The sequence below is a fragment of the Scyliorhinus torazame genome, chromosome 17 (assembly GCF_047496885.1).
Source record: "Scyliorhinus torazame isolate Kashiwa2021f chromosome 17, sScyTor2.1, whole genome shotgun sequence".
In the NCBI taxonomy this organism is placed as follows: domain Eukaryota; kingdom Metazoa; phylum Chordata; class Chondrichthyes; order Carcharhiniformes; family Scyliorhinidae; genus Scyliorhinus; species Scyliorhinus torazame.
The window spans coordinates 64,712,904-64,777,688 of record NC_092723.1 but is presented as its reverse complement, the minus strand read 5'-3'; the positions used below and the strand labels follow the sequence as shown (position 1 = coordinate 64,777,688).

At 51.5% G+C, this 64,785-nt stretch overlaps 1 protein-coding gene across 1 annotated transcript; it reads left to right on the top strand.

Annotated features, from left to right (window-relative positions):
* The first annotated feature begins 17,950 nt into the window (after positions 1–17,950).
* Positions 17,951–41,909, top strand: LOC140393919 (olfactomedin-like protein 3). The gene is made up of 3 exons (XM_072480560.1): positions 17,951–18,155; positions 33,110–33,395; positions 39,135–41,909. Exons 1-3 carry the CDS (start codon positions 18,045–18,047, stop codon positions 39,917–39,919), a joined length of 1,182 nt encoding a protein of 393 aa, XP_072336661.1. The 5' UTR covers positions 17,951–18,044; the 3' UTR covers positions 39,920–41,909.
* Positions 41,910–64,785: the final 22,876 nt, after the last annotated feature.

Sequence of the window (64,785 nt, the reverse complement as noted above, 5' to 3'; positions counted from 1 at the left end):
TTCTCTCTATATCAGTCCTCAGTTCCGATCCAGTTTCTCGTCTTTAATAAAGGTCCCATGCTTCTTCCGCCGTTCGAAGTAGTGATGTCTCTCCTGGTACGTGACCATAGTCGCGCCGGCTGCAGCATCCCGAACTTCACCTTCTTCTTGTGTAGCACCTCCTTGGCTCGATTAAAACTCGCCCTCCTTCTCGCCACCTCCGCACTCCAATCCTGGTACACCCGTACCACCGCGTTTCTCCCATCTACTACTCCATACCTTTTGGCCCATCTCAGAACCACTTCTCTATCATTAAAGCGGTTGAAATCGCACGATTGTCGCCCTATGTGGTTCTCGCGCCTTTGGTCTCCTCGCAGGGACCCGATGCGCCCCCTCCACTTCTAAGGGGCCCGAAGGGGCCTCAGCTCCCATCAGCGAGCTTAGCATCGTGCTCACGTAAGCCCCGCAGTCCGCTCCTTCCACTCCCTCGGGAGACCCAGGATCCGAAGGTTCTTCCTTCGAGCTCTGTTTTCTAGGGCCTCAATCCTTTCAATGCACTTATTGTGGAGCGCCTCGTGCGTCTGTGTTTTGACCGCCAGGCCAGGATCTCGTCTTCATTATCCGTCACCTTCTGCTCCACCACGCGGAGCTCTGTCTCCTGGGTCCTTTGTGCCTCCTTAAGCCCCTCAATTGCCTGTAGCATCGGGGTCAGCACCTCCTTCTTAAGTAGCTCCACACACCGTCTTAAGAATTTGTCTTGATCGGGGCCCCCCTTGTCGCCTGGCTTTCTCCGCCGCCATCGTGCTTCTTTTTTCCTCCTGTCCCTATCGTCGAGGATTCCTCGCGATGTAGCCGCCACCGCCGATATTTTTCTCTTTCGTTGGGGGGGACTCCCTGTTAACTCACCCCACACCGGGTTTCGTCCTGGAAAAATTTCCCGTTGGGGCTCTTAAAGAGCCCGAAGGTCCGTTTGAGCTGGAGCCGCCGAAACGTACGCATCGCCGCAACCGGAAATCCCAAATCCTTCATTATCGACAACAAGTCAAGCAACTTGGAAAACAACTTGAATACTTCGACAAGAACACTGAGAAGATCAACGAGAATATGAAAACCGCTTACAAAGAAAGGGGGATTTGACATTATGATAAATGTACAGAACTGTAAAGGTTAATGTTATGACCAAATCAACCACGAGAGGGAGCTAGATGCAAAACTATGTGGAACATCGCTCTTCATGGGGAGAAGGGCGGACGCTCTCGCCTTTGCTTCCCTGATCGCCCGCCATAGAATCCTGCTTCGTTGGCGATCAGCAGCACCACCTAAAGCTGCAGACTGGCTGTCCGACCTATCGGAATTTCTCCAGATGGAGAAAATCAAATTCACCATCCATGGGTCGGAGAGGGCTTCCACAAAACCTGGGGAGCCATTCACCGACTGTTCCGAGAACTGTTTGTGCCAACACATAAATAAATAAATAGCCAGTAGCCAGGGGAGAAATAGCCAGGACAAGATAGAAAGAGGAAAGCGAGGGAGGACCGGCTAGTGGGGGGGGGGGGGGGGGGGGGGGGGAGTGAGGTGAGGTAGCAAAACCAACAAGAAAAAATGGTGATTAGCAGTGAAAAAGGGGGAAAGGGAGGGGGGGAGTCAAGGAGAGGGGAGCTGGAGGGGGGGTGGGGGGGTGGGGGGGGGGGATAGGGAGGATTGTATGCTGAGCCAGACAGCAACAAACTGTAAATAGAGAAACCTAGGGAACCTTTGGGACTGTACAATAAATGAAAATGAACAGCAATGTATATAATTTTGAAAATGCAATAAAAAGATTTAGAAAAAATAACTATGTAAAGCATTGATGCTAAGCCTTCAGGGAGAGTGTTGAGGAGAAGGCTAGAGGCTGACTGTAGGAGAGATAGTGTGAGTGAGAGCAGATCATAGTTATTGTGTTAGTGTAGAGATTAGTAGTAGATGAGGGTAGATTGTATGTTTATTATCAACAGTTTATTACATAGGAGTAAGTGTTGAATCCAATTAAGTAGTGTCAATAAATCTGTAGCTTTGTTTAATATAAAAGCTAGTTGTGGTCTTTGTGAACATTACGCCAACCATCCTCAGATCAGGGGCGTCATTCTCCGACCCCCCGCCGGGTCGGAGAATGGCCGTTGGCCGCCGTGAATCCCGCCCCCGCCCCCGCCGGAAAGTCTCCGAAGGGAGAAAAGTCGGCGGGGCGTTAATGGCGCCGCTGCCGCGGAGAATGTCACGGGTCTGCGCAAGGCAGCCGATTTCGGCCTGCCGATATTCTCCCTTCCGGATGGGCCGAAGTCCGTCGACGTGATGACCGTTCACGTCGACGTGAATTAAACCTCCTTTTCATCGGCGTGACCGATGCTCCAGCTCACGCCGACCAGCGAGGAGGTGAGTGACGGCCTGGGGGGTTGGCTCTGGGCAGGAAATGGCGTGGCCGCAGACTGATTGCGTGAGGGAGAGGTGTGTCTCGGCTTGTGTGTGTGTGTGTGCGGCGGGGGGGGGGGGGGGAGTGGTTAGAGTAGGCTGGGCTCCGGGGGAGTGCCGTGAGGGGTCTGTGCTGGGGTGGAGGTTGGGGTTGGAGGGGGTCCGTGCCGGGGTGGAGGGTTTGGGGGGGGGGTCCGTGCTGGGGTGGAGGTTGGGGAGGGGGTCCGTGCTGGGGTGGAGGTTGGGGGTTGGAGGGGTCCGTGCTGGGTGGAGGTTAGGGGTTGGAGGGGGTCCGTGCCGGGGTGGAGGTTGGGGGGGGGGGGTCCGTGCTGGGTGGAGGTTGGGGGTTGGAGGGGGTCCGTGCAGGGGTGGAGGTTGGGGGTTGGAGGGGGTCCGTGCTGGGGTGGAGGTTGGGGGTTGGAGGGGGTCCGTGGCTGGGGTGGAGGTTGGGGGTTGGAGGGGGTCCGTGCTGGGGTGGAGGTTGGGGGTTGGAGGGGGTCCGTGCTGGGGTGGAGGTTGGGGGTTGGAGGGGGTCCGTGGCCGGGGTGGAGGTTGGGGGTTGGAGGGGGTCCGTGCTGGGGTGGAGGTTGGGGGTTGGAGGGGGTCCGTGCTGGGGGTGGAGGTTGGGGAGGGGGTCCGTGCTGGGGGTGGAGGTTGGGGTTGGAGGGGGTCCGTGCTGGGTGGAGGTTAGGGGTTGGAGGGGTCCGTGCCGGGGTGGAGGTTGGGGGGGGGGTCCGTGCTGGGGTGGAGGTTGGGGGTTGGAGGGGGTCCGTGCTGGGGTGGAGGTTGGGGGTTGGAGGGGGTCCGTGCTGGGGTGGAGGTTGGGGGTTGGAGGGGGTCCGTGCTGGGGTGGAGGTTGGGGTTGGAGGGGGTCCGTGCTGGGGGTGGAGGTTGGGGGGTGGAGGGGGTCCGTGCTGGGGTGGAGGCTTGGGGGTTGGAGGGGGTCTGTGCCGGGGTGGAGGTTGGGGGTTGGAGGTGGGTCCGTGCTGGGGTGGAGGTTGGGGGTTGGAGGGGGTCCGTGCTGGGTGGTGGTTGGGGGTTGGAGGGGGTCCGTGCTGGGGTGGAGGTTGGGGGTTGGAGGGGGTCCGTGCTGGGGTGGAGGTTGGGGGTGGAGGGGGGTCCGTGCTGGGGTGGAGGTTGGGGGTTGGTGGGGGTCCGTGCTGGGGTGGAGGTTGGGGTTGGAGGGGGTCCGTGCCGGGGTGGAGGTTGGGGGTTGGAGGGGGGTCCGTGCTGGGGTGGAGGTTGGGGGTTGGAGGGGGTCCGTGCTGGGGTGGAGGTTGGGGGTTGGAGGGGGTCCGTGCTGGGGTGGAGGTTGGGGGGTTGGAGGGGGTCAGTGCCGGGGTGGAGGGTGGGGGGGGGGGTCCGTGCTGGGGTGGAGGTTGGGGAGGGGGTCCATGCTGGGGTGGAGGTTGGGGAGGGGGTCCATGATGGGGTGGAGGTTGGGGTTGGAGGGGGTCCGTGCTGGGGTGGAGGTTGGGGTTGGAGGGGGTCCATGCCGGGGTGGAGGTTGGGGGGGGGGTCCCGTGGCTGCGGTGGAAGTTGGGGTTGGAGGGGGTCCGTGCCGGGGTGGAGGTTGGGGGTTGGAGGGGGTCCGTGCCGGGGTGGAGGTTGGGGGGGGGGGGTACGTGCTGGGATGGAGGTTGTGGGGTTAGAGGGGGTCCGTGCTGGGGTGGAGGGTGGGGGTTGGAGGGGGTCCGTGCCGGGTGGAGGTTGGGGGGTTGGAGGGGGTCCGTGCCGGGGTGGAGGTTGGGGTTGGAGGGGGTCCGTGCTGGGGTGGAGGTTGGGGAGGGGGTCCGTGCCGAGGAGGGTGATGGGAGGGCAAATGAGTTTGGTCCACCTGGCAGGTGCCAGCCTCCAACAGTTGGACCCATGCGGACCATGCCACCTGGCTGGGGGGAGGAGGGGATATGGGCAATGATGACATGTCGTCGTTCCCCTCCCCCCCACCAGGCCGTCATGTTTTCAGATCATCCAGCGATGTTGGCCGCCGTGGTGGCAGCCGCTCATGTCTATGTTGCCTGGATGAGGAGGAGGAGGAGGAGGGGAGGAGGAGAGTGCAGAGAGGCGGCGCAGGCTGCCGCAGAGGGGCAGGCGGCAGCCGCCCAGGCTGGAGGGACACCTGACCGACAGGACGAGGAGGGGGAGGAGGACGTCGCGGCCCCACGGCAACGGAGGCACCCGGAGGACGCCCCGTGTGTACCGGCCCAGGCAGTCATACCAGGACCTCACGGACCGGGAATGCAGGAGGAGACTCCGGATGAGCCGGGAACCGTGGCACACATCTGCCACTGCTGGCTCACCTGTCACCGCGTGGCACTGGCGGGGACATCCTCCTCCCGTGTCCGTCAAGGTTACGGTGGCCCTGAACTTTTATGCAACGGGGTCATTCCAGGCACCGAGTGGGGACCTGTCCGGCATATCGCAGACATCGGTGCACCAGTGCATCCGGGCAGTGACAGATGCCCTTTATGCCATGGCGCACCGCTACATCCGCTTCCCCGTGGACCGGGCCAGCCAAGATGCCCGGGCCATGGGCTTCTCTGCCGTGGCCGGGTTCCCCATGGTCCAGGGCACGATCGATGGGATGCACGTCGCCGTGCGGCCACCTGCAGATAACAGGGCCGTGTTCACTAATAGGAAGGGGACCTATTCGATGAACGTACAGGTGGTCTGCGACCACCGCATGATGATCCTGCACGTCTGCGCCCGTCACCCAGGCAGTGTACACGACTCATTCGTGTTGTCGCGGTCATCCATCCCCGGCATGTACGAGGGACGCCATCCCCAGCTGAGGGGCTGGTTGCTGGGCGACAGGGGCTACCCATTGCGATCGTGGCTGATGATGCCTATACGGAGGCCACGCAATGAGGCGGAGAACCGCTACAATGATGCCCATGTAGCGACAAGGGGAGTGATCGAGAGGTGCTTTGGCGTGCTGAAGATGCGTTTCAGGTGCCTGGACCTCTCTGGGGGCGCACTCCAGTATCGGTCAGATAGGGTCAGCCGCATCATTGTGGTGTGCTGCGTCCTGCACAACATAGCCCAGCAGAGGGGCGGTGTGCCGCAGGCAGAGGAGGGCGGAGTGGAGGAGCAGCAGGAAGAGGCACAGTCCTCCCCAGATGAGGGGGATGGGGGCAATGGTCAGGGCAGACGGGGTAGACACAGGCGGGTGGCTGTCCACCGTTACCGGCTGGCCCAGCGGGCACGGGACAGACTGATAGCCGCCCGCTTCACTGACTAGATGGGCGTGGGAATCGGGTAGTATGGCCACAGACCGCACACCATGGCAACAGCCGACCACCCACACCCCCCCACCCATCCACCCACCCAGCACCCTCACCCCCCTCCCCAACCCCACACACCCCACCCGCATGCACACCACCACCCCCCCCCCCCCCCCCCCGCCATTGCCGATCCACCGGCGGGCCGGTCTCACCCAGTTGCGGGTGGACGCGTGTCTATCGCAGGCCATGGAGGATGATGACAACCCGCCCTCCGATGAGCTCCTGGCTCTACATCGTTGGACTATGTCTGACCCATGGCCACAGTACCACCATCCACCCGGACCATCCCTGCATGCGGCTGTGACACTGCAGCGCACGGTCCCGTCCTCTGCCCGGGGGATGTTGATGGTGGCCCAGGGGGAAGGGGGCAGACTCACCTGGGGCTGAGGTAAGACCACCCCTCACACACACACTTGCGCTCAACGTACATGACACGCCCGCACACTTTGGACAGAGCACAAAGGCAGCTTCGGTAGGTGTAACATTGACTTTAATAACCAAAGGAGTTCATGCACGTGCCCTAGCCCCTAAAACTCATCTGTGCCCTGCACCCGTGCCAACTTACTCAGTGTCTAATTGTTTGGCCTTACGGGCCCTTTGACTACGTCTACGTGGTTCCCCAGACGGTACAGCAGAACTGGAGGTGGACTCCTGTGATTCCTGCCCTCTGACACTGGATCCCTTTGGCGGCCGTTTCCTGGGGCGACCTGGCCTAGATGGGCCAGGCTGCGGCCCGGGCGACTGGGATGGCGAGCTGCCAGCCTGTCCTGCCCGTTGCCCACCCGATGCACCTGGGACGGAAGGGGGGGAGTCCGAGGTGTCGCGGTGTACCGGGACCTCCCCTACAGAGGGAGCCGGGACGGACCACACCACCTCCTCCTCCCTCGGGGTGCCCGATGGCCCCCAGGCCTCTACATGGGTGGGGGATGCGAACGGACTGGCCATCCGACGCCCCCCCCGACATCTGGCGCTGCCAGTCCTGGAGGCCCGTGCTGGTATCGACAGGGGTCTGCAGGTTTGCAGCCATGGAGCCCAGGGTGTTGTCAAACCCTGTCTGTGACAGTGCGACGCCGGCTCGCACATGACCACTGGCGCCGATGCCCTCAGCGATGGCCTGCTGAGACTGGGCCATGGCCTGCAGAGACTGGGCCATGGCCTGCAGAGACTGGGCTATGGCCTGCTGAGACTGGGCCATGGCCTGCTGAGACTGGGCTATGGCGTTGAGCGCCTCTGCCATCTGGCGCTGGCACTGGCTCATGCCCTCCTGTGAGAGGGCAGCCATTTCCTGGGCCACAGGCGCCGCCTGCACGAAAGGCCCCAGGCCTCGCAAACCGTTCCCCATGTCTGACACCGTCGCACCCATTGCCTCCACCGCGGACGCCACCCGTGCGGTGTCAGCCTGGGTGGCACGCATGACCGGGACCACTCCCAGCTCCTGGACGCGGGTGGACTCCTCCACCTGCGACCGCAGCCGCCGCAAGCCACCCGTCACCCTCTTCGCTCGTCTCCGGGTCGGTGGTTGCATCGGATCTATGTGTGGGTGTGGTAACTGCAGGAACCCGGGATCCATCTGGGCGGCAGATGTTTGCTTGGCCTGGGCTGCCCTCCGACCGCCCGGTACCTCTGCTGCTCCTACCTCCACCTGCTGTACCGGGACGGCTGTGTTGTGCGCACCAGTGAGTGTACCAGACGCCTCATCACTAAAGTGCCCAACCGTGGTGAGTGTTTCTGCGATGGTGGAGGGTGTTGGTGACAGCAGTGGCGTTGTGTCGTGCTCTTCGTCCCACTCTGACTCCATGGCACTTTGGGGTGGGGGTTCGTCTCCACCCATCCACTCTGAGGTCACTGTCCCGGTATTTCGTCTTCCCGGGTAGGGGTGTCCTGGGTAGTGCTGTCCCGGGTAGTGCTGTCCCGGGTAGGGTGTCCTGGGTAGTGCTGTCCCGGGTAGTGTTGTCCCGGGTAGGGGGTGTCCTGGGTAGTGCTTGTCCCGGGTAGTGCTGTCCCGGGTAGGGGTGTCCTGGGTAGTGCTGTCCCGGGGGTAGGGGTGTCCTGGATAGTGGTTGTCCTGGGTTAGTGGTGTCCTGGGTAGTGGTGTCCTGGCTCGGATGTGACGGGGGCCTGTGGCTGCCCCCTCATCGCTGGGTGGTCGCTCCCGCACGTGACGGGGGTGTCGTCTCCCTGTTGCTCCAGGTCTCTCCGTCTCCCGTGGTGTGCGAGGGGCATCCTGCGGGCGTCGCATGCTGGAGGGTCCGGGTCTCTCCGTCTCCCGTGGTCTCCGAGGGGCATCCTGCGGGCGTCGCATGCTGGAGGGTCCGGGGTCTCTCCGTCTCCCGTGGTGTGCGAGGGGCATCCTGCGGGCGTCCGCATGCTGGAGGGTCCGGGGTCTCTCCGTCTCCCGTGGTGTGCGAGGGGCATCCTGCGGGCGTCGCATGCTGGAGGGTCCGGGTCTCTCCGTCTCCCGTGGTCTCCGAGGGGCATCCTGCGGGCGTCGCATGCTGGAGGGTCCGGGTCTCTCCGTCTCCCGTGGTCTCCGAGGGGCATCCTGCGGGCGTCGCATGCTGGAGGGTGCGGGTCTCTCCGTCTCCTGTGGTCTCCGAGGGGCATCCTCCAGGCGTGTGCATCTGCGGGGATGGGTGCCTGGACGTTTGGTCCTGCGATACACAATGAAGCATGTATGGTTAGACATCAGGCAGTGATCAGGTGATACGGGAAAGGGGATATAGGGGAGGGGGGATATGGGGACGGGCTGTCGGTGGCTCACTTGCTGGTGGGCCCCCGACCTCTGCATCAGCAACCTCCCGGTCCTCAGGTCCGCCAGCCAGTTCCAGGGCCCTTTCCTCGTGTACGGTCAGTGGCCTCTCATCAGCGGGCCCTCCTCCAGTCCTCACATGCTCCCTATTGTTGTGTGCGCGCTTCTCCTGTGGGGGGGTGGGGTGGCAGGGGTAAAAGGCAACAGTGTTAGGCAGTATATGAATGCACGCCATCGGTTGCGCGTGCATTGCAGAGGTTAAGGTTCGGGCTGGATTCACTTGGGGATATGGGGGATATGGGGGAGGGGGGTATATGGGGGAGGGAGTGATATGGGGGAGGGGGGATATGGGGGAGGGGGGATATGGGGGATATGGGGGAGGGGGGGATATGGGGGATATGGTGGATATGGGGGAGGGGGGATATGGGGGAGGGGGGATATGGGGGAGGGGGGATATGGGGGATATGGGGGAGGGGGGATATGGGGGATATGGGGAGGGGGGATATGGGGGATATGGGGGAGGGGGATATGGGGGATATGGGGGAGGAGGGGATATGGGGGAGGTGGGATATGGGGAGGGGGGATATGGGGGATATGGGGGAGGGGGGATATGGGGGATATGGGGGAGGGGGGATATGGGGGATATGGGGAGGGGGGATATGGGGATATGGGGGAGGGGGGATATGGGGGAGGGGGGATATGGGGGATATGGGGGATATGGGGGAGGGGGGATATGGGGGATATGGGGGAGGGGGGATATGGGGGAGGGGGGATATGGGGGAGGGGGGATATGGGGGATATGGGGGAGGGGGGATATGGGGGAGGGAGGATATGGGGGAGGGGGGATATGGGGGATATGGGGGAGGGGGGATATGGGGGATATGGGGGAGGGGGGATATGGGGGATATGGGGGAGGGGGGATATGGGGGAGGGGGGATATGGGGGAGGGGGGATATGGGGGATATGGGGGAGGGGGGATATGGGGGAGGGAGGATATGGGGGAGGGGGGATATGGGGGATATGGGGGAGGGGGGATATGGGGGATATGGGGGAGGGGGGATATGGGGATATGGGGGAGGGGGGATATGGGGGAGGGGGGATATGGGAGAGGGGGGATATGGGGGAGCGGGGGATATGGGGAGGGGGGATATGGGGATATGGGGGAGGGGGGATATGGGGGAGGGGGGGATATGGGGGATATGGGGGAGGGGGGATATGGGGGAGGGGGATATGGTGGAGGGGGATATGGGGGATATGGGGGAGGGGGGGATATGGGGGAGGGGGATATGGGGGAGGGGGGATATGGGGGATATGGGGAGGGGGATATGGGGAGGGGGGATATGCGGGAGGGGGGATATGGGGGAGGGGGGATATGGGGAGGGGGAGATATGGGGGATATGGGGGAGGGGGGATATGGGGGAGGGGGGATATGGGGGATATGGGGGAGGGGGGATATGGGGAGGGGGGATATGGGGGAGGAGGGATATGGGGGATATGGGGGAGGGGGGATATGGGGAGGGGGGATATGGGGAGGCTCACCCTGCCTGCTCTGACGAGGTCGTTCACCTTCTTGTGGCACTGGGTGCCTGTCCGTGGTGTCAGGGCCACAGCGGTGACGGCCTCTGCCACCTCCCTCCACAGACGCCGGCTGTGGCGTGGGGCAACTCTGCGGCCGTGCCCGGGATACAGGGCGTCCCTCCTCTGCTCCACCGCGTCCAGGAGCGCCTCCACATCGCGTGACTCGAACCTCGGGGCTGAGCGACGGCCAGCCATCCAGTCGGGTGTTGCGGTCGGGTGTTCCGGTCGGTTGGGGGGGAGCTGCGCGGCCTTATTAGCCATCACGCCGTGCAGTGCGTGTGACGCTGCACGGCGTGAACCACTGCGCAAGCGCGGATCCCGTTACGTCGCTGCTAGCCCATTTCGGGCCGGAGACTATCGTCCCATTTTTATGACGTGACGCAAGTGGGATTTGCGCCGTTTTTTGCGCCGATCGGCGGACTTTCCGCCGATAACGGAGAATTTCGCCCCAGAACTCACTCATTGTACACACAAATATATGAATTAGGAACAGGAGTAGGCCACTCGGAATGCTCCGCCATTCAACAGGCTCAGGTTTGATCTGATTGTGACTCTATTCCATGTTATGCCTCCCCCTGTAACCTTTGACCTGCTTGTTAGTCAAGAATCTGTCCAGAAATATTAATTGAACGGGTTGAACAGTTCCATCCTGAAGTAGGGCCAGGATTCTCTGATTCTTGGCGGCACACCGTTCGCTGCCAGTGGGATTCTCTCTTCCCGCCCCTTAGCAATGGGATTTCCCATTGAGGCCATCCCACCTTGCCGGGAAATCCGTGGGCAGGATGTGCTGCCAGGGTGAAAAGGGAATCCCAACGGCCGGAGAATCCTGGCTGTAGCGCAGAGATTACATAACTCGAACGAGTGATGCGGAAACTTGGACTAATTGTCCAGAGACCGTTCAAACCCCACCACAGGGAGGCAGTGGTGTAGTAGCATTGTCGCTAAACTATTAATCCAGAGACCCAGAGTGATGCTCTGGAGATCAGGCATTGGGAGAATGTGCAAACTCCACACAGGCAGTGAACTGGGGCCGGGATTGAACCCAAGTCATCAGCACCATGAGGCAGCAGTGCTAACCACTGTGCCACCATGTCGCCTCTTCCAAGCCACCTAACCTGTGTTGTGTTATGCTGCTTCGGATAACACAGGCTGCTATTTGATGCAGTCTTAACTAAAGGATGCTCCAGACTCTGAAATGAGTTCAACATGTTTAGTGAACTATTAACACAGTTCTCAAATGAGTTCGACTCTCTGCTAATCTAACTGTAGTAACTCAGTCTAACTGTACCAGCTTGCTCTAAGCCACGTGCTGGGGTGTGATGCTGCTAATCAACCCTGTCTAACTCTCTAGATGTCTGTCTGTGGAAAGAGGCAGGGTGTGAGTGCCTCATCCCTTTTATAGTGTTTATGTCATGCCCCCTTAAGGTGATGCCACCCCTGGGTGTCCTGACTGCCCATTGGTTGTGTCCTATTCTGAGTGTTCATTGGGTGCATGTTTGCATATCATGATAACTTGCACATCTTTGGAATGTGAGAGGAAACCAGAGCACCGAGAGGAAACCCACGCAGACACAGGGGAAAAGTACAAACTCCACACGGGCAGTGACCTGGGGCTGGAATTGAACCTGAGTCCCTGACGCTGTGAGGTGACAGTGCTAACCACTATGCTACCATGCTGCCCCTAAGTTGGTTTAATAATTGTCTTTAGGGAAGGAGATCGACCACCCTTACATGATCTGGCCTACAGACCAACAGCGATGTGGTTGACTTTTAACTGCCCAGTGAAATTACCTAATTGTGGTCAGGAAGGTTATTGCCAGCACCGCCTCAAGGGCAATTAAGGATGTGAAATAAACGTTGATCTCAGTGACAAATTCCGCATCCTGTGAATGAAAAAAGTTCTATTTCCTGTAGGTTTCTTGTCGCAGATCCTGTACCAGGTGTGTCTGGTGCATCCAAAATGTTAAACCGGTGTCTGACGGAGAAAGTGTAAGTAAAGACTAAAGCAAGTGGAAATGTAATCAAACACCACTGGACCCATTTCAGTGTAGCTGTGCCAAACTCCACACAGGCTCCCTCGGGCCTTCTCCAGGACTTGGCAGTCCTTTAGGCAAATATCCTGTCAGTGATTTAGTCATGCACGTTGCCAAGTTCCTGCCTCTGACATGGACAAATTGTTTACCTGACTGTTCTGTCCATGGCTAATTTAGATTACAAAACTGATCGCAAGAGTATTCCCAGCGCCTTCTGTTTACAAATCAGATTTCCTGAAACTGCAGCATGACTGGCTTTGCATTAGATCACAAAGATGTAGGGGCGGGATTCTCCGTCCGTTCAAGCCGGCGGGATTCTCCGTCCGTTCACGCCAGCGGGATTCTCCCGTCATGCTGCGGTGAGCAGGAGATTTGGCTGAGCGCCAGATTCTCCGCCCTCGCTAGCAGCGGTAGCGGACGGACTCGCAACGGAGAATCCTGGCCATACTTACAAACAAAAACAGTGACCAGGGGTGGGATTCTCCGACCCCCCCGCCGGGTCGGAGAATCGCCGGGGGCTGGCGTGAATCCCGCCCCCGCCGGTTGCCGAATTCTCCGGCACCGGATATTCGGCGGGTGTGGGAATCGCACCGCGCCAGTTGGCGGGCCCCCCCCCGGTGATTCTCTGTCCCGCGATGGGCCGAAGTCCCGCTGCTGGAATGCCTGTCCCACCGGCAAGAATCAAACCACCTATCTTAAGGGAGGGACAAGGCGGCGCGGGTGGGCTCCGGGTTCCTGGGGGGGGAGCGGGGCGATCTGGTGGGTGCCCCCACGGTGGCCTGGCCCGCAATCGGGGCCCACCAATCCGCGGGCGGGTCTGTGCCGTGGGGGCACTCTTTTCCTTCCGCCTTCGCCATGGTCTCTGCTATGGCGGAGGCGGAAGTGACCCCCTCCACTTCGCATGCGCGGGGATGCCGTGAGCGGCCGCTGACGCATCCGCTCATCCACCGCACGGCAAAGTCATTTCCGCGCCAGCTGGCGGGGCACCAAAGGCCTTTCCCGCCAGCTGGTGGGGCGGAAATCAGTCCGGCGCGGGCTTAGCCCCTCAAGGTGAGGGCTGAGCCCCCCAAGATGCGGAGAATTCCGCACCTTTGGGGCGGCGCGATGCCGGACTGATTCGCGCTGTTTTTGGCGCCGATCGGCGGACATCGCGCCGATTGCAGAGAATCCCGCCCCAGAAGTTGTGTAAAGTAATAAAAACAGAAAATGCTAGATAAAATCAGCCGGTCTGGCAGCATCTGTGGAGGGAGAAACAGGGTTAACGGGCACGATTCTCCCAATCAGCGACTAAATGCTCCTGCCAGCGGGAAAACCAGAGTGATTCCGGCTGCCGCTCGGAGTGATCCTGACATGACATGAAGGTGCACCTGTTATTTCTAGGAAGCATTTGAGAATAAAGAGGAAGGCTTTTTTTTAGAACTGTGGTTAGAAAACCACCTGCTCTCCTGAGTTAATGGATCCCATGGAATCCATACAGGAGGCAGAAGACCATTTGGCCCATTGAGTCTGCATTCACTCTCCAAAAGAGGAAGCTACCTATGCCCACTCCCCTGCCCTATCCCCATAACCCCCCGAACCTACACATCTTCAGATACTAAAGGACAATTTAGCATGGCCAATCTACCTAATCTGCACACTTTCGGACTACTTGTAGAGCTATACAAAAAAATAAGCTTAATACCCCTTTGAAACTGACTCAACCTGTCAATCAAAAAGCTTTTAGAAGGCAATGGTGCATGAAAAGGAATGTAAACAGTGCAGTTCAAAGTTTTTAGCCTTCTAGACATACAAACAGTCTTCAATACTTTAAAAGGCAATGAAATTGATAGTGAGAAAAATATTTCAAAGGTTTCCACCAGATTAAAGGGGTTACCTTTACCTTTATCTCACTGAATTTGGGGTACTAACAGATGTTTTGAAGGGTTGAGGGGTCCAGATGGGAGCACTTTCACTTTATCAAGAGGGAACTTTAATTTTGAGATACTAACTGCCTGTATAAAAGTGTTTAAAGGCTGCAAATGGGAAGAGCAAGCAAGCGACCCCCATCCCAGGAAAGACGCCTGACCTGAGCCCCTCAAGCCGAGCACAAGCCCCCTGACACCCACCTCCCATGAAGCGCCCTGCAGGCCATTGTGGGAAGGGTACTCGCCCCCTTGTCACCCCTCAGAACAGAAGCCACTAGGAACCCTTTCTTATATACTCACGCCCATCGGGGGGCAGAGGGGGGAGCAGAAGCAACACAGGTAGCTCTTGAATCAGGCTTCCAACCTGATAATAGCATTCAAATGAATGCTGATGAGCGCTTTGCATGTTCCTGCTGGCCCGGGTCAGGAAACCCATTAGTGCCGATGGGGCGGGCCGGTTGACTGATTTTGACCCAACATGGCGTTCAGGGACCATTGCAAATCCTGCAGCTAGCAGGCAGCCCAGAGAATCCTGGCAAATGTTTTGGTTAACTATGTTTCTCCCTCCAGAGCAGCTGTCGGTTTATCCAGCATTTTCTGTCTTCAGTTCAGATTTCCAGAATCTGCAGTGTTTTGATTTGTATTGTGTGAAGTAAGTTGGCCTTGCGCTATCTGTTGAGATCAACTCATACGAGTGTCAGATGTACAGTGGGATAGCTCGGTGACCATGTCACTGATCATAATATCCATCTAATTACAGCTCAGAATTCCATAGGAAACAGAAATTGGGTCATTTTTAATTAAAAAGGAACTATCAGCTTCAGTGAAAGCAATGGCTTTGCCATGCAGAATATTTCAAAGCTGTAATCTGGCATCTAGCTCATTCGACTGGGCTGTTCCCTCTGTCCTTACATCTAATGATGTTGTTTCCATCATCAATGATGTGACTTAACCACATGAATTCAAAATGCCTGCAGCTTAATCAGATGTTTGTTTTCAAACAACCATAGACTGCACCCCTCTAGCCTAGAACAAGCCCCCTGACACCCACCTCCCATGAAGCGCCCTGCAGGCCATTGTGGGAAGGGTACTCGCCCCCTTGTCACCCCTCAGAACAGAAGCCACTAAGAACCCTTTCTTATATACTCACGCCCATCGGGGGGGCAGAGGGGGGAGCAGAAGCAACACAGGTAACTCTTGAATCAGGCTTCCAACCCGATAATAGCATTCAAATGAATGCTGATGAGCGCTGACTTGCACTGGGATGGAAAGCTCCAAGCAGTCGGTGCTTGTCATTTTATGCACTATCAATTAAGATGAGACGAGAGTAGAGAGTAATCGAGGCTTTATTACGCAGAGATGTGTATCCTCCTGCAGCTGCTGCCAAAATGGCTGCAGCTCGGAGAGCCCACACATTTATACTCCACCTACTGGGCGGAGCGAGCAGGCAGGGATCTACCCCCGTACCTGTAGTACAGGGGCCTGACCGTAATACCCCTTGTGTGCGGTATATACAATACAACAGTGGTGACTACCACATCGGTGCAGGCCACGAAGGTACAAATCGAACAAGAGCTTTATTAGAAAAGTGTTCCAATGGGCTTTTAGGATAGACTGCTCATCTGCCCGCGCAAACGGCCGGTGACGTCATCAACACATCACGTAACAGGACTCTTAAAGTGACCTTGTTCCAACTTGGAACAAACATGAATACACAACAGTGCTGTGTTCAATGCTCACCACAAAACAAAGCAGGATTCCTGCAATGTTTCTCCATCAGAGAAATGCTCTAGTTAATATTTTATAAAAGGGACAGGTGAATTGTATGCGTAAGGCACCTCGTCATTGTGAATGGAATACAAATAACATGCCAAGACCTCAAACCTCATTTATTATCTCTGGCACCTCCCACGAGGGAGGTTGGCTCCCCGCCCTGTTCAAACTGGTGGGCAGGGACTCACCCCCCCCCCCCCCCCCCCCGCCCCCCCCGCCCCTGCTCGAGGATGAATAAATCGGGAAGTCACCTGTCAATATTTCTCCTGTCACTGGCATGGGCCCCCTCCCTCGGTAAAACCCAAGGCCCACGCTGCCAGCAACTTGATGGACGGGTCAGCAGCCTGTTCCTCCACAGCTTCCCATCAAGAATATGGACAGAAGCTCCCCTCATGATAACTGGCATCAATTGTCGATGGGGGTTTAGTCAGTTGCACTCTTGCTTCATACTCGGAGGTTGTGGGTTCCAGTCCCCCTCCAGAGGTTTGGGCACAATGTCACAACTGACACGCCCGACTGGCGCTGGGGGAATGCCGCATTGTTTAAAATGACAACTTTCAGATGGGATGCCCTGGCTTCCCTCTGACTAAAAATACTAAATCAGGTGATAATCATGTTGCTGTTTGTGCGATCTTGCTCGAAGCAAATTGGGTGCTGCCATCCAACTTTGCAAAGTGGGCTGAATTCTCCATTTCTCCGACAGCACACCCCGCCAGCAGGTTTCCCGATGGCGTGCTCACAACGGGAAATCCCATTGGCCAGCAGCGAGAACGGAGAAACAGCAATGACGCAGTGCCAAGGAATGCAGGGCTGGGGAAATGGAGAATTCACCCCAGTGACTATTTCATTGCAAAATGCTCTGGGGCATTCTGAGGTTGCGAAAGGTGCTCACGTTTTACAGCTCTTTCAATTTTCTTTCTTTTGATGGATCTGAGATGCACAGACCAGATCAGCTCAGCTGTGTTAGCGCTTTATAGTGGCTCCTTGTTGGGTACGCACCTTGTTAAGTGGCTTGAAGCATTTCTTACCTCTTACCTTTCTCAAGCTATTTTCTTCACCTGCCAGACATCTGTCACTACCTAGTCAAGTGCACTTGAGATGATGGCCGAGTGCTGAGGTCTATTGATCTCTGATGTTCCCGCTTTAGACTGGCTGCTTTACAGTTGTGACTTCGGCCTAATATTAAAGGCCCAAATGATTTTCCCTTTCACGTGAATACCAAGACCCACCATGCCTCAGTGAATTTTACCTTGATACACTGATTAATGGAAGCAACTAATCAGGGAATTATGCATTAAATTGACACCCGTACCAATGTCCTGACTTCCAATTTCCATTCATCCATCATTCCTATGCTTGCTCACCTACATTAACTTTCAGTCCGGCAACATTTCAAATTTCAAATTTACATTCCCTCCGTGGCCCAACCTCGCCCCTTTTCTGTAACCTCCTCTAGCTCTACAACCATCGAAAACCTCTGCACTCCTCCAATTGTGGCCTATTCGGCATTTCCATTTTCGTTCACTCCACCAGTGGTAATCATACCTTCAGGGGCTGGCTTAGCACAGTGGGCTAAACAGCTGGCCTGTAATGCCGAACAAGGCCAGCAGCCGGAATATGGCGACTAGGGGCTTTACACAGTAACTTCATAGAAGCCTCCTTGTGACAATAAGCAATTATTATTATGATAGTTGCCTGGGCCCTAAGTTGTGGAATTCCCTCCCTAAATCTCTCTCGCTCTCCTGCTCTGAGCCACACCTTAAAACCTACCTCTTTCATCTGTCCAAATTCCTCTTTATGGGACTCAATGTCAAAATCTGCTTGATTTGCTGATATTGTGATCCTGTGAAGCACTTTAAGGCATTTTATACCTTTAAAGGCACTAAATAAATGGGCGTTGTTGTTGTAGTGGCTTGCAATAAAAAGGCAATCATTAAAAATGTACTTCATAGTCTGGTCTAAAATATCTGTGCAGTTGTTGATGTCTACTGTGACGTTGGATTGATTATAAACTCTCCTTCTGCTGTTATCCATTTCTTCCCTGATCCATTAAACGAACACTGGAGAAAACATATGGAAATAATAAGTGGATGATTGAGAATATTGTGTGGTCCCTCCTGCAGTCCACCCCCCCCCCCCCCCCCCCCCAAACCCGACCCCCGCCTGTCTGTTGGTGCATTCCAAAGCCATGAGCTGGAACCAGACTCTGGATAGAGCACAGTCATACAATCCTCTCAGCATTTCACACTCAGAGAGCTGTACGTTCCCTTTTACAGTCGCAGTCCAGGACCATCGCAAAATGATGGGGACGTTGACCCAGTACCTCGCCGTGCTCTCAGCCATCGTTCTGACAGTGCAAAGTCAGTCCACGTTCACAGAATACATTGAGAGAAGGCTGTCGGCTTTTGAGGTATGTCTTTTAATGCTCGCTCATCATGCTGTTTCTGGTCTGCAAACGAGGAAATGATTAGAATTTTAAAAGTTTTATCGGCTCTTCGTCTCCAAGGTGAAGAGTTTGGAATTAACATTTACTTTTCCCAGCTGTCAATGCTTCTTTTAAAAAAAGAAAGACTGCATTTTCTCTGCTTCTTTGAGTGAATTTTTGAGTAAACACTTTCGGATTTAATTCCTGGTCTACCTCTGGTTTGAGCATTTGCATGCTATTTTAAAAGCACTCTCAACCCATTTAAGCAAGCAAATGCATGCTTTGAAAAGCACAAAATGGAACTTTCTGTATGAACCAGAGCACTAAGGTAATTAAACTCCGCTGAGTGATTTCCAGTGATCATAAGAATTCTCTCTCATGGAATTATTCAGTGGAGAATCAAAATCCTTGAAGGAGATCTTGAAGGAAGTCCAACGTCGTCACATGAACCGATATGATAGCACTGCACAAGCACAGTCATGTAAGTAAGTGTGTGTAGCCACGGACCCCCAGATGTAATACACAAGGCATACTGAGTATCATTGATTCATACAATAGAATCCCAACAGTGGGGGAGGCCATTGGGACTATCAAGTGTGCACTGACCCTATGAAAGAGCACTCCACCTAGGCCCAATCCACACACTATCCCCGTAACTCCACCCAGGGGCAATATACCATGGCCAACCTACCTAACCTATACATCTTTGGATGTGGGAGGAAATCGGAGCACCTGGAGGAAGCCCACGCAGACACGGGAAGAATGTATAAACTCCACACAGACAGCCACCCGAGGTCGGAATCGAACCTGGGCCCCCGGCGCTGTGAGGCAGCAGTGCTAACCACTGTGCCACCGTGCCATCAAATGACAAGACGGGTAATCTCCATGTTAAAATAACCCATAATAGCTCAGTTTTTAAATACTGCACAGATAGGTGCAACATGTGTCTTATTTTCTAAAATTTTTGGATGGACTTTATTGCGAGTTAAAATGAGATGAATTTTCATTGATAGAAATGATTAATGGGGCTGAGCTAGAGACGTTTTAAGATATTTATTATGTCAAAGATTGCATCTGCTGCCCAAGATTGTTCTGTTTAAGCTTTAACGTGAAAATGAGCTGTTCAGTGATTGCCTTGGTAAACACACTGCCTGGTGTGATTTGAGCTAAAACAGATGGTGAAGATTCCCAGTTGCCTCCCCAACTGCGCTGGATTGCTGGTGGTGACCGTGCAGTTAGCCTCAAGCCTCCTGGCCTAGGAAGGAGAACATCAGCCAAGATTCCCAATCCTGGCAATTGCTCAGTGAATCCGACTAGATGTGCTTTGAATGAGAACAACTTTGAGTTTTGCTGTAATGCCCTCACAGTTGAATAGCCCGTCAGTGACCAGGCTCATGCAAAAGGTAGGCACTTGGGAAAAGTAATGGACAGCTGCTAGTATCAATGGCAATGTACCTCAGCATAGGTGAGCATCTTTAATCGGGGACAGTGCTGGGATATCTGATTCAAACCATGTTAGGGAATTCAGTGGATACAATCAAAATCCCAGGATAATTTTGCTTTTAGCTGTGTACCTCCTAACCCTTGCAGTCATGGATTACTTCAGTAACTTAAAAGTCTGACGTCTGATGTATAAAACCTGTCAAAGGATAAATGCAAATATAAAGAGCACCCTAGCCGTTCCATCAGATCATTACCCCAAGTGGAAAATGTGCCCAATCTACCCCATTCAGCTCACCATCTCCCCACGACCCCCATTGCACCCCAACCCCACCCGCCACCCCACCCAAACACAACCCACCCTCATCATTAATACTCCTACAACTCTCCGGGATCATGTTGACAATCTGCACATTCTAATGCAGCTAATATTCCTCTCCTCTTTTTCCACCACTCAGACTGACCCTCTTCTTCCTCCCTCACCACGTCACTACCAGAATGCTAACACTCTGACTCCTCATTCCCCCCTCTTTGATCCTTGTTCTAAGCCGGAAGGTCGAGGAGTGATCTAATAGAGATATTTTAAAATGATAATAGTTCTTGTTAGGATGTAGACGCAGAGAAACCATTTCCTCTGGCAGGGAGTTGAAAACAGAAGGACATAATCTTAAAGTTAGAATCAGGCCATTGAGGTGTGAAATCAAGAAGCGCTTGTCATACAGAGGGTAATGAAACAATCCCCTAAAGGTCCTGGATTCTGAGACAATTGGAGCTTTTAAAACTGCGAGCAATAGACCTTTGTCTGATAAAGATATCAAATCACTTCATTGTTTTAGAGACATGAGTTAGATCATCCTAAACTCAATCGAATACAAGCCAAGATACAATCTGGTCTCATACTTTAACTCTTTCAGCCCTATCATTCTGGCAAATGGCCCTGATGTGTTGGGTACTCTGGATCTGTGGAGACTGCGTTTACCTTAGCAGTAACATAGACAGGCTACCAACACTTGTAATAGTACAACATTATTTTATTTAACTAAGAGCTGTTAAACATATTTGCACTGTGGGTCGATACTATGTTAGATTGACTGAAAACCTATGCCTAACCTGACCAGCCTATACTGCTAGCACATGGTGGATGTTTGTGCTACTGACTGTGGGCTCTGTCTATCTCAGAGGCTGCATCCCGAATGAGTGGGAAAACTAGTGCCCTCTGTCTTTATAGTGACTGTGCCCTAACTGGTGATTGGCTGCTGTGTTGATTGGTCTTGCAGTGTGTCAGTCAGTGTGTGTCTCTGCACCATCATATACTGATGTGTATATTATGACAGGCCCAATGTTCTGGAATTCCCTTCCTTAACCTCTCCACCTTTCTCACCACCTTAACATCTACCTCTCTGCCTTGGTTTTGGTATCAGATTTTATCTGATAACACTTCTTGGAAGCTCTTTGGGATGTTTGCTTTGTTAACAGCACTATTTAAACATGTTGTTGTTGTTGCATTACCTTCTCCAATGTCTTATGCCCTCCCTGAGGTGCGTGCAGTGCCCACAAACGATCACAGTTCTCCAGATGGGGTCTGACCAAAACTCTCTACAACTAAAGCACATTCCAAGGTCTTCCTGTTTGTATTGCAACCACCTTGAGATAAAGGCCATTGTCCATTAGCTTTCTGGATTGCTCTTTGTGCCTGCGCATTAACTTTTACTGTGAACCTGAATATCGAGATTGTTCTGCCTGGTCTTTCATCATTTAGAAAATATTCCAAGGGATTGTTTTTGCATTTAGTGGATGACCTCACATTTCCTCATATTGAACGATACCATCAACAGTTGTGCTCACTTACTCGATCTGTCTATATTCCTTTGAAACTTACTTGTCCCATTTTCACATTTTGCTTTGCTTCTTAATTTAATCTCATCAGAAGACTTGTACTATTCGCTAATCCTTCATTCATATCATTAACGTACATGATGAAAAAGTGATCACCTGTCTGGACCAGTGGGTAATGCCATTTGTCACATCCAACCAATTGGAGCACTTTTTTTTATCCCTATTCTCTACCTCCCAAGCAATTATCAGTCCATAATCTTATGGTTAGGATCACCACACGTTTGAGGACCGTGAAATCCTAATCTGATCCATCAGTAGAAGGCATTGATTAGGCAGGGTTGCCTACCCACCTGGAGTGGTCCAGAAATGTCAAGATTCCATAAGATCGTAAGAAATAGGAACAGGAGTAAAATCTATCTATCTCAGCCTTAAATATACACAAGGACTCTGCCCTCCGCAGCTCTCTGTGGCAAAGACTCACAACCCTCTGTGAAGAAATTCCTCCTCATCTCAGTCTTAAATTGGCTCTGTTTTTTTCTGAGTCTATTTCTTCTGGTCTTAGACCCTGTCATGAGGGGAAACATCCTCTCATCATTTACCCTGTCGAGCCCCTTAAGAATCCAATACGTTTCAATGAGATCACCTCTCATTCTTCTAAATTTCAATGGGTAGAGTCCAACCCGTTTAACCTTTGCTCATTGCCATAATATGCACTCATGTTCATAATGAGATACTGACGGGCAGTGATGGACACACACAGGAACCAATCACCACACAGAATACAGAACAACCAATCACCAGGCAGGACACTACAGGGCACATTACCAGTATAAAACACATGAGGCAGCAAGGCTCGGCCTCTTCGTATTGGTGATAGCTGTAGCAACAGTCAGGGTGCAATGTACAGTCAGCACCGACTACACATGGCACAGAGCAAGTCTGGGCAAGCCAGGCCAAGGTTAGCAAGCTTAGATTAATAGAGTGTCGACTCACAGCGAACTGTGTACATTACTCGGCAAGTTCAATAAAGCAGTGTTGAACCATCTACAGCGTTTTCATGTGATACTGCATCGAGTTGCAGTCCGTGTTAATCCAACATAGATAGCACATCACTCATAAGACAATTTCGCCATTCCAGGAATCATCCTAGTGAACCTTCTCTGAACCGTCTCCAATTAAATCATATCTTTCCTTCAATAAGGGAACCAAAATTGCTCACAGTGCTCCAGTCTCAACAGAACCTTGTACAGTTTGAGCAAGACTTCCCCACTCTTACACTCCAGCCCCCTTGAAATAAGGGGCAACATTTCATGAGCCTCCCTGATTATCTGTTGCAGCTGTGTGCTAACCTTATGTGCTTCTTGCACAAGTTCCTCCAAGTCCCTTTGTGTTGCAGCTTTCTGCAGTTTTTCTCCATTTGAATAATACTCTGTTCGTTTTTTCTCCCTTCCAAAATGAACAACTTCACATTTTCCCACATTATACTAATTTGCCAACTTTGTGCCCACTGACATAACCTATCGATACCTCTTTATAAACTGTTTGCTGTAAGCTAGCTAAGGAAAAAAATGATAAGGATACTGAAATAAATGTTCAAACTTTTTTGCTATTAGTTATAAAAATATATTGAAGAAGGGGATGAAGACTGTTTGAATGGTTATCTATTTGGGTAAAAGAGATCTTTTAACTTGACAGTTGGCTGTGAGAATGTGGGCCTCCCTGATGGTGAACTCGTCAGGTGATTAATGGTAAGGCCTTGGAAGTTGGAGGAATTCATTTAACCAAAGCTCTGGGATCAGAGTTGCAGTGTAGCTGGGGAACAAAGACTTGATTAGGCACAACGCAGAAAGAATTGACAGTAGAATTTTAGAATCCCTACAGTGCAGAAGGAGGCCATCATCTGACCATCCAAAAGAGTACCCTACCTAGGCCCAATCCCCCGCTCTATTCCCATACCCCGTAACCCCAACTAACCTTTTGGACACTAAGGGGCAATTTAGCATGGCCAATCCACCTAACCTGCACAACCCTGGATACAAATGGGCAATTTAGCATGGCCAATACACCCAAACTGTGCAACATTGGACTGCGGGAGGAAACCAGAGCACCACGCAGACACAGGGAGAACATGCAAATTCCACCCAGTCACCCAAGGTCAAAATCGGAACTGGGTCCCTGGCACTGTGGGACAGCAGTGCTACTGAGGTTGCCATGGTCAGCTGTCCCTCAATTTGAGGGTGTCGCCAGCTCAGGGTCACCAGTTTCAGCCATGGACCTTTACGTGATTGTCTAGGCCAATGACTAATCTGCAGGTCTTTGGGCACATGGAGCAGGGCGTCCCAGGAGGTAGTGAGACCCAGGCTGTAAAATCTGCTTCCTTTTCTTTCTGCCACTGCTCTACTTCATTACTGATACATTGGGGCTCAAAGCATAACACAGCTTGATGGACAAGTTGCTGCCATTTTAAACATTTGGTAGCAATCTCCACCCAGTTGGAAATGTCAAGGTGAGCTTCAGAGTGTCTTTGAAGCATTTTCCTTGCCCTCCCCTAGAACACTGCCGACATTCCAATACTGAGGTAATCAGCCTCTTTCCCCTTCAGCTCCCTAAACCTGGCTTCAAAGTACTGACTGTCAACGTGAAATGTTCATGATTGGAAGGCATGCATATTGTCTTCCAGTGAGCTGCAGTGCTGAAGGTTTAGAGCATGCCTCAGCAGATGGTTCTATCAGCCATGAGATAAATGTGGGTGAAGGCAACCAGAGGAGAAAAAGAGGAGGTGTTGGAGTGCCTGTAGAGTGACCATAAACCAAAATAACCAGATTTACTGAATGACACCCCAAAGAAGAAATCACCAACAAGATTCTGCCTTTTGTAACTTTTACTTTAACACAAAATAGAACCAATGCAAATTACACATGAATTAACAGGCAAATGATACTTTAAATACGAAGGAAAATTTCACCTTCAGTAGTCAAGACAACAAAGATATGGGGCGGAATTCTCCATCCCCGGGATGCCCAAAATGCGTTCTCTGATGGGATGGAGAATCGGGGGTTGGGGGGAAATCGGGATTGTCGCTGGGTGCTGATCCGAACACCATGCTCCGACTCCCTCCTGGCGGCATGAACAAGGTCCCCCCCCCCCCACCCCCAAGCACCCCTGTAATAGGGAAACCACCCCCACAGGGCCCATTGTGATAGCGACATCCCTCACAGGGACCCCTGTAATAGGGGGTCCCCCACATGGCCCCTGTGACTGTGAGACACCCCATAGGGACCCTGTAATATGGGGAGCACCCACAGGGACCCCCTGACTAAAGGGACCCCCCCCCCCCCCAGAAAAGAGACTCCTATCTGGAAGTTAGAGGGAAGTCCAGACAGGTGCTGTGAGAAGCATCATAGCTGTAAATTACCCTGCAGCTCCATATGTCCATTCCTCCAAGGAGAGCAGCTGTGCCTGAGTCTTGTTCCCACAGAACTATTAGCTGCAAGCCATTCATAGCTTTTCAGTAGTGGTCTCTAATTGACAGATCATAAAACCATCTGCAGCTTTCATCCATTCATATCCTTTCATCATATCCATCCTAAGTGGCAAAATCCCAATGTTTGCAAACATTGACCACAAGGAGCAGTAAGTACAGTGAAACCACACACTTGAGTGATTGGAATGCACTTAGTGCTTGTAATGCAATTACAGATCCCTACTGGAAAGCTATGAATGGCTTGTAGATAGTGGATCTGTGGGAACCAGTCAGAGGTATAGCTGCTCTCCTTCGAGGAATGGAGCTGCAAGGTAAGTATTTCAGCTATAATGCTTCCCCCAGCCCCTGTCTGGACTGTTCTCTAGCTTGCAGGCAGGGGTCCCTTTTCTGGGGGGAGGGATCTGTGTGTGGGGGATGGTCCATGTGTGGGGGGGGGGGCGGTCTGTGGAGGGGATTCCTTTAGGCAGGGGTCCCCGTGGGGGGTTCATCTATTAAAGGAGTCCCTGGGGGGTTCCCCTATTACAGGGGTCCCTGTGGGGTTCCCCCTATTACAGGTCTCCCTGGAGGGCCACCCCTATTACAGGAATCCCTGCAGGGGTCCCCCTATTACAGTAGTCCTGGGGGCTGCTGGTCGGGTCACCCCCATACTCGGGGTTGGGGGGACACACAGGCAATTTGGGGGTGGGTGAATGCCCTATGGTGGGGGGTGTCGGGGCTGATTTATGGCGTTGGGGGCATTTTGGAGCCAATTTGCGGTGTGTGGGGGGGTGGCCGGCCGCAGGACCTCGCTTTCGGGCCGTCCGATCAAGATGGCGGCCAGTAGCGGGATTCCCATGGAATCCCTCATATTCCACGCCATGCATAAATGCAGAAATACTGAATTGCATCCCACTTTACGACTGACTGGTGAAAAACTGGTGAAATTCAGCTCCGGCGGGAGAATCTCCCAAGCAGAGCATCCAGGCCATGTTTTATGCAACAACAAAGATATGTCTTATGCACAACAACCATTTGCATTAACTCCTGGCACAAATGTGGCTGCACATGCTACTGGGTATGTACTAGAAAAGCAAAAGAACTGCGAGGAAACATCAGGGGAGTAGAAGGTTATTTTGTATGGGTAAGTTATCTAACCAGCTCTCCTGAGGAAATTCTTTCAGTCAGATAGCGAGGGGCTAGCCATGAATTGGTTCAGACTACACAGTTGAATTAAAGAAGAACTGTTGCTATTTGCACAGCCATCTGCAGCAGAGGCTCGATTATCAGTCCTAATGGATGAGTCCTACTTCGGCAATTGATGAAACTTCCTGATAATCCAAATGACACATTATCCATTAGTACGGAAATTTTAACAGGAATTTTCTCACAGCGGGGAGCGAAAGTATTGGAAAGAATCCGATCCAATGCCCACGTGCACCGTATGATATTAGGATGTCAACTCGGGGCCACTTTCAGGAAATCATAGAAAATTACAGCACAGAAGAAGGCCTTTTGGCCCATCGATGCTCTGCTGGCTCTTTGAAAGAGCTACTCAATTAATCCCATTCTCTGGTTCCCCTTAACTCTGTCATTCGTTTCAATTTCCAGCATTATTGTGTCTTCATGTTTGTTCCTAGTTGGAACATGATCACTTGAAGAGTTCGATCACGTGACGTATTGATGATGTCATCAGAAGTTAGGGTGGGCTAACAGTCAGTCATTCTAAGGGCAGCATGGTGGCACAGTGGTTAGCATTGCTGCCTATGGCGCTGAGGATCCGGGTTTGAATCCAGGCCCTGGAACACTGTCCATGTGGAGTTTGCACGTTCTCCCCGTGTCTGCGTGGGTTTCACCCCCACAACCCAAAGATTTGCAAGTTAGGTGGATTGGCCACACTAAATTGCCCCTTAATTGGAAAAAAAATTGGGTATTCTAAATTTATTTTTAAAAACAGTCAGTCATTCTTTATAGCCTGTTGAGTGAACACTTTTCTAATCAAGCTGAAAGCAAATTATTGTGGATGCTGGAATCTGAAACAAAAACAGGAAATACTGGACAATCTTACCAGGTCCGGCAGCATCTGTGGAGACAGAAGGGAGCTAATGTTTCGAGTCTGGATGACTCTTTGTCAAAGCTGGAGAGAACTGGAAATGGGGTCAGATGTATACTGTAGGGGGGGGGGGGGGGGGGGGGCGTGGAGCAGTGGGGCTGGATAGGGGGCTGACACAGGTGGAGATAGTCAAAGGTGTCAAGGATGGAAGTCAAGAGAAATGTAAATCGAGGTGATTAAGGTTAAGAAGGGTGCTGATAGTGGCACATAAAGAGATTAGAATGTGTGAATGGCAGAACTAAGGTGAGCAGTGTGTCAAAGGGCAACTGGGAACAGTTGGCCCAAGTGAAGTGGGGGGAGAGGGAGGGGGGAAATGGTGAGGGAAAAACAGATCAATGGAAGAAATGAAGACAAAAATAAATTGATAGAAATAAAAATGGGGTGAAGTTGGAGGAGAGAGTTCACAGTCTGAAGTTGTTCAACTCAATATTACGTCCGGAAGGATGTAACGTGCCTAATTGGCACAGATGAGGTGCTGTTCCTCCAGTTTGAGCTGGGCTTCACTGGAACATTGCCAGATGCCAAGGACGGACATGTGAACACGAGCACAGGATAGTGAGTTATAATAATAATCTTTATTGTCACAAGTAGGCTTACATTAACACTGCAATGAAGTTACTGTGAAAATCCCCTAGTCGCCACATTCCGGCGCCTGTTCGAGTACACTGTGGGAGAATTCAGAATGTCCAAATTACCTAACAGCACATCTTTTGGGACTTGTGGGAGCAAACTGGACCACCCGGAGGAAACCCATGCAGACACAGGGAGAACATGCAGACTCCACACAGGCAGTGACCCCAGCCAAGAATTGAACCTGAGACCCTAGCGCTGTGAAGCAACAGTATTAACCACTGTGCTACCGTGCCGCTGAGTTAAAGCAACAGGAAGGTCTGGATCCTTTTTGCGGACGGACCGGAGGTGTTCTGCGAAGCAGCCACCCAGTCCACGTTTAGTCTCTCCAATGTAGATTAGACCGCACTGGGAGTAGCGAATGCAATAGTCCAGATTGAAGATGGTGCACTTAAGCACTGCCTCACTTGAAAAGAGTGTTTAGGGCCTGAGATGGTGAGCAGAGAGGAGGTAAGGGGGCAGGTGTTGCACCTTTTATGATTGCGTGGGAAGAGGGTGAGGTGTTGGGGGTGATGGAGGAGTGGACCAAGGTATCCCAGAGGGAACGGTCCCTGTGAAATGCTGACAGGGAGTGTGAGGGGAAGATGTGTTTGGTGGTGGAATCATGCTGGAGTTGGCCAGTAGTTCTGTGCCACTATCAGCACTTTTCTTAGCCTTAATCACTGCTATTTATCTTCCTTTTCTCTTCTGTCCTTGACATCTTTGTCCATCTCTACCTAACGCTGGCCCCTATCCAGCCCCATTGCTCCAAGCCCCCCACCCCCAGTATAAATCTGACCCCTTTCCAGTTCTCTCTAGCTTTGACCTGAAACATTAGCCCTCTTTTCTTTCCACAGATGCTGTCAGACCTGCTGAGATTGTCCAGTATTTTCTCTTTTTGTTTCTAACAAAGCTCTTGTCTGTTTGGTCTGCAAGCTTTTCCTTTCAAAATATTACAAAGAGAACTGGTGACAAGAAGGTTGGAACCAGACTATTAGAGTCATAGAGAAAAAATAAATAAAAAATGGTTGATCTCTGCTCAGACATCTGAAAAGGATTAAGAAGCTACAAACTTCGCTACACCAAAGCTGGCAATGGAGGGGTGCCAAATAATAGCAACAACCATCAAAGGAACCAAAATTTAAAAGGGAGCTAACGTTTCGAGTCTGGATGGCTCTTTGTCAAAGCTAAAGAGAGCAGATTTTGGAGAAAATAGCATCAAAAGAAGCTTGCCACATGCTCTGCCCGGAATGTCTGGAACAGTGCTCCCTCAATTGTGAGTAGCAAGTAAAGTAACAAATACCCTGCAATAATTAATTCAGAGCTAAGGAATTTTGTAACGCGTCTTGCAAAACTCGTAAAGCAACAAGCTGAACTCAAGATTACCTTGTTTGAAAGGGGAATAAAAGCGAGGTAGTGCTAAACTCTTCATGGCAGATTTGTGCTTACGCAAGCCTTCCCATAATAAAATGGAGGGAGTTTTTGGGACCATGGACCGTATGATGGTAGCATTGTGGGCAGCACGGTAGCATTGTGGGAAGCACGGTAGCATTGTGGATAGCACAATTGCTTCACAGCTCCAGGGACCCAGGTTCGATTCCAGCTTGGGTCACTGTCTGTGCGGAGTCTGCACATCCTCCCAGTGTGTGCGTGGGTTTCCTCCGGGTGCTCCGGTTTCCTCCCACATTCCAAAGATGTGCAGGTTAGGTGGATTGGCCATGATAAATTGCCCTTAGTGTCCAAAATTGCCCTTAGTGTTGGGTGGGGTTACTGGGTTATAGGGATAGGGTGGAGGTGTTGACCTTGGGTAGGGTGCTCTTTCCAAGAGCCGGTGCAGACTCGATGGGCCGAATGGCCTCCTTCTGCACTGTAAATTCTATGAAAGCACCGGACGCTGGAGCTCATACACTGAAAGATTCAAATACTTTGTCCAGTTGAACAAAATTGCGGCCGATATAGTAACCCTGACCTTCCTGATCAAGATGGGGGAGGGGGGGTGGAGTCTTTCAACTCACTGCAAAGTCTTGTGCAACCAGAAAAAACAGGTTTGAAAACTTATGGTGAGATTGTGGAGATATTTCTGGGCCATTTCTCATCGAAATCCTTGGTCATCGTGAGAGGTCCAGCTTCCATAAACATAACCAACAAGAGGGTGAATCAATCGCACATTTCATAGTTACTTTGCAGGAATTGGCTGAACACTGTGAATTTGGAGATGTCTTGAACGACACCATTAGACACTTGTGTGTGGGTTAAGAAGTGTATCTATCCAGAAAAGGCTGTTAACAGAGAAAAACTTACACTTAAAGAAGCCTTTTGAAGTCACAACGTCTGTGGAATTAGCAAGCTCGTGAAGCACAACAATTAAGCCCGGGAACTAAATCCATGTAATGTTAGCTGAGATCCGAACGCAGACACAGGTTCAAAATCGATGTGCAAAAACTGGGCACACAACAGCTGATCGCTGTGGTAAAGATGCAAGGTGCAAGAATTGTGATTAAAAAAGGGGAACATCAAACGTGCAAGTTGGAGAAAGCAACAACAAATTGCAAATAAAGAACATGAACCAAGTGTGCCAAATGGGAAACCGAATAGAGGGGAAAAGATCCATGCGATACAATAAAGGCACGAGAAGGAACCAGAGTCACAGTCAGATGATGTACTGTTGTTGAACCTACTGGTCATTGCAGGCACAACAAACTGTTACTGGCTCACTCCTTTACTGGGCCGATGACCAGTGAAAATAGAGGTGGACACTGGAGCAGCCGTTTTGTTGGAACCAGATACTGTTTACCAAGAGAAACTATGACATATCACCTAAAAATGCTGGCTGCATTCATGCATCAAGGGTTAACAAGAATGAAAAGATTGCTGATCGTAAACAATGGCAGCAACCGGAGCAAAAGGAGCCAGCACAGAAACTCATGAAAGATGTTTGGATGAGGGTTTGCTCCAGATGACCAAATGAAAAGAGTTGGAGCTGCTCAGAATGCAGTCTGCAACACCAATATTCCTTTCCTATTTCACTCTGTCCAATGAACATTCCAACAGCAAGAAGAATTACCATAACCTGACATTGCTTAACAACCCAACCTTAAAGGCTAAATTTGATATGTTCTTAAAGGGCAAGAACGCTTTTGGAAACCAAAGAGAAAATGCTGGAAAATCTCAGCAGACCTGGCAGCACCTGTAGGGAGAGAAAAGAGCTAACTTTTCGAGTCCAGGTGACCTTTGACAAAGATTTTCCAGCATTTTCTCTTTGGTTTCAGATCCCAGCATTCGTAGTAATTTGCTTTTAACCCTTGTAGAATCCTCAGAAGCAACAGCTTCAACTGGAGAGGTTAGGAGTTGCATTCCAGAAACAAGACCTAAAACGAAAGGGTGAATTCAGCCAGAATGAAACCTCAAAGGGAGAGACGCAGGGTCTGACGGAGACACACCACAATCTGGAGAAGGCACCGCAGAGGCTGTGCCACGAGATTCAGGTAAAGGAGGCCCTGACATGCAGGCTGGAGGGGCAGCGGTTGGCAACGAATAAACACATCGGCAGCCTGGAGCTAGAACTAAAGAGGCTGGAAATGGAGCTTGAGCGAAGTCAGAGAACTCCAACAGCTGCAGAATGCCAGCTCCACCTTACTCCAGCTAAGATCTATCCTGGGTATACCACACTCAGTAGCGCGAGTGAAATTTCGTAGCTTCGTAAGTTAAAGCTCTGAAAAAGCAGCTGAACCAGATTTTGTGACATGAGAACATGGCTAAACGCCATGTTGTGCAGAAAGGTCGGGAAGTATTGGAAAGGAACTATACCACCAGTGAGAAGTGGATACCTGCCATCATCTTGGCATAGAGAGGACCAGTCTCCTACACTGTCCAAACCCGGGATGACGTAGTGTGGAGAAGACACACTGAACAACTTTTAGAAAATAGAACTAGTTTGCCAGAGACAGAGTCAACTGAGAGTCCACAACAAATTGTGCCAAGTGAAGACCTAGACATTTTGAGAACCGGACAATACTGGAAAGATTTGTGGAAGACATTATCCCAGTTGGGGAAATTTCAACACTGAGTCAACCTGCAAACACGACATCGACTCCAGTTGAGACAATTATAATGACATCCAAACTAAAGCAAAAACACCAGAGGTTACAGTCAACCTGAAAACGCAAATGCCTGAGGTTCACTGATAACCAAACAGAAATTGATGTCCTCCAAAACTAACTTATTGACTGCTATGTTTATAAATTGTTCATATTGTAAATTTTGGTTGTTAACGCTAGATTGTGTTTCACTGCAGGAACCTCTGATGTAAGGGAGAGGAAAGTGTTGTGCATTCATGTTTGTTCCCAGCTGGAACAACGTCACTTTAAGAGTCTGATCATGTGATGTATTGATGGTGTCATCAGCAGTTTGGGCAGGCTAAAAGTTAGTCTATTCTAGCAACCTGTGAGAAAACAAGTTTCCAATAAAGCTTTTGTTTGTTTGTACTTTCGTAGTCTGCAAGTCCATCCTTTAAAAATACCATAAGTATATATGCAACAGCATTTTGAAAGTTACTCACTGCATAAAACAAATTCTTCTCATCACCCACTTGATGCTTTTGCTAAATATTTTAAACCACTCTCCTCTCTCTGATCACTGATCCTCCTTCCTATTCAAACAAGGTAAGGGACTCGATGCCAAAAAAAGTAGAGGTGTGCCCTGGGGGGGGGGGGGCGCATGGTGGTGGGGAGTGGCGTCTGGGGGCAATTGCAGAACCTGAAGATAACTAAATGGTCTTGAATAAAATATGTTTTTCCACTCCAACAGGGAAATAACAACCACCCTTTATCTTTGACAATGTTTCATAGGTGCAATCAGAATCATTATCCAATAGAATTTGACACCAAGTCACATTCGGAGATGTTAGGAAAGATGATCAATGCTTAGTCTTGGAGGTTGGTTTCAGGGAGAATCCTAAACGTAGTGAGATGGGTAGAGGGGTAGAGAGGCATAAGTCTTTAGGGAGAAACTTCTAGAGTTTAGGGCCTAGACAACAGAGCTACCATCTGTGGAGCGTTGAAAACCTAGAATGCAAACGAGGCTAGAATATGAGGAATACATAGATTTCAGGGTTGGGTGGTTACAGAGACTAGGTCGGGGCCATAGAGAGATTTGGAACCCAAAATTAGAAACTTAAAATTGAGGCATTGCAGGATTGGGAACCAGTGTAGAACATTGAGCACAGCGTTGATGGAGGAAGAAGACTTGGAGCGACTTAAGAAATAGATGAGAGTTTTAGATAAGCTCAGGTATAAGATGAGGGTATAAATGGTTGGCCTGACCAGGAGAGCTTTGGAATAGTCATGTCAAGTGATAACCAAATAATGATCAAATTTCAACAGCAGATAAGCTGAAACAGGTGCACAAGTGTACTTAATCACTTGATCACAATTAATATATAGATGGCAACTAGTAATAAACCCCTGTCTGTTTCTTGGACAGGATCGGATAGCTGTCTGGTATGATCAGACGCAGAGGTACTCCTCAGAATACAGAGAATTCAAAAACCAGATTCTTGCTCTTGTGGATGGCTTGGATAAGGAAAGGGAAGAGCAAAGGCGCAGCCTTGAACTGGCAACTTCTCGTATCGAACGTGTCGAGCGAGAGATGGACTACCTAGAGACCAGAAATCCAGCACCAGCCTGCGTGGAGGTAGATGACAAGTTGATTGGGAAAAATGCTGATAAAGCTTCGAAACAGAAGAAACCTAAGCAAGTCAAGTTGGCAGGTAAGAGATAGTTGATAATGGATCACTGAATGAAAGTCGCAGCAATCACAAGCAATTTAATTCTTGCGCATTCACTGCTGGTTTTTGATACACTTCTAGACTAACCAGCAAGTGGTCACTGAAAGCCCCTGGATGGTTTCAGAACTAAATAAATTGCATTTGTGTAGTGTATTTCACAACCTCAGAATGTTGCAAAATGTTTCACAGTCAAGTTTGAATTGGAGGCATCCTTGTAATGTTAGCTGCACAGTGTGAAGCTGCACCAGGAATGATCCAAATGGAAAATCTTCCTGGACCCCTCCAGCCCACCCCTCAGAAATTTGAGTTGACCTCAGTTATGTCAGCCCTACCGAGCCTTGGATGTGTATCAACTGTTTTGTTACCTGTGTAGCAGGTAACATGTGCTACTCAAACCTTGTTTAGTGATGAGGTCTTCTGAATCTTGATGAAGAAGACTCAAACTCGTCCAGTAGTAACAAAAGGTTTATTGAGTAACTAAAACAATAATTGCATGAGTTCTTTACTTTAACTTTGATACTAGTGATAACGTTAACAAGATCTAACTATGGTAACTATACGTAGCTCCATTAGCCATCTGAACTACTCTGCTATTGCCCTGGTCACAGTGCACCCAAGAGAGAGAGAGAGAGACCCAATGTGGTTGCCTTTTATACCATTGTTTGTCCGGCCCTCTAGTGATCATGTGGTGCTACTGATTACACATTAGCTCCTTGTGTACATGCACATATAGAGATCACTACAGAAACATGATCTCAATTCCCCAGGAAACAGGGAAGAGAAGAATTAGCCAGAGTTTCTCTCTTATTCTCTGTGCAGTTAGCATTGTTTGAAAGTGTTTATGTGGTACAAGTATAAGGGCATGTGTATACAAATGTAGTCATGTACATTGTTTTTACTTTGGCCATCACTAATTGCCCTAGTGAAGGTGGCAATGAGCCTCCTGCTGGAACTGCTGCCATTCATTTATACGGTATATCAACAGTGCTGATAGGAGCGAGTTCCAGGTTTTTGACCCAGCAACAGTGAATAAATCGTTCCAAGTCAGGGTGATGTTGGGTTACGGGAATAGGGTTGAAGTGAGGGCTTAAGTGGGTTGGTGCAGACTCGATGGGCCGAATGGCCTCCATCTGCACTGGTCGGAGGGGATAGAAGGCATTGGTGTTCCGATGCAACTTCTGCCCTCATCCTTCTAGGTTGTGGGTTTGGAACGTGCTGTCAAAGGAACATTGGCAAATTCCTCGCTTCTTTCTTTTGAATGGCCGGGATTCTCCAATCCCGTGGCCAAATTCGGACGCCGGCATGAAAAGCGGCGCCAACCACTTCGGTGTCAACAGTCCCCGATAATCAGAAATGCTCCCCTTCCTAGGGGGCTAGGTCGGCGCCGGAGTGGTCCCTGCAGTTCCAGCCGGCGCGGAATGGCCGGCGTGATTCCACGCATGGGCGGAACGGACACCGTGATTCTGCGCATGCGCGTGTGTTCCCGTCTCCACGCCGGCCTCCGGGCAATAAGGCAAAGCCCTATAGGGGCCTGGCGCGGAGGAACATAGGCTCCCACGGAACCAGCCCGCCCGCCGATCGGTAGGCCCTGTTCGCGGGCCTCGCCACTGTGGAGGCCCCCCGCCCCGAGGTCAGATCCTCCCGCCCCCCCTCCAGGATGGTCCCCGCAGCCACACCTTCCAGGACCCGCCGTGTGGGACCTGAGTAACCCTCGCCGGCGGGACCCGGCCAAACTCGGCGGGCACTCGGAGAATCGCCGGGGGGAGGGGCGCATTCAACGGCCCCCGACCATCGCGGCATCGATCCCATGGGCACCCGAAAATCGGCGCTGGCGAATCGGCGAGTCGGCGTCGGGGCGGGGAGACGTGATTCACGCGCCCCCCCCCCCCCGGAGATTCTCCTACCCGCCGCTGGGTCGGTGAATCCCGGCTGGTATGTATAGTATGTGTGTGTATATATGATAATATACATGGTGATATATGATGCCTGCATCGTGCCATCCCAAGTCTGACCATGACAAATTTTGTGAAGGATATAGAAGGATTCAGGTACTTACTCAATGTCTCTGTTTGACCATTTGAGTACTGATTGCAAATAAATGAGTCTGACAGGCTTTCTTAAGTTTTAAAACAGAAAAGGAGTTAGTTTTTATTGAGTTAAAAACCTTCGCAGAAATAGAGTTTTAAAAGCTAAAAAGAAAATCCTGCGCTTCTCAAATTCCACAACCCAAACTCATTACACAAGCAAACATGCAAAATTTGCAAGTTATACCATAGGTCGTTACTTTCTTAGCCAAATTAAAGTTCAATGCTGAAAACTAAAAAACTTGAGAGTTCACTGTTTGAGTCCTTCACTAGCAGAAACATTTCCCAGTTTGCCTTTAGGTTCCAGGAGTTCAGTTGAAGCCCATGTAACTGCAATTGCCAAATTGTAAACTGTCTCATCCAAAAATCGACAATTATTACACTTCAGGTTTGCTTTGATGGAAATTCACAATCACTGTGCTGGATTTTTAAATTAGCAGAGATGGGACAATATCTTGGGAGAGGAGGGAAGAGGAAGAGTATTATTGCTTTATTGGCAGTTTCTCCAGACTACTCACTTTCGCCTTTATTTCGTAGCTGGTGTGAAAAATATTCAAAATGGTTACTTAAATCACATGACCTCTCTCCCCATAATGATTTCAGAAAGGGTTTTATTTATCTGAAGCCTGTGCCAATGGTTTATTTTGTTTCATGGCTGGGTTGATTAGATTCTGTAGTATCCCAGCCATCAACAGCATGAGTGAATAGTCACCCATCTTGATGAGATAGGAAATCAGCTTTCATATAACTAAAGTTCAAGCAGATTTTTTCTGTCTCTGCTGAGAGATAGTCTAAGAAGAATATAAATGATATGTCCAATACACTTCATTAAATCCCTTTTGAAGTCAGTCTTAACATCCTCAGGTGTGAAATTCCATGAGGGTGTCCTGGAAGTCTGAATTGTATTTATGATGTGGAGATGCCAATGTTGGACTGGGGCGAGCACTGTAAAAAGTTTTACAACACCAGGTTACAGTCCAACAGATTTGTTTCAAATCACTAGCTTTCGGAGCACTGCTCCTTCCTCAGGTGAATGAAGAGGTAGATTCCAGAAACATTTATTTTGACAAAGTCAAATATGCAAGACGATACTTTGAATGCAAGCATTTGCAGATTTAAAGAGGTGTGAATTGCCTCAAGCCAGGACAGTTGCAAAATCCTACCAACTGTCCTGGCTTGAGACAATTCACACCTCTTTAACCTAGGGTTACCCCTCTCTCTGGCTCTGTAAAGACTTAATTACCTGCAAATGCTCGCATTCAAAGTATCGTCTTGCATCTTTGACTTTGTCTATATAAATGTTTCTGGAATCTACCTCTTCATTCACCTGAGGAAGAAACAGTGCTCTTATAGAATCATATAAAATTATGAAGGGAATAGATAGGATAGATGCGGGCAGGTTGTTTCCACTGGTCGGGGAAAGCAGAACTAGGGGGCATAGCCTCAAAATAAGGGGAAGTAGATTTAGGACCGAGTGTAGGAGGAACCTCTTCACCCAAAGGGTTGTGAATCTCTGGAATTCCTTGCCCAATGAAGCAGTTGAGGCTCCTTCTTTAAACGTTTTTAAGAAAAAGATAGATACCTTTCTAAAGAATAAAGGGATTCGAGGACATGGTGTACGGGCCGGAGAGTGGAGCTGAGTCCACAAAGATCAGCCATGATCTCATTAAATGGCGGAGCAGGCTCGAGGGGCCAGATGGCCTACTCCTGTTCCTAGTTCTTATGTTCTTATGTTTGACTGTAGTAGTCATGTTTTTTATTTAATAATCTTGTTTTGCAAGACAAGAATGTTTTTAGGAGCCAGAGATGAAATTAATTTTTTTCAGCCTGGGCCAATGCAATGTTGTTTGACCAGGGGTAGTCCTGGGGAGTTATTGTGTTTTCAGCCTCGATAATTAATTTGTTTTCAGCTTGGGGAGATTATGTCATTTCTGTGTGAAGCTAAGGCATTCAGTCATTTTTGAGAAATCTTTTTGAGTTGAGTACTGAACTGGCTACCCTTTTAGACCACAAGTAATGTCTTTTGGCTCTCCCAGTAGGTTAGTTAAAAAAAGAGCAATAATATTTAATTGTCAGAGGACAAGGGGGAAGCTGAAACAAACCAGTTGAAACACCTTTTTGAAAACATGCGGCCAGAGTCTGCAGGGGTTCTAACAAGAGCTAAATCTGTTTTGGAAAGCAAGTACTCATCTGTGGCATTGGGATGTTGGATGGATTGAGAGCTGCATGTTTTTTCCTTTCTTGTTTAATTGGGAATAGAGATAGTAATTAAGGGTATGCTATAGACTGCATTGAGTAGTATTGTTTCAGGGGTAATTGTAATCTATTATTGGGTGTGATGTCAAAGAGTTTAATAGTGTATTAATAATAATGTTTTGTTTTAAAATACCAAATCCCTATTTCTTTGCGCAATCACCCTTGGAACAAAGTATTCTTTCTGCACAGTCTTACAAAATAAAATAAAATATTGGGGTTTTGGTCTAGTATGCTAGCCACTGTTGGTGTCTGGTCTGGGATCGTAATGATGGTGGACAAAGTCTCAGATTAAAATCTCAACTAAAAGAAAGCACCTTCGATGGTGTATCATACCTGATACTGCACTGGACTGTTAGCCTAGATTACGGGGACAAGTTTCCTAGACTTGAATTTACAATCTACTTCCTCAGAAGCTAGTTGGTGGAAGGAGTTGTTCAGGTAAAATTGGCCTATGCCAGTGGCCTGAAAGGAACTCTTAGCAAATTGACAGCCCACTTTACATCATCGGAGCACAAGGAATAGGAGCAGTCGGTCATTTGGCCCCTCAAACCTGCTCCCCCCAATCAATAAGCTCATAGATGATCTGATTGTGGCCTTAACTCCACTTCACTCCCTGCCTTGCATATTCCTTCACTCCCCGATAATTCAAGAACCTAACTCAGCCTTGAATATCACAGGGCTGGTTTAGCTCAGTGGGCTAGACAGCTGGTTTGGATGCAGAACAAGGCCAGCTGAGAATTCTGAATTCTCCCTCAGTGTACCCGAACAGGCGCCGGAATGTGGCGACTAGGGGCTTTTGACAGTAACTTCATTGCAGTGTTAATATAAGCCTACTTGTGACAATAAAGATTATTTATATTTATTTATTTTAATTATAATTTATTCAATAACCCAACCCCCACAGCTCGTGGTAGAAGTGAGTTCCAAAGATTAACAACCATCTGAGAGAAGAAATCCCTCCTCATATCCATCTTAAACGGGAGACCCCTTGACCGTAATTTTCCAGCCGTTCCCGTGTATGTGATCTTGCTGTCCCACCGACAGTGCGTGCCTCTTGGTGGTGAAGATTGCAAACAGTGGGAAACTCCGTTGACAGCCGTGAGACCAGGGAATCCTGCCACCAGCCATTGGCCGGCCACATCCGCCGTCACCACAAAACGTGCCGCGGTTTGCAGGGGGGAGGTGCAGAAAATCCATACTCCTATTTTTAAACTGTACCCCCTCGGTTCCCCGACAAGGGGAAACATCCTCTCAATGTCTACCCTGTCAGTTATATTTTATCCATTGAAGTTAATGGAGAGAAACTGCTTTCTATTTGTACATTAGACTTTCATCAAAATTTCTTTTCAGACTTTGACTTTCTGATTTTTATTCTTTCCAGATTGCAGAGAAATGATTGCCAGCATTAAAGCAATGAAAATAGTTAAGAAGCTGGAGACTACTTCTGGCCTATGGACCAAGGACCTCATGTCAGATTCTGAGAAGGTCTATATCTTTGACGGTGTAGGTAACGACACAATCTATGAATTCGCCAGGTTAAGGGACCTCACCGACTTCTCTGGCTTGGTGAAAGCAAAGAAAATTAAACTGCCTTACCCATGGGCTGGCACAGGCCACCTGGTATACAAAGGCTTCCTGTATTACATTAGAAATGAGCCCGAGTTCCAACTGATCAAATTTGACCTGAAGAACCGGACAGTGGCAGACAGTGCCATGTTCCCTGCCGAGCAGCAGATCCCAGTGTACAGCCTCTCACCGTTCAACTTCATTGACCTGGCCGCAGACGAGCAAGGATTGTGGGCCATGTATGCCACCCGAGAGAATGAGAAGCACATCTGCCTTGCGAGGTTGGATCCCAAGACGCTGGATATCGAGCAGATGTGGGATACACCGTGCCCCATAGAGAATGCCGAGAACGCCTTTGTCATCTGTGGTACACTTTACGTGGTGTACAACAGCAAGCTCCGCAGCCGCTCACGGATCCAGTGTGTGTACGACGTCAATGGCATAGTGACCAATGAGCTAGCACCTTTGGTGTACTTCCCCAAACGATATGGGACGCACTCCAGTATCAAATACAGCCCAAGAGAAAATTACCTCTATGCCTGGGACGATGGGTACCAAATAATATATAGGTTGGCAATGAAACAGAAATCCGAACTGTAAACTTTGCATATAAATACATTTTGTTACTAGGATGAGAAACCTGCGCAACTCTCCACAAAAGCAGTAAGAAACCAGGGCAAGATGGAAAAAATGATAATGCTACAGGATAAGTCGTTGGTTAATTTACCCTGGCTCCATTAAAGTACTTAGCACCACGAAAATAAATCAAACATGTAATTAATTAAGAGTTTTATAATTAACTGTATGTTAACATGCCTGGTAATATGTTATGCATAATTGCATTAAGGGTTTTCCACTCTGTTGCAAATAGCAGCAATCAGTCTGAGGAATTAGTCGAAAGGAATAAGGTGTGCTGGGGAAAACAATCGCATCAAACACATTTGCATGAAGCTTTGCACCACCATTAAATAATTTTAAACAAACATTTTGATGCATTTAGATGCCAACAAGTGTGCCTGATGAAAAACTCTTATTTACATAGCACCTTTTACAACATTCCCAAAGTGCTTCATAGCCAACGAAGTACTACTAAAGTGTCGTCGCCATTGTAAGATACTTGGCAGTCAAATTGTGTCCAACAAACACCCACAATCAGCACAGAAAGAAATCAATAGGTCATTTGTATTAGCTGCACACCTACATCAAATGTGACATCAGGTTAGCAATCCAGCATCACCCTAAAAGGAAGGCGAGCGGGCCCCAAAATCAGAAGCCCCCACCCCCACCTCCATGATAAACCTGATGAACTGCAATTTATTGTGGTCCCCTCCATTTGGCGGAACGTGCTTGGCAAAACTTTGGGAGTGAGTTACGCCGGTTATGCAGAAGGGGGTGTCACAAGGGCACCTGAAAACGTCTGAGACAGGGTCCATAGATGCATGTAGCTGCAGAGTCTGAAGGTGACAGCATTTGGTTGTTACAATCCATAATTTGTTCAGGTCCTGCAGGCTGACAGAACAATTGAGGAGAGAGAGTGAGAGGGCAGGGAGCCTTCAAATTGGTGGCCGGGACCAACTTCCAGTTCACGGCCTCACCTCCACCCTCCCCCTGCTGGATGTCCCACCCTAAGAGCTCGATTTGCCTCAGAGCCCCCCTGCACTACACTAACTTGCTGGTGTTCAAGCCGGCCAGCTGTTAATTGGACACGATGAAACCGGGGACTGCAGACTTCCCCTTCCACTTCTCATGCCCCACTGTTAACCGCAAAATCCAGCCCATGGCATGATATAATTCACGTCCACCTGAGAGAGCAGCCAGGGCTCTGGATTAACATTTTATCCAGCAGACAGCATCACCAGCCGTATAGCACTCCTTCACTACTGTCATCAATTAGACCTCCCTCCCAGATACTGACATTGACTGGACTTCTCTCCCAAACACTGTCATCAATTAGACCTCTGTCTCAGGCAGCACAATTGACTGGACCTCTCTCACATATACGTAGGTAGCTGAGCAGCTGGGTTAGATATCTCTTGATGTTGGACACTTGCTAGCCATGGGTAGGGCACATGGTTTTATGACATGGTACTCGTCATCTTTCAGATCCATTTAGAAACTAATTTTTCACTGCACCCAAATCCACAACATAACTGGAAAAGTGTATTGCTTGTAGTTAGGAATAGAATTGACAAGATTTGACATTGTAATATATGATGTAACAAAGGATTTGCCTTAGCCATGGTAATACATTGGGCGTGTCCATAATACCCTGTTACTAGGTTGGCCCCTTATTACCCTGGCACTGGGCTTATTTCTGATACCATGCCACAAACACATTTGTCCCTCAACAAGCTCACGGGTAAATTCAATGAGACATCAGTCCCCGTTGCTGTTGAGTTTGGCTACACCATGTTGTAACACCAATTACTTTGCAACCTGTTGCTTGAGTGTATTGGCTTATAACTGATCTATTATCCCACATGTAATCACCATGCATATTTTTTATAATTGTAATTATCTGTATTAACAATAATCACTGAGTGTGAAACTTGGTGATGTAAGTGATTAAAATGCTCTGCATTCCATTCCATTTACAGACTTGAAGATTACTTTTTTTTCTAATTGTTGTTAGTTCATAGAACTATGGAAGTGTTTAGCAAAGAACAAGGCTACGTGCTGCACCCCAGCTGCTTGCTTTGGTTTTTGAAAGCGATGCCTGGTTAGCCCGAAGACTCGCTCTTTGCCCATAGCAAAGCAATTATTTTCTTCTTCAAGGTGTATCCAATTCCCCTTTGAAAGTTATTATTCAGTCTGTTTCCTGCATTGCACCCTTTCAGGGTGAGCACTCCAGAACACAGGAACATAAGAGCAGGAATAGGACATTAAGCCCATTGAGCCAGTGGTGTGGTTGATCATGGCTGATCATCCACCTCAATACCCATTTTCCACAACAGGCGCCAGAATGTGGTGACTAGGGGCTTTTCACAGTAACTTCATTTGAAGCCTACTTGTGACAATAAGTGATTTTCATTTTTTTTTTCATTCACTGTCTACTCCTGTATGTATTTTGTAGGTTTTCAGTGAGATCACCTCTCATTCTTCGAAACTCTAGAGAATGCAGGCCCAGTTTCCCCAATCTTTCTTCATAAGACAGTCCCGCCATCCCCGGAACAAGCCTGGTGAGCCTTTGCTGCACGCGCCCAATGGCTATAACATCCTTCCTGAGTTAAGGGGACCCCCACTGCACATGTTACTCCAGGTGTGGTCTAATCAAGGCTCTATACAATTGAAGCAAAATGTCATGACTCAAACCCTCTTGCGATAAAGGTCGACATATCATTAGCCTTGCTAATTGCCTGCTGCACCTGCATGTTAACTTTCAGTCACTTACTGAAGAAGACACCCAGGTTATGTCCACTCGTTGCACAAAAGAATGCCTCCGCATCACCCCTCCGGTTCTTTTGCTAGTTGCCTTAAATCTGAGTCCTCTGGTTACTGTCCTTCCTGTCGTCCTTCTCACTTAATCTATCAAAACCTCTCATACTCTTGATTACCTCTGTTATCTCTTTCTTTGACCTTATCTGGTCGAAGGAAAGTAACCCAGCTTCTCCAAATTCTCCACATAATTGACGTCAGTGGATGAGGAATGTGCCTTGACTGAAGCACTGAGTCAGCAGCCCATTTTAAATTCCAACTAATTATTCTTCCCCAGCATCATCCGCCTGACTCAAATAGACTAACCAGCATTACATACAAGCATTTGAATAAGAAATAGGAGCAGGCCCCTCGAGCCTGCTCCGCTATTTAATAAGATCATAGCTGCTCCGATGGAAGCCTCAACTCTGCATGCCACCAACAACGCCGGTAACCTACCACCTGCAGATAACAGGGCCATGTTCACCAATAGGAAGGGGACCTATTCGGACTTCTGGGTGCGGCGATAACCAGCTGAGTCGCACGTTTCGGCAGCTCCCGGTGAAACGGACTTTTGGGCTCTTGATAGGAGCCCCAACGGCAATTTTGACGGCTAAAAACACTGTCCGGTAAACCAGAAGGGAATCCCCCCTGGATACGGATGAAAAAAGGAGGAGAAAGTGGCCGGATTGCAGTGGATCCTTTAGAACAGCGGCAAGGAAGGGAAGCAAAATCCAAGATGGCGTCGGAAGGTGGCAGTTTAACATGGGGCCCTGAACAACAAGAGTTCTTGAAATGCTGTGTGGAGGAGCTCAAAAAGGAAATGAAGAAAGAGCTGTTGGCCCCGATACTACAGGCGATCGAAGGGCTAAAGGAGGAACAAAAGACCCAGGAGCGGGAGCTTCGGGTCGTGAAGGCAAAGGCAGCCGAGAATGAGGACGACATACAGGGCCTGGTGGTGAAGACGGAGACGCATGAGGCACATCAGAAACGATGTGTGGAAAGGTTGGAGGCACTGGAGAACAATGCAAGGAGGAACAACCTGAGGATTCTTGGTCTTCCTGAAGGTGTGGAGGGAGCGGACGTCGGGGCATATGTGAGCACGATGCTGCACTCGTTAATGGGAGCGGAGGCCCCGGCGGGTCCGTTGGAGGTGGAGGGAGTATACCGAGTGATGGCGCGAGGACCGAGAGCAGGAGAAATTCCGAGAGCCATAGTGGTGAGATTCCTCCGTTTTAAGGATAAAGAAATGGTCCTTAGATGGGCAAAGAAAACTCGGAGCAGTAAATGGGAGAACGCGGTGATCCGCGTTTATCAAGGCTGGAGTGCGGAGGTGGCGAGAAGGAGGGCGAGCTTTAATCGGGCCAAGGCGGTGCTTCACAAAAAGAAGATAAAATTTGGAATGCTGCAACCGGCAAGACTGTGGGTCACATATCGAGGAAGGCACCACTACTTTGAGACGGCGGATGAAGCGTGGACTTTTATTGTGGAAGAAAAACTGGAATGAGCGGGTTATTAAAAAGAACGTTTGAACAAAGTGGTGGGGCGAATGTGGGGGGGCGAAGAGGGGGGTTAAAAAGAGGAGTTTTATGTACTAATCCTGCGATGTGGTAACTTTTCTCTCTTCCACAGGTGGTGATGGGGGGAGGAGGAGAGGTGGAGGAGATGGGGCGTTGGCCATTGAGGGTGGGGCCAAGGGAGAAGCGCGGGCTTGGTTCCCGCGCTATGATAATCATGGCGGGAATAGATAAGCAGGAAGGAGGGGGCGTCGCACGGTGCGAGCCGAGGTCACGGGGGGAAGCCGAGGTCGGCCAGAGTTTGCTGACTTCTGGGAGCAACATGGGGGGAGTAATTACGCTAGCCGGGGGTCTAGCGGGGGGGGGGGGTGGGAGGGGGGAATTACTGGGTTGCTGCTGCTGGGGAGAGGGGGGAGCTGATATGGGAGGGGATGGGCGGGGGGGCACCACCTGGGGGAGATACAGCTGCGTGGGAACCGGGTGAGGAGCTGGAAAAAGGGGATGGCTAATCGGCAAGGGGGGGGGGGGTAGGAAGCCCCCCAACCCGGCTGATCACGTGGAACGTGAGAGGGCTGAACGGGCCGATAAAGAGGGCACGGGTACTCGCACACTTAAGAAACTTAAGGCAGATGTGGTTATGTTACAGGAAACGCACCTGAAACTGAGAGACCAGGTTAGGCTACGCAAAGGATGGGTGGGGCAGGTGTTCCATTCGGGGCTAGATGCGAAAAACATCTGGGGGTGGCTATATTAGTGGGGAAGCGGGTAATGTTCGAGGCAAAGACTATAGTGGCGGATAACGGGGGCAGATACGTGATGGTGAGTGGCAAACTACAGGGGGAGACGGTGGTTTTGGTAAACGTATATGCCCCGAACTGGGATGATGCCAATTTTATGAGGCGGATGCTAGGACGCATTCCGGACCTAGAGATGGGAAAGCTGATAATGGGGGGAGATTTTAATACGGTGTTGGAACCAGGGCTGGATAGGTCGAAGTCCAGGACTGGAAGGAGGCCGGCAGCAGCCAAGGTACTTAAAGATTTTATGGAGCAGATGGGAGGTGTAGACCCGTGGAGACTTAGCAGACCTAGGAGTAAGGAGTTCTCGTTTTTCTCCTATGTCCATAAAGTCTACTCGCGAATAGACTTTTTTGTGCTGGGAAGGGCGTTGATCCCGAAGGTGAGGGGAACGGAGTATACGGCTATAGCCATTTCGGATCACGCTCCACACTGGGTAGACTTGGAGATAGGGGAGGAAACAGGAGGGCGCCCACCCTGGAGAATGGACATGGGACTAATGGCAGATGAGGGGGTGTGTCTCAGGGTGAGGGGGTGCATTGAAAAGTACTTGGAACTCAATGATAATGGGGAGGTCCAGGTGGGAGTGGTCTGGGAGGCGCTGAAGGCGGTGGTTAGAGGGGAGCTGATATCAATAAGGGAACATAAAGGGAAGCAGGAGAGTAAGGAACGGGAGCGGTTGCTGCAAGAACTTTTGAGGGTGGACAGACAATGTGCGGAAGCACCAGAGGAGGGACTGTACAGGGAAAGGCAAAGGCTACATGTAGAATTTGACTTGCTGACTACGGGCACTGCAGAGGCACAATGGAGGAAGGCACAGGGTGTACAGTACGAATATGGGGAGAAGGCGAGCAGGTTGCTGGCACACCAATTGAGGAAAAGGGGAGCAGCGAGGGAAATAGGGGGAGTGAGGGATGAGGAAGGAGAGATGGAGCGGGGAGCGGAGAGAGTGAATGGAGTGTTCAAGACATTTTATAAAAAATTATATGAAGCTCAACCCCCGGATGGGAGGGAGAGAATGATAGGCTTTTTGGATCGGCTGGAATTTCCCAAGGTGGAAGAACAGGAAAGGGTAGGACTGGGAGCACAGATCGAGGTAGAAGAAGTGGTGAAAGGAATTAGGAGCATGCAGACGGGAAAGGCCCCGGGACCGGATGGATTCCCATTCCAATTCTATAGAAAATATGTGGACTGGCTCGCCCCGGTATTGACGAGGACCTTTAATGAGGCAAAGGAAAGGGGACAACTGCCCCCGACTATGTCTGAAGCAATGATATCGCTTCTCTTAAAGAAGGAAAAGGACCCGCTACAATACGGGTCCTATAGACCTATTTCCCTCCTAAATGTAGATGCCAAGATCCTGGCCAAGGTAATGGCAATGAGAATAGAGGAATGTGTCCCGGGGGTGGTCCACGAGGACCAAACTGGGTTTGTGAAGGGGAGACAGCTGAACACGAATATACGGAGGCTGTTAGGGGTAATGATGATGCCCCCACCAGAGGGGGAAACGGAGATAGTAGTGGCGATGGATGCCGAGAAAGCATTTGATAGAGTGGAGTGGGATTATTTGTGGGAGGTGTTGAGGAGATTTGGTTTTGGAGAGGGGTATGTTAGATGGGTGCAGCTGTTGTATAGGGCCCCGATGGCGAGCGTGGTCACGAATGGACGGGGATCTGCATATTTTCAGCTCCATAGAGGGACAAGGCAGGGATGCCCTCTGTCCCCATTATTGTTTGCACTGGCGATTGAGCCCCTGGCGATAGCGTTGAGGGGTTCCAAGAAGTGGAGGGGAGTACTTAGAGGAGGAGAAGAACACCGGGTATCTTTGTATGCGGACGATTTGTTACTATATGTGGCAGACCCGGCGGAGGGGATGCCAGAAATAATGCGGATACTTGGGGAGTTTGGGGATTTTTCAGGGTATAAATTGAACATGGGGAAAAGTGAGTTGTTTGTGGTGCATCCAGGGGAGCAGAGTAGAGAAATAGAGGACCTACCGTTGAGGAAGGTAACAAGGGACTTTCGTTACCTGGGGATCCAGATAGCCAAGAATTGGGGTACATTGCATAGGTTAAATTTAACGCGATTGGTGGAACAAATGGAGGAGGACTTCAAGAGATGGGACATGGTATCCCTGTCACTGGCAGGGAGGGTGCAGGCGGTTAAAATGGTAGGCCTCCCGAGATTCCTCTTTGTGTTTCAGTGCCTCCCGGTGGTGATCACGAAGGCTTTTTTCAAAAGGATCGAAAAGAGTATCATGAGTTTTGTGTGGGCCGGGAAGACCCCGAGAGTGAGGAAGGGATTCTTACAGCGTAGCAGGGATAGGGGGGGGGGCTGGCACTACCGAGCCTAAGTGAGTATTATTGGGCCGCTAATATTTCAATGGTGAGTAAGTGGATGGGAGAGGAGGAGGGAGCGGCGTGGAAGAGATTAGAGTGGGCGTCCTGTAGGGGGCTAGCCTACAGGCTATGGTGACAGCCCCATTGCCGTTCTCACCGAGGAACTACACCACAAGCCCGGTGGTGGTGGCTACACTGAAGATTTGGGGACAGTGGAGACGGCATAGGGGAAAGACTATCGCCTTGGGGGGGTCCCCGATAAGAAACAACCATAGGTTTGCCCCGGGGGGAATGGATGGGGGATATGGAATGTGGCAAAGAGCAGGAATAACGCAACTGAAAGATCTGTTTGTGGATGGGAAGTTCGCGAGTCTGGGAGCGCTGACCGAGAAATATGGGTTGCCCCAAGGGAATGCATTCAGGTATATGCAACTGAGGGCTTTTGCGAGGCAACAGGTGAGGGAATTCCCGCAGCTCCCGACACAAGAGGTGCAGGACAGAGTGATCTCAAAGACATGGGTGGGGGATGGTAAGGTGTCAGATATATATAGGGAAATGAGGGACGAAGGGGAGACTATGGTAGATGAACTAAAAGGGAAATGGGAAGAAGAGCTGGGGGAGGAGATCGAGGAGGGGCTGTGGGCAGATGCCCTAAGCAGGGTAAACTCGCCGTCCTCGTGTGCCAGGCTAAGCCTGATTCAGTTTAAGGTATTACACAGGGCGCATATGACTGGAGCACGGCTCAGTAAATTTTTTGGGGTGGAGGATAGGTGTGCGAGGTGCTCGAGAAGCCCAGCGAATCATACCCATATGTTTTGGTCATGCCCGGCACTACAGGGGTTTTGGATGGGGGTGACAAAGGTGCTTTCAAAAGTAGTAGGGGTCCGGGTCGAACCAAGCTGGGGGTTGGCTATATTTGGGGTTGCACAAGAGCCGGGAGTGCAGGAGGCGAGAGAGGCCGATGTTTTGGCATTTGCGTCCCTAGTAGCCCGGCATAGGATATTGCTAATGTGGAAAGAAGCCAAGCCCCTGGGGGTGGAGACCTGGATAAATGACATGGCAGGGTTTATAAAGCTAGAGCGGATTAAGTTCGTCCTAAGGGGGTCGGCTCAAGGGTTCACCAGGCGGTGGCAACCGTTCGTCGAATACCTCGCAGAAAGATAGATGGAATGGAAAAAAGAAGGCAGCAGCAGCAGCCCAGGATCGGGGTGGGGGGGGGGGACGGGGGGGGACGGGGACGGGACGAACCAGAAGGTCTCTCAGGGTTGTTAATATTTACTGTATAATATGTATAGGTTGTTGCTACAGATAATTATATATTGGACTGTTAAATTATATTTTTGGAGAGTGTTACTTGTGATAAGGCAGTTGCCAATTAGGGTTAGTTTTCATTTTTGTTATTTATTATTTAATCATTTTCTGTTTATAAAATAGGTCATTGTTATTTGTGTTGTTATAATATTGTGTAAAGGATGCACAATGTACTGTGTTGGTTGACCAAAAATTTTCAATAAAATATTTTTTTTTTTAAAAAGGAAGGGGACCTATTCGATGAACGTACAGGTGGTCTGCGACCACCGCATGATGATCCTGCACCTCTGCGCCCATTACCCGGGCAGTGTACACGACTCATACGTGGTGTCGCGGTCATCCATCCCCGGCATGTACGAGCGACGCCATCCCCGGCTGAGGGGCTGGTTGCTGGGCGACAGGGGCTACCCATTGCGATCGTGGCTGATGACGCCTGTACGGAGGCCACGCAATGAGGCGGAGAACCGCTACAATGATGCCCATGTAGTGACAAGGGGAGTGATAGAGAGGTGCTTTGGCGTGCTGAAGATGCGTTTCAGGTGCCTGGACCTCTCTGGGGGCGTCCTCCAGTATCGGTCAGATAGGGTCGGCCGCATCATTGTGGTGTGCTGCGTCCTGCTCAACATAGCCCAGCAGAGGGGCGATGTGCCGCAGGCAGAGGAGGGCGGAGTGGAGGAGCAGCAGGAAGAGGCGCAGTCCTCCCCAGATGAGGGGGATGGGGGCAATGGTCAGGGCATACGGGCTAGACACGGGCGGGTGGCTGTCCACCGTTACCGGCTGGGCCAGCGGGCACGGGACAGGCTGATAGCCGCCCGCTTCACTGACTAGATGGGCATGGGAATCGGGTAGTATGCCACAGACCGCACACCATGGCAACAGCCGACCACCCACACACCCCACCCATCCACCCACCCAGCACCCTCACCCCCTCCCCAACCCCACCCACCCCACCCGCATGCACACCACCCCCCCATTGCCGATCCACCTGCGGCACAACGGCCGGGCTCACACAGTTTCCGGTGGACGCGTGTCTATTGCAGGCCATGGAGGATGATGACAACCCGCCCTGCGATGAGCTCCTGGCTCCACATCATTGGACTATGTCTGACCCATGGCCACAGTACCACCATCCACCCGGACCATCCCTGCATGCGGCTGTGACACTGCAGCGCATGGTCCCGTCCTCTGCCCGGGGGGGATGTTGATGGCGGCCCAGGGGGAAGGGGGCAGACTCACCTGGGGCTGAGGTAAGACCACCCCTCACACACACACTTGCGCTCAACGTACATGACACCCACGCACGCTTTGGACAGAGCACAAAGGCAGCTTCGGTAGGTGTAACATTGACTTTAATAACGAACGGAGTTCATGCACGTGCCCTAGCCCCTAAAACACATCTGTGCCCTGCACCCGTGCCAACTTACTCAGTGTCTAGTTGTTTGGCCTTACGGACCCTATGACTACGTCTACGTGGTTCCCCAGACGGTACAGCAGAACTGGAGCTGGACTCCTGTGATTCCTGCCCTCTGACACTGGATCCCTTTGGCGGCTGTTTCCTGGGGCGTCCTGGCCTAGATGGGCCACGCTGCGGCCCGGGCGACTGGGATGGTGAGCTGACAGCCTGTCCTGCCCGTTGCCCACCCGATGCACCTGGGACGGAAGGGGGGGGGAGTCTGAGGTGTTGCGGTGTTCTGGGACCACCCCTACCGGGGGACCTGGGACGGACCACAGCACCTCCTCCTCCCTCGGGGTGCCCGATGGCCCCCAGGCCTCTACATGGGTGGGGGATGCGAACGGACTGGCCATCCGACGCCCCCCTGACATCTGGCGCTGCCAGTCCTGGAGGCCCGTGCTGGTATCGACAGGGGTCTGCAGGTTTGCAGACATGGAGCTCAGGGGATTGGCAAACCCTGTCTGTGACTGTGCGACGCCAGCTTGCACATGGCCAATGGCGCCGATGCCCTCAGCGATAGCCTGCTGAGACTGGGCCATGGCCTGCTGAGACTGGGCCATGGCCTGCAGAGACTGGGCCATGGCCTGCTGAGACTGGGCCATGGCCTGCAGAGACTGGGCTATGGACTGCTGAGACTGGGCCATGGCGTTGAGCGCCTCTGCCATCTGGCGCTGGCACTGGCTCATGGCCTCCTGTGAGAGGGCAGCCATGTCCTGGGCCACAGACGCCGCCTGCACGGAAAGCCCCAGGCCTCGCAAACCGTTCCCCATGTCTGACACCGTCGCACCCATTGCCTCCACCGCGGACGCCACCCGTGCGGTGTCGGCCTGGGTGGCACGTATGACCGGTACCATCCTAGCTCCTGGACGCGGGTGGACTCCTCCACCTGCGACTGCAGCCGCCGCAAGCCGGCCGTCACCCTCTTCGCTCGTCTCCGGTTCAGTGGTTGCATCAGATCTATGGGTGGGTGTGGTAACTCCAGGAACCCGGGATCCATCTGGGCGGCAGATGTTCGCTTGGCCTGGGCTGCCCTCCGACCGCTCGGCCCCTCTGCTGCTCCTACCTCCGCCTGCTGTACCGGGACGGCTGTGTTGTGCGCACCAGTGAGTGTACCAGACGCCTCATCACTAAAGTGCCCAACCGAAGTGAGTGTTTCTGCGATGGTGGAGGGTGTTGGTGACAGCAGTGGCATTGTGTCGTGCTCTTCATCCCACTCTGAGTCTATGGCACTTTGGGGTGGGGGTTCGACTCCACCCATCCACTCTGTGTCACTGTCCGGTATTTCGTTTTCCTGGGTAGTGCTGTCCCAGGTAGGGGTGTCCTGGGTAGTGGTGTCCTGGGTAGTGGTGTCCTGGGGAGTGGTGTCCTGGCTCGGCTGTGACGGGGGCCTGTGGCTGCCCCTCTCGTCGCTGGGTGGCACACGCCTGCGTCGTCGCACCCGCACGAGACGGGGGCGTCGTCTCCCTGTTGCTCCAGGTCTCTCCGTCTCCCGTGGTCTCCAAGGGACATCCTGCGGGCGTCGCATGCCGGAGGGTCCGGGTCTCTCTGTCTCCCGTGTTGTGCGAGGGGCATCCTGCGGGCGTCGCATGCCGGAGGGTCCGGGTCTCTCCGTCTCCCGTGGTGTGCGAGGGGCATCCTGCGGGCGTCGCATGCCGGAGGGTCCGGGTCTCTCCGTCTCCCGTGATGTGCGAGGGGCATCCTGCGGGCGTCGCATGCCGGAGGGTCCAGGTCTCTCCGTCTCCCGTGGCCTCCGAGGGGCATCCTGCGGGCGGTCTGCATCTGCGGGGATGGGTGCCTTGACGTTTGCTCCTGCGATACACAATGAAGCATGCATGGTTAGACACGCAGGCAGTGATCAGGTGATATGGGGGAGGGGGATATAGGGGAGGGGGGATATGTGGACGGGCTGTCGGTGGCTCACTTGCTAGTACACCCCCGACCTCTGCATCAGCAACCTCCCGGTCCTCAGGTCCGCCAGCCAGTTCCAGGGCCCTTTCCTCGTGTTCAGTCAGTGGCCTCTCATCAGCGGCGCCTCCTCCAGTCCTCACATGCTCCCTATTGTTGTTTGCACGCTTCTCCTGTGGGGGGTGGTGTCAGGGGTAAAAGGCAACAGTGTTAGACAGGTATATGAATGCACGCCATCGGTTGCGCGTGTATTGCAGAGGTTAAGGTTAGGGCTGGATTCACTTGGGGATATGGGGGATATGGGGGAGGGGGGATATGGGGGAGGGGGGATATGGGGGATATGGGGATATGGGGGAGGGGGGATATGGGGAGGGGGGATATGGGGATATGGGGGAGGGCGGATATGGGGGAGGGGGGTATGGGGGATATGGGGGAGGGGGGATATGGGGAGGGGGGATATGGGGGATGTGGGGGAGGGGGGATATGGGGAGGGGGGATATGGGGGACATGGGGAGGGGGATATGGGGGATATGGGGGAGGGGGGATATGGGGGATATGGGGGAGGGGGGATATGGGGAGGGGGATATGGGGGATATGGGGGAGGGGGGATATGGGGGAGGGGGGATATGGGGGAGGGGGGATATGGGGAGGGGGGATACGGGGGATATGGGGAGGGGGGATATGGGGGATATGGAGGAGGGGGGATATGGGGGAGGGTGGATATGGGGAGGGGGATATGGGGGATATGGGGAGGGGGATATGGGGGAGGGGGGATATGGGGGATATGGGGAGGGGGATATGGGGGATATGGGGAGGGGGATATGGGGAGGGGGATATGGGGGATATGGGGGAGGGGGGATATGGGGGAGGGGGGATATGGGGGACATGGGGGAGGGGGGATATGGGGGATAAGGAGGAGGGGGGATATGGGGGAATATGGGGGACAGGGGGATATGGGGAGGGGGATATGGGGGATATGGGGGAGGGGGGATATGGGGGAGGGGGGATATGGGGGAGGGGGATATGGGGGATATGGGGAGGGGGATATGGGGAGGGGGGATATGGGGAGGGGGATAAGGGGGATATGGGGAGGGGGATATGGGGAGGGGGATATGGGGGATATGGGGGAGGGGGATATGGGGGAGGGGGATATGGGGGACATGGGGGAGGGGGGATATGGGGGATAAGGGGAGGGGGGACATGGGGGAATATGGGGACGGGGGGATATGGGGAGGGGGGATATGGGGGATATGGGGGAGGGGGATATGGGGGAGGGGGGATATGGGGTATATGGGGGAGGGGGGATATGGGGGATATGGGGAGGGGGATATGGGGGATATGGGGGAGGGGGGAATGGGGGATATGGGGGAGGGGGGATATGGGGGATATGGATATCGGGCGGGGGGTGGGAGGCTCACCCTGGCTGCTCTGACGAGGTCGTTCACCTTCTTGTGGCACTGGGTGCCTGTCTGTGGACTCAGGGCCACAGCGGTGACGGCCTCTGCCACCTCCCTCCACAGACGCCGGCTGTGGCGTGGGGCAACTCTGCGGCCGTGTCCGGGATACAGGGCCTCCCTCCTCTGCTCCACTGCGTCCAGGAGCGCCTCCACATCCCGTGACTGGAACCTCGGGGCTGAGCGGCGGGCGGCCATCCGGTCGGGTGTTCCGGTCGGGTGTTCCGGTCGGGTTGGGGGGAGCGCGTCCTTATGAGCCGTCACGCCGTGCGGCGTGTATGACACCGCACGGCGTGAAGTACGTGAGCCAGCGCGGATCCCGTCACGTCGCTGCTAGCCCATTCCGGGCCGGAGACTTCGCGACGTGGGATCTGCGTTGTTTTTGGCGCCAATCGGCGGACTTTGCGCCAGTAATGGAGAATTTTGCCCCAGATGTATAGCATAGAGTTCTGTTGTAAGAGATATCATATTGTTTTATCTATTAACTTATTCCTTGTTGACGGTTAGAATCTTTAATTTAGCAGTGTGAAATAAATCAGTTTTGTTCAATAACTCAGCTTGATGTTCTTTGTGACTTTCTTTGAGCATCCTGATAGACCCAGCAGAGAACATCACAAACTTTACATCTGTCTTTAGCAAAGAAGAAGATGCTGCAAAATTTGTCATGAAAGTGGAGGTAGCTGACACACTGGGTGTGCTAAAGAATTGAGAAATATCAAGTGTTAGAAAGACTGGGTCGGAGAATGGCCGTTGGCCGCCGTGAATCCCGCCCCCACCCCCGCTGAAGTCTCCGGCACCGGATATTCGGCGGGGGCGGGAATCGGGCCGCGCCGGTTGGTGGGACCCCCCGCTCAATTCTCCGGCCCAGATGGGCCGAAGTCCCGCCCAGAAATTGCCTGTCCCGCCGGCGTAAATCAAAGCTGGTATTTACCGGCGGGACCAGGCGGCGTGGGCGGGCTCCGGGGTCCTGGGGGGGGCGCGGGGTGATCTGACCCTGGGGGGGTGCCCCCACGGTGGCCTGGCCCGCGATCGGGGCCCACCGATCCGCGGGCGGGCCTGTGGCGTGGGGGCACTCTTTCCCTTCCGCCTCCGCCACGGCCTCCACCATGGCGGAGGCGGAAGAGACTCTCCCCACTGCGCATGCGCGGGAAACCGTCGGCGGCCGCTGACGCTCCCGCGCATGCGCTGCATTTCCGCGCCAGCTGGCGGGGCAACAAACGCCATTTCCGCCAGCTGGCAGGGCGGAAATCCCTCCGGCGCCGGCCTAGCCCCTCAATGTTGGGGCTCGGCCCCCAAAGATGCAGAGCATTCCGCACCTTTGGGCAGGCGCGATGCCCGTCTGATTGGCGCCGTTTTTGGCGCCAGTCGGCGGACATCGCGCCATTGGGGGACAATTTTGCCCACTGATTGCACCGAAAGTTGATAAATCACCAGAACCAAATGAGATGCATCCCAGGATACTGAAGGAAGTAAGATTGGAAATTGTAGAAATATTGGGCATAGTCTTCCAGTCCTCCTTAGGTACAGGGATGGAGTCAGATAAATGGAAAATTGCAAACGTTTAAAATAGGGTGTAGGGATAAACATAGCAACTACAGGCCAAGTCAGTTTAATTTCAGTAGAGGGAAAACTATGAGAAACAATAATCTGTGTCAAAATTAGCAATCATTTGGACAAATGTGGATTAATTAAGGGAAGGCAACCCAACTTTGTTAAGGGCAAACTCTGTTTAATGAATTTGATTGAGATTGTATTGTTGATGGGGAACCTGTTTATAGATGGGACGTTCGCGAGCCTTGGGGCGCTGGAGGATAAATTTGGGCTGCCCCCTGGAAACGCCTTCAGGTACATGCAGGTGAAGGGGTTTGTGAGACGGCAGGTGAGGGAATTACCGTTGCTTCCAGCACGAAGGATTCAGGACAGGGTGATTTCTGGTGTATGGTTTGGAGAAGGCAACGTCTCGGCGATCTATCAGGAGATGCAGGAAGAGGGGGTCTCGGTGGAGGAACTAAAAGGCAAGTGGGAGGAGGAGCTCGGGGAGGAGATAGATGAGGGTCTGTGGGCTGATGCCCTGGGTAGGATTAATACTTCCTCCTCTTGCACCAGGCTCAGGCTGATACAGTTTAAAGTTGTTCACAGAGCACATATGACAGGGGCGAGGTTGAGTAGGTTTTTGGGGGTAGAGGACAGGTGTGTGAGGTGCTCGGGGAGCCCGGCAAATCACGCCTATATGTTCTGGGCGTGCCCGGCGCTGGAGGGGCTTTGCGAGGACTATGTCCAAGGTGGAGAACACCCGGGTCAAGTCGAGCTGGGGGTTAGCATTATTTGGGGTATCGGACGAGCCGGGAGTGCAGGTGGTGAAAGAAGCCGGTATTCTGACCTTCGCGTCCCTGGTAGCCCAGCGGAGGATTCTGCTACTGTGGAAGGATGCGAAGCCCCCAAGCGTAGAAGCTTGGATTAATGACATGGTAGGGTTCATTAAATTGGAGAGGGTAAAGTTTGCCTTGCGGGAATCTGTGCAAGGGTTCCTCAGGCGTTTCTCGACTTTCTGGCGGAACGTTAGGAGGAGGTCAGCAGCAGCAGCAACCCGGGGGAGGGGGGGGGGGGTCTTCGGGTGTGTGTTTATTTTGTTTCGGGGGGTGGGGGGGTTTGTATATTGGGGGAATTCTCTGTATAATTTGGGCGTACAATGTCTTTCTGTGTGTTTTCTTTTTTCTTTCTGTAAGGGGGGGGTTTTGTTGAAAATTTGTTAAAATTGAATAAAAAATTTTTTTTTTTTAAAAGAGATTGTTTTGTTGAGGTAACAAGAGGGTTGATGAGAGTCATGCATTTGGTGTGGTAAATATGAACTTCCAAAAGGCCTTTGATAAAGTGCCACACAGCAGGCTTGTCAGCAAAGTTAAATTCTGTGAAAGACAAAGGATAGCAGCAACATGGAAATTAAATGGCTACGCAGCAGGAAACAGAGTACTGGTGAACAGTTGTTGTTTTTAAATGGAGGAAGGTATATCATGCAGTTCTCCAGGACTCGATATTAGGACCATTGCTTTTCTCGATCTATACTAATAATCAAGATTTGAGTGCAGACAACACACTTTCAAAATGTACAGATGACACAAAATTTGAAGTGTTGTGAACTGTGAGAATAGTAATGGACTTCAAGAGGGCATAGGCAGGTGGATGGAATGGGAGGATATGTGACAGAAAAAATTATTGCAGAGAAGTGTGAAGTGATACATTTTGATTGAACAAATGAGGAGAACAATATAATATAAAGGGACAATTCTATAAGGACTGCAGAGGCAGAGGGGCTTGGGAGTTTGTGTGCTCAAATTGTTGAAGGTGACAGAAAATTGAGAATGTGGTTAATAAGGTACATGGGATCTTAAGCTTTATAAATGTCAGTGTAGAGTATAAAAGCAAGGATGTTATGGCAATAAAAGTAAATTACTGCGGGTGCTGGAATCTGCAACAAAAACGGAAAATGCTGGAAAATCTCAGCAGGTCTGACAGTATCTGTGGAGAGAGAAGGGAGCTAACATTTTGAGTCTGGATGACTTTGTCAAAGCTCGAGAGAGAACTGGAAATGGGGGTCAGATTTATACTGTAGTGGGGGGCGTAGAACAGTGGGGCTGGATAGGGGGCCAATGATTGGTGGAGATTGACAAAGATGTCATGGACAAAAAGACAAACGGAATGTAAATGATGGTGATCAAGGCAAAGAAGGGTGATGATAGCTGCACATTAAGTGATCAGAAATGTTAATGGCAGAACAAAGGTAAGCAGTGTGTTAAAGGACAACTAGGAACAGGGAACAAATGGGCTTTGTGGGGTGGGGTGGGAGGAGGCAGGGTGAGGGAAAAACAGATCGATGGAAGAAATAAAAATTAATTGATAGAAATAAAAATGGGGTGAAGTTGGAGGAGAGAGTTCACAGTGGGAAGTTGTTGAATTCACTGGTTCGGAAGGCTGTAATGTGCCTAATCGGAAGATGAGGTGCTGTTCCTTCAATTTGCTTTTGGCTTTACTGCAACATTGCAGCAGGCCAAGTACAGACATGTGGGCATGCAGGTGAGTTGAAATGGCAAAAGGTTATGGTGAATCTTTCTAAAACCTTAATGGAGATAGTGGGATCTGTATCATTGGGACGGTCTACACCTGGGGCGAGATTCTCCGACCCTCCCGCCAGGTCGGAGAATCGCCGGGGGTTGGCATGAATCCCGCCCCCGCCGGTTGCCGAATTCTTCGGCACCGGATATTCGGCTGGGGCGGGAATCGCTCCAGTTTGCGGCCCCCCCCCCCTCGCGATTCTCCGGCCCAGATGGGCCGAAGTCCCGCCGCTAAAATGCCTGTCCCGCCAGCGTAGATTAAACTACCTACCTAACCGGCGGGACAAGGCGGCGCGGGCAGGCTCTGGGGTCCTGGGCGGGGCGATCTGGCCCCGGGGGCTGCCCCCACGGTGGCCTGGCCCGCGATCGGGGCCCACCGATCCGCGGGCGGGCCTGTGCCGTGGGGGCACTCTTTCCCCTCCGCCTCCACCACGGTCTCCACCATGGCGGAGGCAGAAGAGACTCCCTCCAATGCGCATGTGTGGGAATGCCGTCAGCAGGCGCTAACGCACCCGCGCATGCGCCGCCCGGAGATGTCATTTCCGCGCCAGCTGGCGGGGCACCAAAGGCCTTTCCCGCCAGCTGGCGGGGCGGAAATTCGTCCGGCGCCGACCTAGCCCCTTAAGGTTGGGGCTCGGCCCCCAAAGATGCAGAGCATTCCGCACCTTTGGGGCGGCGCGATGCCCGACTGATTTGCGCCGTTTTGGGCGCCAGTGGGCGGACATCATGCCGTTTCCGGAGAATTTCGCCCCTGATCTGTATTGGGGCTGATGATCTAGTGAGCTGAATAACTATAGACATAGAGAGAGTTCTAAACTAAATAGTGGTGCAAAGCATCAAGTTTGGGAACATGTGGTAAACCAAAGAATAGAGACAAGACAAGAGAGAAAAGTACGAATATGGGAAATAAACACACTGTGACAGAAAGGACAGAGAGTACGAATGAAGGGTCAATCAGCAGATAAGGCTAGATGCTACAAAAATAATGAAGGACAAAACATAAGACTCTGTATCTGAATTCACATGAGCATTTGAAATAAAGCAGATGAACTGATAGCACAAATGGAAATGAATAAGGATGATCTGATAGACATTACAGAAACATGGCTACAGGGTGACATAAATTGGGACTTCAGTATTGAAGGGTACATGACATTTAAGAAGGACAGGAAGTTAAGAAAAGGTGGAGGGATGTCTATCAATTTATGATGGTATTAGCACATGAGAGAGCGATGACCTAAGTTCAGGAAACCAGAATGTAGAAGCGGTTTGGGTTGAGATGAGGAATTATAAAGGTAATAAGTCATTTGGGGAAGTGGTGTTTGATGTGTTGGGTGCTCTGGATCCGTGGAACACATACAGGCCACCAACACTTAAAATAGAACAACACTATTTTATTAAGCTAGAAACTGTTGAACATACTTTCACTGTGGGTTAACACGATGTTAGATTAAACTAAAGACCTATGCCTATCCTAACCAGTCTATGCACTCAGCACATGGTGAAGATCTGTGCTGTAAGCTGTAAGCTCTGTCCTTCTGAGAGGCTGCATCCCGAATGAGCGGGAAAACTGATGCCTTCTGTCTTTATAGTGAGTGTGCTCTAACTGGTGATTGGCTGCGGTGTTGTGTGTGTTGATTGGTCTTGCTGTGTGTCCATCAGTGTGTGTGTCTGCATCATGGTATACTGGTGTATATTATGACATCCCCCCTTTTATAAAAAAATGTATGTGTGTGGCAATAAATAATGTGTGGTGAGAATGTTCCGAACTACGTGTGGGGTGTGCAGACATATTTACAGGACTATGTACATGAGAACTAAGCTATTTACATGGGAAGGTGCCTGGTGCAGAGAAGCAGTATGCAACAAGAGTAACGAGATCAACACTATATACAAACCAGGGAAACGATCAAACAAAGCAACAAGACAATTCAGAGAGTCCATAAATTCAAAAAGTTCATAAATCTAGTCTCTGAGGTGGGCGACAAATTCTGGTTGACCGCCTCAAGGGTGGGTCGAGAGCCATCGGTTCAGGAGCGGGCTGGACTGCGTCAAAGTCAGGGGGAGGCAGAGTGACAGGGAGCTCTGCATAGTCCGTGGCAGGGTCAGCAGGAGGATGAGGCGACACTGGAGGATCACGTGGCGAGCGTGGAACGAGACGAAGGGCCCGATGATTGCGGCGCAGAATAGAGCCGTCCGGTGGACGAACCAGAAAGAGCGCGGAGGCCACCTGCCGAAGGACAACAGCGGTTGCAGACCAGCCCCCATCCGGAAGATGGACGTGGACGTTGTCATCTGGAGCCAGAGCAGGGAGATCAGCTGCACGGGAGTCATGAGCCGCCTTGTGCTGTGCCCGAGACAGCTGCATCCGGCGAAGGACCGGAATGTCGTCGAGGCCTGGGACATGGATGGACGGCACCATCGTCCTCAGGGTGCGACTCATGAGTAATTGGACCAGCGACAGGCCAGTGGACAGTGGGGCGGAGCGATAGGGAGCCTTCTACCAGCAAGGCAAGGTAGAAATCAGACCCAGCATCGGCAGCCTTGCATAGGAGCCGTTTGACGATATGTACTCCCTTCTCTGCTTTGCCGTTGGATTGGGGGTACAGGGGACTGGACGTCACATGGGCAAAATTGTACCGCCTGGCAAAGTTGGACCATTCTTGGCTGCCGAAGCAGGGGCCATTGTCCGACATCACCGTGAGCAGGATGCCGTGTCGAGCAAAGGCTTCTTTACATGCACGAATGACTGCAGACGAGGTGAGGTCGTGCAACCGTATCACCTCCGGGTAATTCGAAAAGTAGTCCACGATCAGGACATAGTTTCTACCCAGTGCGTGGAACAGGTCGATGCACACCTTGGTCCATGGTGACGTGACCAACTCATAGGGCTGCAGGGTCTCACGTGGTTGGGCCAGCTGGAAGCGCTGACAAGTGGGACAGTTGAGAACTGTGTTGGCTATGTCCTCATTAATGCCGGGCCAGTACACTGCCTCTCGGGCCCGTCGGCGGCACTTTTCCACACCAAGGTGGCCCTCGTGTAGTTGTTCCAGGACAAGCTGGCGCATGCTATGCGGGATGACAATGCAGACAAGTTTTAGAAGAACACCGTCTACTACCGCCAGATCATCTCTGACATTATAGAATTGAGGGCATTGGCCCTTGAGCATCCCGTCCATTAGGTGGCGCATGACACGCTGTAGCAAGAGGTCAGCCGCCGTCTCGCGGTGAATTAGGACGTGGAGTTCATCCGAGGCAGGTAGATTGGAGGCCGCGAATGCCACATGGGCGTCAACCTGGCAGACAAATCCCACTGGGTCACATGGAGTGTTGACTGCCCTGGAGAGGGCATTAGCAATGATGAGGTCCTTGCCTGGGGTGTATACATGGGAAGTTGTATCGCCGGAGCTTGAGAAGAATACGCTGGAGGCGAGGCGTCATGTCGTTCAAGTCTTTCTGTATTATATTGACCAGTGGGCGATTGCCGGTCTCGACGGTGAATTGAGGAAGTCCGTAGACATAATCGTGAAACTTAACCACACCAGTCAGAAGGCCCAGGCACTCCTTTTCTATATGCGCGTAGCGCTGCTCCGTGGGGGTCATCGCACGTGACGCATATGCAACGGGGCCCCATGATGAGGCCTCATCACGTTGAAGGAGCACTGCCCAATGCCGGATTGACTGGCATTGGTCGAAAGTTTGGTCTCCTTTGCTGGATCAAAGAAGGCTAAGACCGGGGCCGTGGTCAGTTTTGCCTTGAGTTCCCTCCATTCGCGCTCGTTGGCAGGGAGCCATTGGAAGTCTGTCGTCTTCCTGACCAGGTTCCTGAGAGCCGTGGTATGAGAAGCGAGGTTAGGGATGTATTTCCCTAAAAACTTGACCATGCCCAAAAATCGAAGGACCGCCTCCTTGTCCGCTGGTGTTTTCCTAGCTGTGATGGCAGCCACCTTGTCCGCATCCGGCTGCACACCCAATTGGGAGATGTGGTCCCCGAGGAACTTAAGTTCTGTTTGACCAAAAGAGCATTTGGCCCTGTCGAGGCGGAGGCCATGTTCATGTATACGTCTGAATACGCACTGGAGGCGACTAACATGCTCCTGCGGGGTCGTGGGCCAAATGATTATGTGATCAACATAGACGTGAACACCTTCAATACCTTCCATCATTTGTTCCATAATCCTATGGAACACTTCTGATGCAGAGATGATCCCAAACGGCATCCCATTGTAACAATATCTTCCAAAGGGGTGTTAAACATGCAGAGTTTCCTGCTGGATTTATCGAGCTGGATTTGCCAGAATCTTTTTGAGGCGTCGAGTTTGGTAAAGAGCTTGGCGCGAGCCATCTCACATGTGAGCTCTTCGCGCTTGGGAATTGGATAGTGCTCTCTCATAATATTGCGATTTAGATGCTTGGGATCAATGCAAATTCTCAATTTGCCGGAAGGCTTTTTTACACATACCATGGAACTGACCCAGTCGGTCGGTTCCATTACTTTAGAAATCACTCCTTGGTTCTCGAGGTCCTGCAGCTGCTGCTTGAGGCGGTCCTTAAGGTGTGCTGGGACCCTGCGAGGTGCGTGCACCACAGGCGTGGCATTCGGTTTTAATAAAATCTTGTAGATATACGGGAGCGTACCCATGCCCTCGAAGACGTTGTGGTACTGGTTGATAATGGCACCGAGCTGCTCCCTGAAGTCAGTGTCCTGAGAGGCAGACGCATTTACGAGAAACTTAACTGGAGTAGTGATATAAATAGTATGGCTACAAAAGCAGGTCAAAGGCTCTGAATCCTGCAGCAAGTATCTCTCCTCCTGGCTCCCCAAATCCTGTCCACCATCGACAAGGCACAAGTCAGGACTGTGATGGAATACTATCCATTTGCCTGAATGAGTGCAGCTCCAACAACACTCAAGAGACAGGACACCATCCAACACTAAGCAGCCTATTTAATTGCCACCCCTTCCACAAACATTCAATCCTTACACCACCGGCGCACAGTGGCAGCCGTGTGTACCATGAACAAGATTCACTTCAGGAACTCACAAAAGCTCCTTCGGCCGCACCTTCCAAACCCACGGCCACTACCATCGAGAAGGACAAGGGCAGCAGATCACCTGGGAACACCACCACCTGGAGGTTCCCCTCCAACTCACTCAACATCCTGACTTGGAGTATAGCTGGGTCAAAATCCTCCCTAACAGCACTGTGGATGTACCTACACCTCAGGGACTGCAGCGGTACAAGAAGGGAGCTCACCACTGTCATGATATTCCGGTAAACATCATGGTGCAAACGTACACACACACTGATGGACAGATCAACGGACCAATCAATACACATACAACATCACAGCCAATCACAGGCAAGAGCATACACACTATAAAATGGGGAACACAACACTTCCCGCTCATTCCAGCAGGAGACAGCTCAGGGCACAGAGCTCACAGCAAGCCACTCAGACATTCACCATGTGCTGAGTGCTTCTCAAGATAGTGTTAGGGCTAGGTCCACAGGTTAGGGGGTAATGAACGAACCACAGTAACCAGTTTACAGATGTTGTTATTGTTAGTAATAAAACTGAGTTGTACCATCCGCAACCGTGTTGGTTCGTCTATGTAGCAGAGCACCCAACACGACATAGTACCAGGATTGGAACCCAGTGGTTATTTAGCACACTGGGCTAAATCGCTGGCTTTGAAAGCAGACCAAGGTAGGCCAGCAGCACGGTTCAATTCCCGTAACAGCCCCCCCGAACAGGCGCCGGAATGTGGTGACTAGGGGCTTTTCACAGTAAGTTAATTGATGCCTACTTGTGACAATAAGCGATGTTCATTCATTTTCATTAACTGTGAGACCTACCTACGCATCTTAAGGTATCCGCCATCCTGCGCCATGGACACCATCAGCCTGCCGCAGCCGCTCCAAATCGCTGGAAACCTCGGCGTCAACTGGAAGCTGTTTAAACAGCACTTCCAGCTCTTCCTAGAAGCCACAGAAAGGGAGAATGCTTCGGACACCAGGAAAATTGCCCTCCTCCTCTCCACGGCAGGGCAACACGCCATCCACATCTACAACTCCCTGGTGTTCACGGAAGATGAGGACAAGACGAAGTACAAGACGGTCCTTCTCAAACTCGAACAACACTTCAGCTTCGAGGTAAATGAGAGTTTCGAGAGGTACGTCTTCCAGCAGCGCCTGCAGGGTAAGGATGAGCCCTTTCAATCTTTCCTAACACATCTCCGTATCCTCGCGCAGTCCTGCAGTTGCGAGGCCACCTCCGATTCCATGATTCGGGACCAGATTGTTTTTTGGGGTCACCTCGGGCACCCGACGCCAGCAGCTCCTCAAAATTAAGAGCCTCACCCTGGCCACCGCCATCAAAGCCTGCATCCTCCATCAAAACGCGACCAGCCGCTACTCCCAATTCCAGGCGGCCGAATCGGCACGGCAGGGGTCCTACGAGGCAGAGCGGGTCCTGGTGATCGAGTTCCTCCCGGCCCGCGGCCCAGACGAGGGCGGCCATTTTGCGCGCTTTACGCAGCCTCCCGCGCTTGTACGCGCCAAAAGTGATGTCGACGCAGAGGGACGTGACGCGCAGGCGTGCTCTACGCAGGACCGAACTGTGCATGCGCGATGGCGCAACGAACGCCATGACATCACGACATGCGGCAACTGTGGATCCGCACATTTAAAGCGACAATATCCGGCAAAGAACCGACAATGCCTCCGCTGTGGCAAGATGGGACACTACGCTGCCTGCTGTCAAGCAGCTCAAGCTGCCAACGCCCCCCAATTCCGACAGCCTCGCAGGGACGTGCGGACCATTCAGCCTCCTTACTTCGAGTCATACCCGGACGATATACAAACCGGTGATACAGATGACCGGGAAGCCTTCCGCGTTGCGGTCATTGACAGGAACCGGATGTCTCCAAGCAGGACCCACCAACCGATGCCAGTGAACAGTGTCAATCCGGGTGATGAATGGTGTGCCACCCTAACGGTCAACCAATCACCAATAACATTACATTTGGACACTGGTGCCTCCGCCAACCTAATAGCATGGTCAACCTTCTACGCCTTGAAGGTCAGACCACCAATTCGGCCATCCCGTTGTAAGATGGTCGACTACAACGGAAACGTTATCCCGGCCATGGGATCCTGCCAG

Excerpts from the sequence above, each read along its gene's own strand:
- LOC140393919 (XM_072480560.1), top strand. The coding sequence starts at position 18,045 with ATGATGGGGACGTTGACCCAGTACCTCGCCGTGCTCTCAGCCATCGTT. Across the intron at positions 18,156-33,109 it reads GAAGGCTGTCGGCTTTTGAG|GATCGGATAGCTGTCTGGTA; the intron begins GTATGTCTTTTA and ends TTTCTTGGACAG. Across the intron at positions 33,396-39,134 it reads TAAGCAAGTCAAGTTGGCAG|ATTGCAGAGAAATGATTGCC; the intron begins GTAAGAGATAGT and ends TATTCTTTCCAG.